The following is a 70396-nucleotide window of genomic DNA, read 5'->3' as shown; positions in this document are numbered from 1 at the left end:
ATGCAGGATATCTGATACACAACCCCTGTGAAAGAGTCATCTCAGCCTGCAGGTTGGGCATCACTGGTCTATGGGAATGTGAAATATTCCATTCTGCAGGGGGGATATTATTAAGCCCATGAAATAAACTACTCAATAGCTTCAGGAAGTCACTGGAACTGATCAGATTCACAAGGCCCCATCCTCTCCAAGCATATATGATCAATAAAGACTGCCAAGAGACACAGTCTCAGAGAAGCCAGAGTTCCCGGGAGAAGCACAGACCAGCCTCGTTGCCAGGAAGAGACTCAGACTAGCTGAGCTAACTGCAGAGACAAACTCCAGACTATTGGGATTGCCTGCAGGCTGTGTGGCGGGCTCCAGGTTCCCAGCTTTCACGAACTCTCGTCATCCATGCTGTGGTAGACTTTAGTAATGAAACTGCCTTTGAGTCATTTCTGCTCCTGAAAGTAAACCCTTACCCATACTCCTGTAAATAAAGCCAATGAAACAAACTGGTTCACCAAGATGGACTTTGGTGGTATTCTTCCTTTGATCTGTAGATGGTTCCCTAACTGGGGTGAGCCGATGTTTGTTCACATCCCCCCAAGAATAGAGACACGCAACAGAGAGCCTGACGAACCCTTTCTCTCTTAAAGTTGCTTCTGTCAGGATATTTTCTCACAGCACCAGAAATGAAACTAGGACAGCATCTTTGAGCGAATATGAACTCACACCTTTATGATGTCCCAAGGGTTTAGAGTGCCTTTCTATGCCACGCTAGGTGTGAGGATAGTTGTGAAGGCTTGCAGATTATTCAATGAGTTTTACAAGGCAAGGTGATTTGACATTGAGAGTGACCCCGGGGCTTGGTAGTCAAGTCTTCTGTCCCCACACCTGTTCCTTGGATTCTTGCTGGCTGTTATACAGCTGCCTATGGAAGGCCTTGTTGGGGTTGATGGCTTCTGAAATGTTCAACTCTCACGTGTCTGCCAGGGAGGGTAACTTACTGAGGCCGAGCCACTCCATGGCTTTCAGCTTTTGCTTTCCTTGTCTCCTCCCATTGCACCAAGAGAGACTGGGACAGCCCACTGTGTTCTATGTGGCAGAAGTAGGGGTCTCCGTCCTGCCGGGGGACTTCTACCTCCACCCAGGATAGGTAAGTGCCATTTCCACTGGGGAAAACACCTCTTTCTGACTCTGATGCCAGCATCTTGCTGGCCCGGTTCCAGTACAGACTAATTCTTGGTGGGTAGAAGTCATAGGCCAGGCATCTGAATATCCTGTTTCCTCCTGGGGCCACACGGCTGGTGAGTGTCACAGTGGGAGGAGCTGTGGAGGGATAAAGTGTGGACATTGAGAGCTTAAGTTGGGCTTTTTCCTGTCATGCCTTTTTTTTGTCCCTAACTCCTTGGATGACCATCGGTCTGAATCTGCCAAGAGACCTTTGTGAAGTCCAGGAAGGGCTGAGGCTTCTCTTAAGCCTTCCCTGCTGGGTTATATGGTATGCCCACAGCTACTTTCTTACTCCCTGCCTCACCTTATGGTGTATTGACATCTGATGGCAACTGATTGAAACCAGGGTTGGGGAGCTCGCTAGTGGGTAAAGGGCTTGCTGCATGGACATCGTGATCTGAGTGTGGCTCCCCAGAACACATGTAAACATTGGGTGCAGTCATGCACGTCTCTAGTCCCAGAGCTCATGGGTAACAGAGACAGAGAGATTCCTGGAAGTTGGTGGGCAGGCTAGCCTTGTGTCTCAAACAAAGTGGAAGGTCAACAGCCGAGGTTGCCTTCCAATCTTCACACATGCACAAATCATACAAGTATACCCCCACATACACACACACACACATACATACATACACACACACACACACACACACACACACACACACACACACACACAGATAACAAAACATAGAGACAGGACACACACACACACACACAGCTAAAATATAGAGACTATATATAGCCTCGGCTGGCCTTGTGATGTCCTCCCTGAGTGCTGGGATTACTGGCATGTCCCACCATGCCCAAATTTTGAGTGTCTTGCGTGTGCTTTCATAGCCCAACCCCGGTCACCAGAATCTCAGCCCAGTTTCTTAGTTCTATCCGCATCTCTGTCCATCAAGTTTTTTCCTATTCTAAATAGTCTTTCTCGCTGTTCTCCAGTGGAGGTCTCAGTGTCGGGCGCTCTGCTCTGCTCCTGCTTGTTCATCCTCCCTAGCCAGATGGTTTATACACTCAATCTCTCTCTCTGAACAAGACACGAGGCATCACTGTATGGAGGAACCACTCTGGAGTTTGGAATCTGAAACATGGAATTTGAGTGTCTGCTGAAGCCAAGTACCAGTTCTTTCTCTCTTTCTTTGTCCCTCCCACCCATTTTTTTTTTTGAGGCAGGGTCTAGCTGGACTGGTATTTGTCATGTAGGCTGGCCTTGTACTCAGGATAATCCTCTAGCCTAAGCCTCCTGAGGGCTGGGATTATAGCATGTGCTGCAAAGTGAGGGTTGTTTATGGAACCTTGCAACCGAGCCAGTTTTGTTCCTGACTTTTTCTTTTACTGCTAAGGATTGAATCCAGACTCCTGTACATCCTAGACAATGCTCTACCACTGAGCCACACCTCATCCCCTCACTGGGGGATTCTAGGCAGGTGCTCTACCAATGAGCCACACCCCAGCCCCTCACTGGGGGATTCTAGGCAGGTGCTCTACCACTGAGCCACACCCCAGCCCCTCACTGGGGCATTCTAGGCAGGTGCTCTACCACTGAGCCACACCCCAGCCCCTCACTGGGGGATTCTAGGCAGGTGCTCTACCACTGAGCCACACCCCAACCCCTCACTGGGGGATTCTAGGCAGGTGCTCTACCACTGAGCCACACCCCAGCCCCTCACTGGGGGATTCTAGGCAGGTGCTCTACCACTGAGCCACACCCCAGCCTCTCACTGGGGGATTCTAGGCAGGTGATCTCCCTTTGAACTAGACCGTCTAGCTTTTCCAATCTAAAGTTGGTTCTCACATTCTGTGTTCAGAAGGAATGGATCCTGGTATATGAACCCTGGGGAATTAATGGACTAACAGGGGTTGATAAGGCAACCTGCCATGATCCCCTACAACTGAGATTACCTTGCTTCTTTTTAGTTAGTTCGAGGAGCAGATCATAAAAACAGTGCATACCTTTTCGGTCCAGGTAAGAGCTGCTGTAGTTCAGGTATCTCCTCAGCATGGCAGGGCACTCCTCTTCCAGGTATGCCTTGGCTCGCTGTGTGTAGACCCTTTCTGCCTCCCACTTCTGCTTGGTGTTTGCAGCTGCTGGGTCTAAGGGGATCCAGGCTGGGATTTCTTTGTTGAATTCAATGAAGTCCTGTCCGTCGTAGGCGTACCTCCAGAATGCCCCACTGCTTTTGTTGTTTGAGATCTTGCAACCGAACATTCCCTGAAAGGTGTGAGACCCTGAAGCCTCCCCGATCCCACAGGGAGTCAGTCAGATGGGTGCCAACTCCAGCCGAGCGACCGTCATGCTTAGGGCATCTAAACATTCAATTATTATTTTTTTTAATATTTATTTATTTATTAGGTATACAGTGTTCTGCCTTCATGTAATGACTGGACCTCAGGAAAGAGCACCACATCTCATTATAGATGGTTGTGAGCCATCACGTGGTTGCTGGGATTTGAGCTCACGACCTTTGGAAGAGCAGGCAGTGCTCCCAAGTTCTGAGCCAACTCTCCAGGCCAAACACTCAATTCTTTAACTTGGCAAACAGGTTGCTAGCTAGGCACACAGCAGAGGAAGAAACTACATGGCTGGGTGTTTCAGACCACTCTGAGAGGAAACACATTTCCCCTCCCCCCGTTCCCATACAGGGTTTCTGGCTGTCCTGGAACACCCTTTCTAGACCAAGCTGGCCTCGAACTCACAGAGATCCACCTGACTCTACCTTCCAAGTTGCTGGGATTAAAAGCATGTGCCACTACTCCTGCTTGGAAACACATTCTTTATAGTTAGAGAATTAAAAAAAAATTATGGGCAGATTTCAAGTCTACATCCGTCTGCATCTGAAGAGCTCATGTGATAATCTCAGATAGTCTAGGTACCAAGGATGACTTTGAATTTCTGACTCTCCTGTCTTCATTTCTCTAGTGCTGGGATTAGGGGTGTGTGAGACCAGTTTTATGTGCTGCTGGGAACTGAACCCAGGACCTCTTGTGTGCTAAGCAAGCACTCAGATTTCAGAGGTTTTTTTTTTTTTTTCATCATCTCATATAGTGAACCTATAGATGTTTTAGTGGATGGTGAATTCTTCGGAATTAAACACAATAACGCTGGACTCCATTTCCAAATTAAACCGGAATCATTCATGGTTTCTTCTAGATTATAGAAGTTTCCACTTACCGCTTCTATATTGCATTCAAATCATTACTCTCTACGTGTTTGGATCGTTTCCTACCTTTCCGGGGTTAGCATCTTGTTCATTTGTTTGTTTGTTTTTTTCGAGACAGGGATTCTCTTCTGTGTAGCCCTGGTTGTCCCAGACTCGCTCTGTATACCAGGCTGGCCTCAAACTCACAGCGATCCTCCTGCCTCTGCCTCCCGAGTGCTGGGATTTATAGGCCTGCACCACCACTGCCCAGCTTATTTGTTTGTTTTTGAGACAGGGTCTCACTTTGTAAGAAGACGTGAGATCCCAGGTTGGCTTGAATCTCAGTGTGTGTAGCCCACATGGTGACAACCTCACAGCTTTCTCCCTGTCTCAGCTTCCTGGGTGCTGGAGTCACTGATAAGTCACCATCCCCCATGTTCACTCCAAGCCTCTCTAGGCTTTAGCCCCCTTGCCCACGAACAGCGACTCTTACAGAGAGTGTCCCACCTGCCACAGGTCAGTCCGATTACAACAGCAGATGTTTACTCAGGCCTGAGTGTTGCTCTGGTACATGCCCTAAAAGCTCTTAGGATGTCTGGATTTAAATCCCAGATCTCGCCCTGGCCCACCCGCCTGCCTTGTTGCATGAACTATGAAATACAGTTAAGTTTAAGTGAAATACCTAAAAAAAGAAAATCCCTGAAATGACAAGAGAGATACTTAATTTCTTTTTTTTTTTTTAATTAATTAAGCAATTGTGGTGCGAGTGTGTGTGTGTGTGTGTGTGTGTGTGTGTGTGTGTGTGTATGTGTGTGTGGTATAAGTGCATGAGTGTGCATGCAGATTTGTGTACCCATGCATGCACACTCGGACCCCAGAGGATGATTCTGGGAGTTCTCCTCGATTGCTTTTGTCCTGCACAGTGTTGCCTCTGATACCTTCTCAAGTGGGTGGGGCACGAAGATGAAGCCTCAGTGGTGCCTGGGTAAGAAGCCACTCGGGTACCACTTCCTGGCAGTGGCTCTTACCCTTCCTTATGCTGTGTCCCTTTAGTACAGCTCCTCCTGTTGCGGTGACTCCCCCGCCCCAACCATAAACTCATTTTCGTTCCTACTTCATAACTGTAATTTTGCTACTGTTGTTAATCATAAGGTAAATATCTGGTATGAGACCCCCGCCACCTTCCCAACCCCCCCCCCCAAGCGGGCCACAACGAGGAGGTCCAGAACAGCTGCCTTAGGAGTTGAGGTCTGGAGCGAGGATGGAGCAAGTCATGGGGAAGGAGGAGGCAGATAGATGCCAGTGGCAGCTTGTAGATGAACCTTTCCACTTCTACCTGTGCTTCCCACCCCTTCTGTGTCTGTGCAAGAGGGCGCGTGTGTGTGTGCGCGCGTGAGTGTGCGTGTGCATGCATACGTGTGTGCGTGTGTGCGTGCGTGTGTGTGCATATGTGTGTGTGCATACGTGTGTGCGTGCGTGTGCGTGCGTGTGCATGTGTGTGTGTGTGTGTGTGTGTCTGTCTGTCTAGTTCCATCCTTTCCACTCAGGCTCACCCGGCTGCCCCAGGTAAGACAGTCCAACTCATGTGTCTGTAACAGCTCACTGACCTTCAGTGTCGTTGTAATAGTCCATGATGTCTCTCAGCGTCACGAGGAAGATTTCCTCCCTGGCCCTCTGAAGCTGGCTCTCCTTCTCCCACTCCTCCATCCCTTCCACCTGACGCCATGGCCCCACAGGCTCCGCGGGCTCCGCCTTCCCGCTGTTGCTGTTGTAGTGGAAGAAGGCGTGGTCGTTGAGAAATGCGGTGGCCTGAAACCTGGGCGTGCCTTTGCTCGGCCTGGACAACCCGGTGTAGAGGAAGACCAGAGAGTAATCTCCTGCAGAAGAGGAGGAGATTTTGAGGAGTGGGGTTTCTGCATACGAGGCCCACTGTGGAGCTGCAGAGGCCCTGGAGGGAGGGCCTGGGCCGGGAGCCCCTTCCTCCCCTGCTCTTGCCTGCATCCCCACACCGTGGGAGGTTCACTTACGTGAGAGGGCCCTGCTTTTACTCAGGATGGCGTGCCAGAGATTGTTTTGTGTTATCTCTACACTGTAGCCCTCTAATTCGCATTTAGAATTAATTGTGTGTGTGTGTTGTGTGTGTGTGTGTGTGTGTGTGTTGTATGTATGTGAGTGTGAGCATATGTGCACGGTGGAGAGATCAGATGTCAAATTGGGATGTCTTCCTTCATCACGCTCCATCTTTTTTTTTTAAAGATTTATTTATTATGTATACAACAGTTTGCCTGCATATGTGCCTGACTGCCAGCAGAGGGCGCCAGATCTCATTACAGATGGTCGTTTGCCACCGTGTGGTTGCTGGGAATTGAACTCAGGACCTCTGGAAGAGCAGATAGTGCTATTAACCTCTGAGCCATCTCTCCAGCCCCCTCACCTTTTTTTTTTTTTTTTTTAAAGAAATTATATTTATTATTATTATTAATTATTTTTATTTTTGTTGCATATCTGTTCTTGTGGGTGTGAGCCCATGTACCTGATGTAGAGGCCAGGGATGAAATTGGGATGTCTTTCTTCATCAATCTTTTATTTTTTTGGATTATACTCATTAGTGTATGCGTGTGTGTGTGTGTGTGTGCGCGCGCGCGCGTGTGTGACTTGTGCTTGCACATGCATGCATATGCTACTGTGTGTGTAGCAGGTAAAGACAACTTGTAGGATCTGGATCTCTCCTCCACGTGGGTCTCAGGGCTCAAACTTAGTTATCAGGCTTGGTGGTAAGTTCTGTTACTGCTGAGCTATCCCTATGGTCTGCCACTTTAGTTTTTCAAAAATATATAGGGTCTCTCACTGGACTTGGAGTTCATCAGTCCATCCAGGCTGGGCCATAAATGAGCTCTAGGGATCTGCCTCTGTCTGTCTGTCTGTCTGTCTGTCTGTATCTATCTATCTATCTATTTATCTATCTATCTATCTATCTATCCATCCATCTATCAATCACACACATATACACATATATATGTACATATCTATATCTGTACTGCCTGGTTCTGTGTGTCAACTTGACACAAGCTAGAGTCATCAGAGAGGAAGGAGCCTCAGTTGAGGAAGTGATTCCATGAGATCCAGCTGTAAGGCATTATCTCAATGAGTAACCAATGGGGGAGGGCCCAGCCCATTGTGGGTGGTGCCATTCCTGGGCTGGTGGACCTGGGTTCTATAAGAAAGCAGGCTGGAGCCGGGCGTGGTGGCGCACGCCTTTAATCCCAGCACTTGGGAGGCAGAGGCAGGCGGATCGCTGTGAGTTCGAGGCCAGCCTGGTCTACAAAGCGAGTCTAGGACAGCCAAGGCTACACAGAGAAACCCTGTCTCGTAAAAAAAAAAAAAAAAAAAAAAAAAAAAAAAAGAAAGCAGGCTGAGCAAGCCATGTGGAGCAAGCCATGTGGAGCAAGCCAGTGAGCAGCACCCCTCTATGGCCTCTGCATCAGCTCCTGCCTCCAGGGTCCTGTTAACTGAGTTCCTGTCCTGATTCCCTCCAGCAATGGACTATGCTCTGGAAGCATAAGCCAAATAAACCCTTTCCTTCCAACTTGCTTTTCGATTAAGGTGTTTTTATTCCAGCAATAGAAACCCTAACTAAGGCCCTATTGCTCTTTCTACCCAGCATATATCCATCCACCTATCTACCCATTACCTGTCTTTATCCATCCATCCATATATTTATCTCGCTAGTTCTGTTTCTCTAGAGGCTCATTACCAATGCAGGTTTTTGGCATAGAATATACTTAACACTTAAAAAAAATATTTATTTTAAAAATCGTGTGTGTGTATGTGTGTGTGTGTGTGTGTGTGTGTGTGTGTGTGTGTGTGTGTGTTTTGCATGCATGCATGTGTCTATGAAGTGCCCAAAGAGTCCAGAAGAGGGCATCAGATTCCTTGGCACTAGGTTTAACAAGCACTTATGAGCTGCCACATGGTTTCTGGGATTCAAACACAGGTCCTCTTCAAGAGCAACAAATGTTCTTAACCACTGAGCCGTCTCTCCAGTCCCTTTAGAATATACTTAACTTTCTAAATACAATGCTTTGTTATAAAGCAGACATAAATGACTATGTAACATTCTGTGAGCGTACCAATCAATGTCTTTAAACTGGCACAGCAGCTTAGAAATCGTCACCCATTCCCTGGAATTGACTGTGCCTCTATCTGGGATCCCTGCGCTCTTCCCTCTTAGGGACTCTTGCCTTATCTCACTGCAGAGGAAGGTCCTGGTTTCCTTATGGAGCCTTCCAACCTGCCTCTGTGTTTTCCCCTGGGATCCCTTTTGTTGTCCTCCATGGTCAGACAAATGGGTCCAGCCCATGGAAGAAGGGGAGAAGAGAGAGCAGAGAGTAGAGTGGTCCTTATTCAATTCCCCCATCTGTAAGAATAACACACCTTCCAGGCATCTACCGCCTACTTACTGTACAGCCTTCCACCCCACTGATGGGTGGGTGTAGTTCAGTTGACAGGGGGCTTGCTGCACAGGCATGAGGCCTACAATAAAGCCAGGTATAAAACACCCCAGCATGTAGCATATGCTTGCCTTGAACTTTTAAACCTCCTCCCTCCAGCTTCCTTGAGCTGGGATTACAGGCGTGAGATACTTGGTTTATGTAGTGCCGAGGGATTGAACCTGAGGCTTCACGCATACGTGGCAAGTACCTTATCAACTGAGCCACATCACTAGTTCTCTTCACATTCATGTTTTTTTTTAGGGTCTTACTTAACACAAGTCCAGTGACTCCCCGAATAATCCTAGAAGGGTGAGCTAAATTAACTGGCAACTTTGCAAAACCCATTACTACTGGACTTATGAAAATCCCAGGTCCATGAGGGGTTTTTCCCGTGGTCTAGCATTCTGTTGGCTGCTTTCCCTTTGTTTCTCTCCCAACCTTCCTTTGTTCTGACCACTCACCAGTCTCCTGAAGAACTGCAGGGCCCAGAAGGAGAGGCAGGGACAACAGTACAGGTATCATCGCTGTGATAGTGTCCGGGTGGACAGTCTATACTTGGAAACTCGGCTCTTTCCCTGAGGCCTGGCATCCTGCCCAGGGGAGGTGATTCCACAGCCAATGAGAGAGCTTATAAGGAAATTCCTCCCCAGACAGTGACTGGAAACAGACGTACAAACTGGCCGGGCAGAGGTGTGGTCACAGGTTTGACACACAAGGAGCTGCTAACTGACACCGGAGAAAGCCAGTGTAGGATTAAGACCCAGTGTGTCCCTCTGAGAGGACATCAGTGGGCGGAGGTCTGTATAGTAAGTGGTAGATGCCTGGGAGGGTGTGGTACTCTTACAGTGTACTGTGACATCCCCACCCTGGTGTCAGCAGGGGGACTTGGGTGTAATAAGACCGCATTGTAGGAATGAGTTCTTTCTCCTAGGTTAAGTTCTGAACACGCCCAAAGCGTGGGCCTGCTAGGCTACATCTTGTGAAATCAAGGGGAAACCTAAACCCACCCTTCAGCTTCCCTTGCTTTTAGCAGACTTCACTGATAGACCAGTTGAGACAGGATCCCACAGATTCCAGGCTGGCCTTCAACTTCACGTGTAGCCGGTTAATGATGCTAACCTCGTCTCCTTCCCAGAGGCCCGGGATTGCAGGCATGCGCCACCACACTTGGTTTATGTGGTCCTGGGGATAGAACCCGGAGCTTCAGGCATGCTAGGTGAGCACTCTGCCTACTCACCATCCACCCCAGCCTCTTAGCTGACTTTAAAGGTCACCAATTTCAGAAGTCACGTGGTCGAGCAGTGTAGTCGCCAATTAGTTTTGCTATGAATGCTAGAAAGCCATTGAAGGTGGAGGCTACGGCTGGCAAAAACCACCCCAATTAAGAGCTGCAGGGAAGACAGCAGGAAGCTAATTTACTCCAGATGACTGTGGGACACAGAGAAAAGCGAGTTCCCCCTAGAACATTCTCTGCTGGCTACAGCTCAAAGAGCAGGAAACCAATAGTGTATTTCCACTGTGTGAGCTGTCAAACCAGGGAGTTTATTCAGGGTTTTTCTTGGGAGCAGGTTTATTGCATCCAGCTCCAGGTATTTGTTGGATTCTTAGGATGATGTCATGGTTAATATGATTGTCACTTTGGCAGGTATCATGGAGACAGGCCTGTGACATCTCTGGAAAGGGTTTTCTAGACTGGGTTAATTGAGACGCGGAGCCCAGCCCTCGATATGAATGGTACCAATCCTATGGGCTGGGGTCTCCAACTCAGTGGAAAAGGAGAGAGTGAGCTGAACACCAGCCAGTGTGTCTTTCTCTGTCCTCTGACCGTGGATGCAATGTGGTTAGCTGCTTCGTGCTCCTGCCACCGTGCCTTCGTCACCAGGAGGGTGTGTGTCCTTGAACTGTGAGCCAAAACAACCCCTTCCTTCCTTAGGCTGCATTTGTCAAGTAGTTTGTCACAGCAATAAGAAAAGTAACTAATATCACATCTAATTTACCTACCTATCTATCTATCTATCTATCTATCTATCTGTCTATCTTCTATCTCCACCACCGCCATCTCTCCCTCTCTCTCTTTGTGTGTGTGTGTGTGTGTGTGTGTGTGTGTGCATGTGTGTACATCCCACTGTGTCAGAAGAGAACTTGCAGGCGTCAGTTCTCTCCTCCCCCCACGTGTGTCCTTGAATATCAAACTCAGGTCTTCAGGCTTGTAGCTGGGCCATCTGGCTGGCCTGATTTGTTTTTTTTTTCAACTTTTAGAGACATGGTCTCATTATGTAGCCCTGGTCTCACTGGCACTCTCCGTGTAGGCCAAACTGTCCTTAGATTCTCAGAGGTACGCCTGCTTCTGCCTCCACAAGTGCGGAGATTAAAGGCATACACCACCATACCCAGCTGAAATGCATTTTTTAAGACAATGAATTTTATTACGTTTGTTTGTATGGTGTACTTCTTCATGTGTGTCCATGTATGCATGCCACAGCACACATGTGAAGTCAGAGAACAACTTTATTATTTAAAAAAACCCAAACAAACCAAAAGCACTTATTTATGGATTTAAAATAATTTATTTAATTTTATTTTGTGTGCATTGGTGTGGGGGTAAGGGTGTCAGAAGCCTTGAAACTGGAATTACAGACAGTTGTGAGCTGCCATGTGGGGGCTGGGAACCGAACCCGGGTCCTTTGGAAGAGGAAACAGTGCTCTTAACCACTGAGCCATCTCTCCAGCCCCAGAGAACAACTTTCAAGACTCAGTTCTCCCCTACCATGTGGTTCTCAGGGATGAAACTTGGGTTACCAAGTTTGGCGGCAGGCCCCTTTACTCCCTAATGCATTTTCCCCCCAGGATCTCAAATATGCTTTATTTAAAGAATTAATGTAGATGTTTCTCAGTTTAAGTTGGTTTGACTTTCAGAGACTGGAATGGCTTGCGCTTTCTGTTCAGAGCTTTAGTGAACTAAATACATCTCTGTGTTTACACAATGTTGAGAGGACGAGGATCTCAGAGTTATTAACCAGGATGGCAGTCACTGGCTCACGACCACAGCCCCACACTGTATATTCTTGTGAGATTTTTGCCCATCCTCTCCGGAGTCTGGATCGTAGTAAATGTATTTTATCTTGCATGACAGTGAAGACAAATGTCCTTTTAATAATATGTTTCACCAGGGCTGGTTTTTTTTGTGTGCCTGTGTGCATGTGTGTGTGCACATGTATGTGTGTGTGTGCACATGCATGTGTGTGCGCGCGTGTGTGCATGTGTGTGTGTGCATGTGTCATGTAGAAGATGACTTGCAGGAGCTGCTCCTCCCTGTCTACCATGTGGGTCCTTAGGTGTGGCATCACAGGTGCCTTTTCCCACCGAACTATCTCCCCGATTCTTCCCAGGTTAATTTTAGCAGGCAAGTAAACAAAAGCAGAGCACACCCCCAGAGTGAAGGGGCCTCAGCCAAGCCGCAATAGCTATGGCTGCCCTCAGTGTCTGGAATTAAGAGTCTCAGTTCGCTGTTCCCTCTTTACCTGCTCAACCTTGAGATGGTCTCCTCTTGGAAAAGGTGGAGGACTCACTGTACTTCTCTCTCTCTCTCTCTCTCTCTCTCTCTCTCTCTCTGTCTCGTGCTGCAGCATACACATGGAGGTCAGAGGACACCTTGTGGGCGTCAGTTCTCTCCTGTCACTGTTTGGGAGGACTGAATTCCGGTCATCAGGCCTGGCAACCCTTCCAGCTGGACCCTCTCACCGGCCCATAGTTGGAGGATCTCTTAGAGGTTGTCCTTACCTACAATCCAGCCTATTACAATGAGGTACAGTAGACACAAGGTATGTATGAGAGCCTGGCAGAGGCAGGTGAATCTCTGAGTTCGAGGCCAGCCTGGTCTACAAAGTGAGTCCCAGGACAGCCAAGGCTACACAGAGAAACCCTGTCTCGAAAAACCAAAACGAAAAACCAACCAGACAAAAGAATATGTATGAGGCATGTCTACACACAACACAAAATCCGCTTTACTAGGGGAGAGGGCAAGCATTTTTTGGGAAGCCTGCCGAAATGGGCTTTGATTTTTTTTTTTTTTTTGGTAGAGTCCCATCTTTCCCCTCATTTAGCTAGTGTGGCTACCCCGTACTCAGCCTTAAGCCCTCTTATGTGTCTCAGTGTTCGCAAGCTTGTTCTTTTAATCCAAGCATTTAAGATCTTCCCCGCCTCGCCCCTTCTCTGTGTGTGAGTGGGTGGTGTGCACGTGCTCCCATGTGTGTCACCACTTACATGTAGCTATCGGAGCACAGCCTTGAGTGCTGGTTTTGGCTTCTATCTTGTTTGAGGTAGCGTCTTTCTCATTTGCCAGTATATCCTCTAGGCTAGCTGGCCTCCGTGGGAGCTTTTGGGGGTGTCTCCATTCTGACCCCCCATCTCTCCGGAACTAGAAGCACTGAGAGTATGGGTGTGCACGACTGCATCTGGCTTTCTGTGGTGTCTGGAGATCTGAACTCAGGACCTTGCAGTTGTGCAGGGAGCACCTAACCCATCTCCCCAGCCCCCAGCAGTTATTTCAGGGGTAACGCTCTCCACTTCCTTAGAGAAAAGGGAGAAAGAAGGGCTGTCTAAGTATGGAACCAAAGCTGTTTCCTTCAAATCATTTTCTTTTTCACTTACGGATAAGGCATGGACCCCTATCACCGATAAAGCAGACTTTGATGTTGTTGGCCTTAGTTAACCTTTAGGCAGGAGTCAGGATTTCTTCTGGAATCCAGGCCTGGAGCTGAAGACAAGTGGATGCTACTGTTTCCTCCCCTCTCCAGCAGCAGATACCACAAGTGCCATGAAACCTGCTCCCCTCCCCCCATTGACCTTTATGGATGTGGCAATCGTTGTTCCTTTAATGTTTGTTTTCACTAGTTCATCTGCACGACTGGTTAGTTCAGGAGGGTGTCTGGGTTACCATGTCAGCTGCCGGGGACTGCCAGTTCTCGTTCTCTCTCTCTCTCTCTCTCTCTCTCTCTCTCTCTCTCTCTCTCTCTCTCTCTCTCTCTCTCTCTCTCTCTCTCTCTCTCTCTCTCTCTTGTGCATGTGTGCATACATGCTTGTGGAGGCCAGAGGTTGAGGTTGATGTCTTGTGCCTGTCTCAAGTGCTCCCCACTTTATGTTGAGACAAGACCTCTCACTGAATCTGAAGTTCACAGGTTTGTCTCGACTGGTTGGCCAGCGAGCCCCAGGCATCTCCCTGTCTCCACCTGCCCAGCCCGGAGATTACAGATATGTACTGTCTTGCTTGGCTTTTAAAAATTGTTTTTACTTTTAACATTAAAAAAAAAAAAAAAAAATCAGACTTGGGCCCTAACGTGTGCACAGCAAGCACGACGTTACTGACTGCGCTGCCTCCCCAGATGACAGTTTATACTTTTAAGCATCTTTTGTGCCCCCCTACCCACCCACTCTGCAGCTCGCCTGGGAGAATTCATCCTTCCTACCTCCCAGCCACGACCAAGGTGCTTCAGAGACAGAACAAGCCCCACTGGCCAGACTCTGACTCCAGCACCCGATGGGCCACCCACAGCTTCCCAGGGTCAACAGGGATAGCACACTTCATCCTGCCCCTTAGAGGTCACACAGAGGTCATTATCTGTACATCTCACCTCAGGAGCCTTCTGCCGCGTCCGGCACACAGCCCAGAGTTGGAGGTTGGTGTTGGCGAGCCTGCCCTTTCCGGAACTTAGCTGTGGACCATAGGAAGGACACATCAAAGATCAGTGACATTCTGATGCAACCCTGCTTTAGTCGATGGGGACAATTGATTTGCCACCCCCTCCTCCACTCGCTTAGACAACAGATCCACCCAGCACAAAAGTGGAGGTGGGGGGGGGTGAGGCAATTTGCCTTGGGTCTTAGGCTCCCCTGCACGTTCTTGCTGGGTGTCTCAAGAATGCAGGATCCGGGGCTGGAGAGATGGCCCGGTGGGTAAAGTTCGGATTCCCAGCACTTATATAAAAGTTTACAGGTGGCTGTGTACACCTGTAATCCAGCGCTAGATGGGGCTGAGTCAGGACCACCACGGGAACGGAGACAGGGCACTAGGGCCTGTTGGAGGCTTTCTAGGTAGCCACATTAGCTGGTCAGCTCCAGGTTCAGTGACAAAACCTGGCTTAAAAACCAAGCAAGGAAGCTGGGCTTGATGGCACACACCTGTAATCCCAGCATTCAGGGAGGCAGAGGCAGAGGTAGAGGCAGGCAGATCTCTCTGAATTTGAAGCCAGCCTGGTCTATAAAGTGAGTCCAGGATAGCTAAGGCTATACCAAGTAACCTTGTCTCAAAACAAAATAAAACATCAAGCAAGGAGCCAGGTGCACACCTTTAATCCTGGCCCAGGGAGGTGGAGGCAGGCAGATCTCTGTGAGTTTGAGGTCAGCCTACTCTATATAGCAAGTGACAGTCCAGCCAGGGCTACACAGTGAGACCCTGTTGCCCAAACCAAAACAACCAATAAGGCGGAGAAGTGCTTGAGGAAGACCTTCTGACCTCTGACTTCCACAAATGCCTGCATGGGTGAGTACAACCCACGCACACACACGGGAAAGCAAGACCCTCTCTGTCCGTCATCCAGGTCATTTCTCAGAGAAAACTTTGCAGTGGAATGTTTCCAAATGCAAACAAAATGCTGACTCCCGTTGCAAAAAGAACAGGTGTGTTTACCGTTGTCTTCAAGCACGCGATTTAACCAAGTATCAGGATTTCAGAAGCCCAAGGGAGCTCTGGCCAAGAGTGACACACATGCTGCAGCTGATGCCTCAGTCCACAGGTCTTCATTTCTCAGCCATTCTTCTCTCGTCTTGGGCTGTTGTCTTGCGAACACCAGCAGATTTAACTTATTGGTTTGTAATTTCAGACCTCAGGGAGGACCTACACAGCGATCAATCCTATGTCCCCTCTTGCTTACCTGCAGGCTTTGGGGTTCCTGCTGGTGGAAGGCGCTTTGACTTGAATCAACCAGCTCCCTGTGATGGAGCGCTAAGGGTTAACAAGGCGACAGTCCCTCCCCCTGCATATAAGTGAGGGTGAAATTTCAGGAGTAGTCAAAGGCAATCTAGCCTTGGCCTGGCCTGGGCTTGGTGTAACTGCTAGGGAAACTGCGCAAAATTCCTGTGTAATTCTCTATAAGGTCACTAGGTGGCGCCAGATCGGGGATGGGACCCGGTCAACCTCAAGGCCTGAGCAGAGAGCACTGTGGTGCAGTTTACCTAAACTGATGCTCTTAAGGCGCACCTGGGTTATCTCCGATAAAGGCCTCGTGGGGAAGTGGGGGTGGTGCAATGACTTGATTTTGCCTGGATTTATGCTTCCTGACTTCACCGTAGATGAGTGCAGAATCTTTCCAAGTCCAGCTATTCGGATGGAACCTAGGGCTTCATACAAGTGAGGGGAGCACCCTCTAACGCTAAGTTACATCACTAACCTTTCTTGTTTTTCTCCTCCTCCTCTTCCTCTTCTTTTTCCTCTTTTCTCTCTTCCTCCTCCTCTTCCTCTTCTTCTTTTCCCTCTTCTTCCTCCTCTTCCTTTTCCTCTCCTCTCCCTCCAACTCTTCCTTCTCCCTCCTCCTGCTCCCCTCCCCTCCCTCTCCTCCTTTTTTGTCTCCCCTACACCTTCCTCCTGCTCTTTCCCCCCCTCCCTCTTCCTCCTCTGTGTCTTTCTTTTGTTTTGAGCCTTAGGTAGCTCAGGCTGGTCTCCAGCTTGCACTGACCCCCTGCCTCAGCTTCCTGAGCAGCTGGGTTACAGGCCTGCACCACCAGGCTCTGCTGGATCCCCCTAGTCAGCCTGTCTTCCAAAACACATGCTGTGTCGTAGAGAGTTTTGGTCCTGGGGTCCCAATGCTTCTGTGCTGGGCTCTGCTCAGTGTGGGAGGAGGAGAGTCGAGACCCTGGATTCCTCTTGGATCTCTGAGGTGGCTTTCCTAGAGGAACCGTCCTTTCATGTCCCCGTGGAATCCACCCTCAAGTCCACTCTTTGCCCTCGGTTGGAACTGAGGTGGGGAAGAATACTCCTGACATCCCGTCACTGGTTTCTAGCAGAACTGTCCCGAGCTCTAGTTACTGCAGTCCAGATGGGAGGCAGGCTTAAAAAAATACAGCTCTTCCCCTAAACATTTATAAAATTGTTGGAGCTGGGGCTGGAGCTCAGTTGGTAGAGTAGGTGGCCCTGGGTGCCAACTTCCCCCACACCTGCTCTGTATAAAATAAAAATGCTCTGTTGTGCATGCAGGGGAAGTAGGGGCAGGAGTGAGTGTGTGTGTGTGTCTCTGTGTGTATGTGTTTATGTGAAGGCCAGAGGTTGGCATCTCTCCCTTTCCATCTTAATTTTTGAGACAGGTCTCATGCCAGTGCCCCACCCCCAGGCTAGTCTGACTGATGAGTGAGCCCCCAGGAATCCTATAGTTTCCTCCTCAGTGCTGGGATTATAGGCTTGCTCTGCTATGCTTAGCTTTTTAAGTAAGTGTCGGGAATTGAACTCAGGTCCTCACGCTTGCAATGGGAGGTACTTTACCAGCTAAGGCACTTCCCTAGCTCCTTAACTTTTTTTTGAAATAAGCCTATAAATCAATGTGGTTTATTATGACATTTTTCACATGAGTTGCTTCTGTTGCTCCCCTTCCCCCTCCACTCTTTCTCTCCCTTCCTTGACCTCTCGCATGCCCAGTGATTCTCTTTGCACTTGTGTGTCACACACACGTTCTTTCACCTCCCTCTTCTCTTCTCAAAACCTTTTCTAGGTTCATGACCTATACCAACATTTATACCCACATAAGTACACACGCACGCATGCGCGCGCGCGTGCGCGCGCGCGCACACACACACACACACACACACACACACACACACACACACACAAGCTAACAGCTGTGATCGCATATAAGAGAAAGCACACTGTGTTTGTCTTTATGAGTTTGGGCTATTTTGCTTGATCTAATAATTTCCAGATTTCCGTGTGACGATAGGACCCGGGCTCACTGGAACCTTTTTCTAGGGCTAGGTCCTGGCACAGTTGTTATCCACTTATGTTTATAGATATTTCTGTTTGTTCTGCTACTTTCCTTTTACTGACTGACCCTCTACACTTTTCCCTCTGTGTGTCTGTCAATCTCCTTAAGTGCAAAATCACTCCTGGTGTGAAAACAAACAGAAACAGAGAAGATCCCTCGGTCCATTTTTTTTTGTTGTTGTTTTTTTGTTTTTTGTTTTTTTGTTTTTCGAGACAGGGTTTCTCTGTGTAGCCTTGGCTGTCCTGGACTCCCTTTGTAGACCAGGCTGGCCTCGAACTCACATCGATCCACCTGCCTCTGCCTCCCGAGTGCTGGGATTAAAGGCGTGCGCCACCACGCCTGGCTTTTTTGTTGTTGTTGTTGTTGAGATGTGTGTGTGTGTAGATTCTAGGGCAGTGCTTCTTAAACTTCCTAATGCCATGACCCATTAATACAGCTCTTCATGTTGTGGTGAGCACCACCCCCAAATGATTTTTGTTGTTACTTCATAGTTGTATTTTTGCTACCGTTACGAATTGTAATGTAAACATCTGTGTTTTCCGAAGGTCTATGGTGGACCCTGTGAAAAGGTCACTCAAATCCCAAGGGGTCGTGACCCACAGGTTGAGAACCTGTGTTCTCTGCTGTCGCTCTCCCTACCCTTGGGTGATACTGTTCCCTTGAGTACCCAGTTACCCCAGGCCCTGGCACACATCACTACCATCTGGCTGTGGGAGGAGGCTGGTCTCATCTGGTGGGAAGAGGAGGGACAGTGAGGACATTATTGGTGGCATAAAGCCGTGCATTGAGAACTTCCTGGCACCCAGCCTAAGAAAGTGACCATGAAAGAGAAGTTTGTCTTGGTGTTTTAACATCTCGACAGCAGCTTAGAAATAAATAGGCAGGACGTCCCTCCCTCCAGCTTGCAGTGCCAACTGTGGCCTCCTCGTCTGATACCCACACTGACCTGGGCTGTGGATTTATAAATAGAGCTATTGAGGAATCAGGAAAAATTCATGCATTATTTAAAAACATTCTTACTGCCTGGGCCATGGGCATCTCCCTACTTTCCACCCCCAGTGCAGACATTTAAGCTCTCTGCCTGGGCCATCCGTGTCACCCCGAATGGTAGGGTCACAGCTCTGGGTTTCCACGTGCTTGCTTACCACGAGCAGAGCTGCGGATGTGCTTAGGACCCTTCCTAAGAGGCGGCGTAGCAAGCGGGGCGGGGCGGGGGGTGGAAATAGGATTCTTGAACTCTTCTTTGTCTACATTTTGCCTCTTCCATTCACTGTTTTAGTGACTTCTTCAGGTAATTTTTAACCTCCTCTATATTAGTTTTTGATAGCCTGAGGGTGGTGCATTAAGGTCCGCTTTCTGGACTTGGAAAGAGGGTAAAATGAGGTAATATTTGTGGCTGCTTAGGAAGGTGTCTGGTAAGTTCCTCTTATGTAGCCCACTCCTCTGACTCCTTCTCTTCCTTGCGATATCTTCTCCCTCCCCTCCCCTCCCCTCCCGTCCCCTCCCCTCTCCTGCTCTCTCCTCCTTCCTTCTCCTTTTCCTCCTTCTGTTTTTGACTTTTCCCTGTCTCTGCTTTCCAAATTCTGGGATTATGCTCAAGAACACACTTGATTTAAGTTTTCTTCTTTTCATCCATCCATCCATCCGTGTGTGTGTGTGTGTGTGTGTGTGTGTGCGCGCGCGCGCGTGTGCAGGCGTGACTGTACTTGTGCCTTGACATGAGTGTGGAGGTCAGAGAACAACTTTTGGCAGTCAGTTCTCTCCTTCCTCCATGTTGTGCAATTTACAATCATCAAGATTTATTTACACCAAATTCACTAACATTATTTATTATAGAAAAAAAAACCCTACAGGAGATGAAAAAAATAAATAGACATACAGTCACAAAATCAGACTCCAATGTACTCAGTCTGTGGACATTCAGAGAAAAGAGTGAGCGATAGAAGCTATAAATGACATGAAATATCAGCGCTAGCTCACACACCTGGGACTCATTCACACGTGTGCACATGTATGCACGCACCCTTGAGAAAGTGTAGTGTGATCACACTATTTCTCAGGGCATCTTTCTTTTGATGGCTGGATCAGAAAGATGAGCATAATTAAATTTTATGATCGATATTTCTCAAGTGCTCATCAAAGGAGCTGACTGATTTGCATTAAAATTGACTATGTGTTTATTTACTTTGCTTGTATGCTATCACATAGTCTCACTAGACTTAGGAAAGTATTTGTGATTCAAAAATTCCTTGTGAGCCAGGCATGATGACACGTGCCGGTATACCCACTATTTGGGAGGTGGAGGCAGGAAAGTCAGTTCTGTGAGTGTGAAGCCAGCCTGAACTACACGAGGACAAACAAAACAAAACAAACAAACCAAACCAAAACCCCAAACTGGGCATGGCTCCTGCACAAGTGCAAACCAGATGTGTTTCTAGCCCCAAGATGGAGATGTGAACATGGGCACCCTAACCAAGAATTTATCTTCAATTGGTACTCACTGGCAAAGGAAAAGTTACTTTTCTTCAATCAAGTATATTAACTGTACTTTAGAGTAGGCCCCATACTTGGAAATAATTGGCCAACTTAAAATGAACTCAATGGTATCTGTGTGTGTGTGTGTGTGTGTGTGTGTGTGTGTGTGTGTATGTGTGTGTGTATTTTGGTTTCTGTGTTTTGTGTTTGTTTTCGTGTATTTCTTATTTTTGTTTTGTTTTGTTTTAAAAAAGACAGAAAGGGTATGGAGTTGGGTGACTGGGGAGGTGGAGAGGATCTGGGAGGAGTTGGGAGAAGGAAAGTGTGTGTTTAGGATATATTGTATGAATTTTTCAATTTAAAATAAAATAAGTAAATCATTTTCTTTAAAAGATAAGGTTTCTCTGTGTAACAGCCCTGGCTTTGTAGACCAGGCTGGCCTCAGACTTACAGAGATCCACTTGCCTCTTCCTCCCAAAGTGCTGGATTTAAGGGTGCACCACCACCCAACTCAAATAAATACATCTTTAAAGTTAAATTTTATTTTTATTTTTTTGGTTTTTTTTGGAGGAAGGATTTCTCTGTGTAGCCCTGGCTGTTCTTGAACTAGCTCCACAGACCAGGCTGGCCAGAGCTCAACCTGCATCATTTTCAGAGTACTGGGATTAAACACATGTACCACCATACCTGGCTAAAATACATAAATGTTAAAAAAAAAAAACCTGGTCACACTGGGATGTGTTTGTAGTTCCAATATTGGGGAGACAGAGATGGGCTATTGGCCAGCCAGGCTAGCTTACTTGGTGAGTTACAGGCTAGCCGGAGACCCTGCCTCAAAAAACCAAGGTGGATAACTCCTGAGGAATGACAGACACCTGAGGTTGACCTCTGACCTCCACACCCAGACACATGCACCTATGCACACCTGAACATGCACATGCCAATATTTGTAGTTTATATCGTTTCTTGGCTAAGAATTGCCTTAGACTACAATAACCATCCAGATATACCAGTGGCATAAAGCCAGATATGGTTATTCTCTTCCCTACAAAAGAAGTCAAGGTATAAGCCCCCCGCATGCTCAGCTTTGCCCTTCCACTTGCTTAGCTGTATCTCTGGAGTGGGTGCCTCAGCCCTCACTGGGGCGGGTGGAGAGGGGTTCGGCTTTCTGAGTTGCGGAGGGGGCAAGGAGTAGGTTCCCACGTTGCTTTAAGAGCGATTATTTCTCCCAGCCATGAAGGACAATATGGAGTCACCGTGAATTCTGGGGTGGGGGACACTGTTAACTGTTAAACAGATCTTCACATTTATTTATTTTATTTTATGTATGTGAATGTTTTCCTGCAGGTACGTATGTGTGCCACAAGCATGTCTAGTGTCCGAGGAGGTCGGAAGAGGGCATTGGATCTCTTGGAACTGGAGTTATACAGATGGCCAGGAGCTGACTGATGAGCCTTCTCCCCAGCCTCCCTTCTTAGGTTTTTTTTTTTTTTTTTTGAGACAGGGTCTCTCTGTGTAGCCTTGGCTGTCCTGGACTCACTTTGTAGACCAGGCTGGCCTTGAACTCACAGGGATCCTCCTGCCTCTGCCTCCCAAGTGCTGGGAGTGTCTCATACTTGCACACATTGAGTTGTGATTGTATTTGCTGTGCGTTGTCTGTTCTTTTCTCTCCCTGACTCCTCTTCTCTCCCTTCTTCCTGATTTGTCCCTTTGGTACTTCTCTCTCCGTCTCTCTGTCTGTCTCTGTGTCTGTGTCTCTGTCTGTGTCTGTCTTTCTCTGTCTGTCCCTGTCTCTCTGTCTGCCTCTCTCTGTCTCTGTCTCTCTGTCTGTCTCTGTCTCTGTCCCTATCTGTCTCTGTCTGTCTGTCTGTCTCTGTGTCTCTGTCTGTCCCTCTGTCTCTCTGCCTCTCTCTGTCTGTCTGTCCCTCTGTCTCTCTGTCTGTCTCTGTCTCTGTCTCTGTCCCTGTCTGTCTCTGCAAGTCTTGCACAGCTAACCCTGAGTTGATGGTTGCCATGTCATGTCCACAAGACAGCATTTCATAGTGTTCCTCTCCATCCCCCGACTCGTACAATCTTTCTTCTCCACTTCTGAGAAGTGCCCCAGGCTTTGGAGGAGCTGATAAAGATGTCCTGCTCAGGGCTGAGCCCCCAGCGCTTACTTCAATAGTCATGAGTATCCGTGTAACCGTTTCTCACAGCAAGAGGAAAGTTCTCTGATCTAGGCTAGGGTGACACGAGTCTGTGGGTGTAAACACGAACAACTATTTTTTTTTTTTTTTAGCTTTTTCCTTTTATTAAAAATGGATTATTTTCCTCATAAGCAGACTGACAGCATGGCTAGCTGGTAAAACATCAGTAGTAGGTTTCAAACTACTAGGACCTATGACCTCCCCAACATAGACTTTGGACTAGGCTCAAGGTACTAAGCATGTTATTTTCTGTCCACACACTCAGGAGTCCCATAAAAGTGCTAAGCTGAAATCTACAATATATGTGCAGAAGACCTGGTGCAGACCCATGTAGTAAACATAAACAACCATTAAGCAGCTGATCCTACAATGTATCCTGATTACGGTTTCCCCTTTCTCCACTGGCCAGTTCTCCTCACCTCACCTCACCTCCCAATCCACTCCTTTTCTGTCTTTTTTTTTTTTTTTTTTTTTTTTTGTAGAGGTGAAAAAACGCCATAAGAAGACCAACAGAGCCAACTAACCAGAGCTCAGAGGGGCCTGTGGAGTCTGAAGCACCAACCAAAGACCACGGATGGACTGGACCTAGGTTCCCTACACAGATGTCGCCGATGGGCAGCTCAGGCTCCGTGAGGGAATACTAGTAAAGGGTGCAGTGGCCGCCTCTGACATGGACTCTGTTGTCCATGTCCCCGTGATGGGACTGCTCTACCAGGCCACAGGGGAAAGAGGATGGACTCAGTCCTGATGTGACTTGGTGAACTGGGTGGGTGGGGGCTCCTTTCTGGGATACAGGGGAGAGGGGAAGGGGGGAGGGAGGGGGCTATGACTGGGATGCAAAGTGAATAGATAAATTAATTAATACGAAAGAAAAGAACAGGCTTCTAAGAGATAACATTCAAACACGACAAAATAAAATATAAGATAAAACAACAACAACAACAACAAAACCCTCCACGACCTCGAGGCTGGACAGGGTAACCCAACAGAAGGAGAAGAGCCCCAAAGGCAAGAGCAAGGACCAGAGACCCACTTGTTCCCGCCTTCAGGAGCATGCCTTCTACCACACAGACACACTCTTACGGTGAGCAAACTCATTCCTGGGCTACTTTGGACCTACTTTCAGTTTTGAATGAGTGAGTTTAGTAGGCACATAGCGAGTCAAAATAGATGAGTACATAGAAAGCAGTAGTTTTTTTTTTATTAATTTATTCATATTACATCTCGATTGTTAGCCCTTCCCCTGTTTCCTCCCATTCTTCCCTCCCTCCCACTTCCCCCCTTCTCCCCTCCCCTATGTCTGTGACTGAAGGAGACCTCCTCCCCCTATATATGCTCTTAGAATATCGAGTTTCTTCTTGGTAACTTGAAAGCAGTAGTTTGATGGAGATGACCGTCATCATCGTGGGGCTTACAAACATCTAGCAGGAAGTGACTAGGGAGAGACAGTCAGCTGGGGTTTCCCACAGAGACATTCCTGGGCAGAGCAGGGTGTCCCTCCTGCTGAAGTTTTTATGTAAAAGAACAGGCGTGCAGAAAGAAATACAGGCCACTGGGTGAAGGTGGGAGGGGGAGAGGTGGTCCTTCCCAGGGAAGAGTGCTCCAACAGGCTGTTCAGTGCCAAATGGTCATCCATAAAAACATACATACTATGGGCTCCATAGGTTATATTTAAGAAGATACATGTATACACAAACGTGCATAACAGTTGATTAAAAAAGAAAAAGGCCGTGAATTTGATGGAGATCGGGGAGAGACGTATGGGAGAGTTTGACGGGAGAAAGAGAAAGGGAGAAATCTAGTTAAAATGGAATCTCCAAAGAAACACTAAAAGAGGAAAGAGAGGGAACAAATAGCAGATAGAGGTGGCCTCATCAAATGGGGTGGTCACAAGATCCACCAGACACTGACTGGGGAAGTCGAGGCCGGAATTGTCCATTGAGCTTTCTCTCCCTGGCCGAGTTCCCTGCCTGAGCTTCCAGCTCTTCTCTCACTCTGGGTGGTTTTGTATTGTGGGACACACAGTTGTAACTGCTGTTGTTATCTCCCCACAGTTTGTTTTCCTTCTAGCTCTTTTGAAGGAATCAATGTTTTTTATTCTTTGTTCCGTTTGCTATTGTTCCCTTCCCTCCCGGTCACAAGTCTGGGAAGGCAGCTCATCCCCAGACAAGGGGCCTCCGAGGACACTGAGGCAAACACTCTTGGGTCTGAAATGGGAGAGAATAGCTGTGCTTCCACAGCCAGCTCCTCAGTGAGCTCAAGCGTCCCAAGACAATTACTCAATAGAACGCACATAATAAACCTTCACTTCCTTTCAGATGATCTCAAAAGCCCCCATTCACTTAGCAAATACATCCCGTGCCCTTAACACCCGAGTCATTCCGGAGCTCGTGCCTTGAGGGCAGGGTCGCCTGGTCCCTTCAGTTGGAATTCTTTTCTGCTGCTGTGAGCCTGCCAGAAATGAAAAGGAGAAGGCGAAAGGGTGGGCGGCTTCAGGAGGCAGGGCCATAGCGAGATCCTGGGCTCTGAAGGCTCCGGGGGGAGAATTTCTTCTGGCCTCTTTTTTTTAGTCTGTGGTTGATGCTTCTACTTGGAGCCGCCAGGCAAGTACAGGTAAGTTCTTTGGCAGAGTGTATGGGCTCTGGTCGAGATTATCCTGGCCTCTGAAGAGGTCCCTTGGGTGGACACGTTCGTGATTGCTCAGGGATAGCTTTGAAATTCACGTAAGATCTAGACGTCAGGGATATGGCCCACGATTCTGTGGCTCTCCTGATGCTGGGTTTGCACCTTTATGCTCAGGCTTTGAAGAGAAGCATCTCGGATGCTTTCTAGGCAGAGTAAGTAGGGTGCAGTGAGTTCAGGATCGCGCTGGCAGGCTCCCCCCCCCCACCGCCGCCCCCCCGCATGGGTCCTTTTCTCTGCTGCTTCTTAACTTTCTGGGATGGATTCAGCCACTGGGGAAATTCTTGACCTCCCCCGCCCCAAGTGTATGTGAGATGCTTTAAAAAATTCTCATTATAATCGTGATGGGATTTCAAATTTAGGTACTTGATAATCTGTTCAAATTCCAGGATTTTCTTTCCTTTTCTAATTCTGTGTGTGCTTGTTACTTCACTGCTTACCTATCATCCCTCTGTGTGTGTGTGTCTATCATCTGTCCATGTATCTATGTAACTACCTATTTTTCTATGTATGTATGTATGTATGTATGTATCTGTCAATCAATAACTATCTATTATTATCTATCTATCTATCTATCTATCTATCTATCTATCTATCTATCTATCTATTGTGTAGCCCAGACAAGCCCTAAACTCGCTGTCTAACCAAGAATGACCTTGTACTCCGCATCCCCCCGCCTCTACTTCCCCAGTGTTAGAATCACAGGTGTGTAGCACCACACCTGGTTTATGCAGTGCTGTGGATAAAACCCAGGGGCTTGTGCATATGAGGCAGGCGCCCTTACCCACCGAGCTACATCCTCAGTCCTATCTGTGTTCTGATAATTAGCATACAAAGTGATGTGTTTTATCACGGCACCTCGCACATGCTTGGATTTGCTGAGATTTCTCCCCTCGCTCCCCTCTCATGCCCTTTCTGCTTGGTTAGTCCCTTTCTCCCCTCATCAGCTCACATTTGTTCTGCTTCTGTGTCACACCTACTCTGTTCCCCTTCCCTTCCTCGCTCTCTTAAGACCTCTTTCCCTTCGAGTTTGATGTTTCTGGTTTCTAGGGATAGTCCCATTTCTAGTTTCATGACCTATATCCACACATATGTATACATCTGCAAATGTTAAAACCCGGGACCTGCCTGTGAGAGAAAACATGCATTAACATGTCTTCTTGGGCTTTGGTTACTTTGTTTAGTATGATATATATATACTTTTTTTTTTTGGTTTTTCTTTTTTTTTTTTGATTTTTTTTCATTATTGTTTATTTGTTTTTTTTAATTAATTTATTCTTGTTACATCTCAATGTTTATCCCATCCCTTGTATCCTCCCATTCTTCCCCCCCCCCATTTTCCCATTATTCCCCTCCCCTATGACTGTTCCTGGGGGGGATTACCTCCCCCTGTATATTCTCATAGGGTATCAAGTCTCTTCTTGGCTACCTGCTGTCCTTCCTCTGAGTGCCACCAGGTCTCCCCCTCCGGGGGACATGGTCAAATGTGAGGCACCAGAGTACGTGAGAAAGTCATATCACACTCTCCACTAGTTTTGGTTTTTCGAGACAGGGTTTCTCTGTGTAGCCTTGGCCATCCTGGACTCCCTTTGTAGACCAGGCTGGCCTCGAACTCACAGCGATCTGCCTGCCTCTGCCTCCCGAGTGCTGGGATTAAAGGTGTGCGCCACCACGCCCAGCTTAGTATGATAATTTCTTGTTCCATCCATTTTCCTGTTGTTCAGTGAACTGGTGGTTGACTGCAGTCTCTCACAGCGAATCAGGAGAGAGTTCCCCGCTTGTGCTTCTGTGTTAGTGTTCAAAAAGTTTCAGACTCTGGGGCTGGAAAGAAGACATGGGGAGTTAAGTGTTTGCTGTGAATGCATGAGGACCTGAGTTTAAATGCCCCAACCTCATGGGGCTGGAGGGATGGCTCAGAGGTTAAGAGCATTGGTTGCTCTTCTGAAGGTCCTGATTTCAATTCCCAGCAACCACATGGTGGCTCACAACCATCTACAAAATGATCTGGTGCCCTCTTCTGGCATGCAAGTGTACATGTAGGCAAAACACTGTATATGTACATAAATAAATTAAAAAAAAAAAAGCTGGGGCATGGTAGGGCATACCTGTAATCCTGTGCTGAGAGGGTGGGCAGAGACTAGAGAATCCTTGGGCACTCATAGGCTAGCTAGCCTGGCGTTCACAGTGGCAAACATAAATTCTGCCTTAAGCAAGGTGGAAGATGGAGGTTGACACAAAGGGTTTTCTATCTCTACATTCATACTATGGCAGGCAAATGCACCCTCCACATATCACACACACACACACACACACACACACACACACACACACACACACACGAGACAGTTGCAGTTAGTGATGGCACTGGTTTAGGGAAGTGGCAACAGCTGTCTCTCCTCACTCGCACTTACCCTGCTACCCACAACTAAGTGTAGCTCTCACCCTTTGTCAAAGGAGCTTCTTATGTGCAGCAAGAGGCATCATAGAAAGCTACGACTAGTCAAAATGTAGAGAAACGCTGACTGTCGGGTGCTCAGCCTGAGTTAATATATCTACAATACAACTCGAACACGTAAGGCTGAGGGAACACCTCACTTCGTAGCATATGATCATTTGGGACTGAGAAAGGGAAGATGTGCACATCTTTCAGACAAACATCAGTGGTTCGAAGCAACTGCTCAGCACCAAGAAGGCTCCTAACAGGGCAGAGAGAATGATAGCAAACTTGGTATTATGGCCAGAGAGCTAGGACATTTCTAAAATTTGTGCTCTGTAATGGTTAGCCCTCATCATGAGGGAGATAAATATTCAAAGAACAGAGGTGAGCAATGTGAATTTCTACCCTTATCTTGGGTTTGTCCCCCCCACCCCAAGCTCTATGGCATTTAATTATAGCAAATTCTTGTTCCCAAGGTGGTAAGTCATGAGGAACATCAGACCAGAGTGAGTGCTGACCTCCGCTCTGTTTATCTCATCCCATTACTTTCTAGATCCCCAATCTACACACGCCGTGACAGCTTTAATTTTTTTTAAAAAAGAATTTGTTTTATTTTATGTGTGTGAGTGTAAATTTGCATGCATGTATATATGTGCACCACATGCATGCCCCCACAGAGGCCAGAAGAGGGCGCTGGATCAGCTGGAACTGTAGTTACAGATGGTTGACACCCGCCATTGCGGACGCTGGGTCCTCTGAAAGAGCAAGAAGTGCTCTTAACCATTGAGTTATCTTTCCAGCCCCCTGTGGTGATAATTGTAATCGTCAACTTGACACAGACTAGAATCAGCTGGGGAGTGTTGAGGCCATGTCTAGGTCAGGTGGGCCAGGGAGCATGTCTGTGTGTGTTGGGGAGGCAGTTTGTCTTGATTTCTTTCAATGACTTGGGAAGGCCCAGCCTGGAAGGGGGTGGCACCATTCCCTGGGTTTGGGTCCTGGGCTAAGAAGTGTAGAGAAGTGCCGGGCGGTGGTGGCGCACGCCTTTAATCCCAGCACTCGGGAGGCAGAGGCAGGCAGATCACTGTGAGTTCGAGGCCAGCCTGGTCTACAAAGTGAGTCCAGGACAGACAAGGCTACACAGAGAAACCTTGTCTCAGAAAAAAAAAAAAAATGTGTAGAGAAGACATGCACGTCTTCATTTCTCTCTGCTCTCGAGTGTGGGTGTGATGTGACCGGCTATTCTAAGTGCTGGCTACCTATACCTCCCTGCTATGATGGACTGTGTCCTGGAATTGTAAGCCAGAAGACATCCCTTCTTCCTTAAGCTTTTCTTTTTTTCCTTTCTGCACCTGAAATTAAATTGCGACACTGACATAAATTCATATTATTCTCTTACAGTTCCTTAGCTGGCCAATAGGGGGCTCCAGAGACTCGGTACTGAGTATGGTTTGTGTGGGTGTCCTCACAGAAGTCCGTACATAAAGACTTGACCTTTAGGGTGATCATACTAGAAGGCGCTGGAGACCTTAAAGAGCTGTTATCTCGGGCTAGACAGATGGTGTTGTGGTTTAGTGCTTGCTGCTTCTAGCGGACCTGGGTTTGGTACCCCAGTGTCCATGTCTGGTGACTCACAATCACCTGTAACTTCAGCTCAAAAGGATATGATGCCCCCTTTTGGTCTCTATGGTTACGTATGCACACACTCATGGCATACACACAGAGAGACACACCCACGTACGCATAAAAATAAATATAAGAGGTGCAGTCTAGTGGGAGGCCTTTAGTTCACTGGAGACCTGTTCCGTGTGTGTGTGTGTGTGTGTGTGTGTGTGTCTGTCTGTCTGTTTGTCTGTCTGTCTCAGTCTCTCTCTCTCACTATGTAATGTAGACCAGAGCTCAATGCCATGTGTCATTCTTGGGAGCCAGTCACCTTGTTTTTGAGAGAGGATCTCTTGTTGGTGGAGGCTCTCCAATTGACAAGAATCCTCCTGTCTCTGGCTCCCCAGCAGTGGAGTTTCAAGCGTAGACCACCACACTCAGCATTTTTTTTTTCATGAGCTCTGAGGATTAAGCTTGGGTTTTCACGCTTGTGTGGCCCTATAACGACCGAGCCAACCCACCGTCCATGAAAGTGTGCTCTTATAGGGACCATGGGATTCTGTCCATCCTCCCTTCTCCTTGGTTTAAAGATTTATTTGCTCCAACATGCCCTCCTCCTCACTGCCATCCAAGACATAACATGTTCAGTCAATGAATGGTCAATGAATTCACCAAAGTCTGTGCTTATTTCACTTGGAGTTCTAACCTCCACAACTGTGAGCTAACTAAACCCGTTAGGTCTTTAAAGGCAGTTCACTCAGGCATTGCACTGTAGGCATGCAAAACTGGCTAGATGGTGTCTGATTAACTTTAGAGAGGAGCGAAAAGGCTTGCTTTGCAGATCCTAGGATTGCAAGTGAACCAGACAGGCTGAAGCCTCCTTTAAAGGACAGTGAGACTAACTGTACTAACTGTTCTCTGCTCAGCTCTAGGATGTGTGGCAGGTCCCTGAGGCAGCTTTTGGCTAAGGAGAGCCAGCATTCCACCCCCGTGGGGCGCTTCCTGCTTCCGGTGCTCGTGGGGTTCCGCATCCTGATTCTGGTTTCCAGTGGACCCGGGGTCTTTGGTGACGATGAGAATGAATTCATGTGCCACTTAGGGCAGCCGGACTGCAAGACTGTTTGCTATGATATTTTCCGTCCTCTTTCCCCGTTGCGCTTCTGGGCCTTCCAAGTCATCCTGCTGGCTGTACCCAGTGCGCTTTATGTGGGTTTCACTGTGTATCATGTGACTGGACACTGGGAGGAAGCAGGAAAGCAGAGCAAGGAGCAAGAGGCGCGCCTTTGCAAGGACCGTCGTGGCAAGGATGTCTCAGGGGATGGAAGCCTCAAGCTTCTCTGGGCCTATGTGGCACAGCTTGGGGTGCGGCTGGTCCTTGAGGGAGGAGCCCTGGGAGTTCAGTACCATCTGTATGGCTTCAAGATGCCCAGCACTTTTACATGTCGTGAAGATCCTTGCATTGGCAGCACAACCTGTTTCCAGTCGCACCCGTCTGAGAAGACCATCCTTCTCAACGCCATGTTTGGGATCAGCGGTGCCTGCCTCTTATTTACTTTTCTGGAGCTTTTCCTTTTGGGTTTAGGGAGGGTTTGGAGGATGTACAAGCACAAACTTCCCTTCTCAAAGAACTTGCCAACCTCAAAGAGCTCCATAAGATGCAAGGACATGGCTGATGACTTGACAGTGGTGGAGACAAAAGAGCCATTTTGAGAAACAGGTGAGGACCTACTGACAGTCATCTGTCCCTGTCTCTTATGTGTTTGTGTTGACAACCCTTATCCAGGTTAAGCGTGCATCCCCTGGGGCATACAGCTCCCCGTGTTACAAAGTGTAGATAACTCGTTTCCACAAAATACATCCTAAAGATAATTACTCCTTACTTTAAATTTTATGTATGCATGTGCATCATTGTGGGCTTGTGCATCTGAGTGCAGGTGCCTATGGAGACCGGAAGAGGGTGGTGGATCTCTTGGAGCTGGAGTCAGTTGTGAGAGGCCCAATGTGGTTGCTGGGAAGCAAACTTGGATTCTTTGCAAGAGCATATTATGCACTTTTAACCACTGGGCCATCCCTCCTGCCCCAAGATGTATTTCTTTTAAAGGGAAGAAGTGTTTACTTTGATTCACCAGTTTGAGTACAGTCTCTGATGGGGGAGAAGGCATTCAAATATGTATATGAGACAGGTAGCTCTGGCTGTCCTGGAACTTGCTATGTAGTTCAGGCTGGCTTTGAACTCACAGAGTTCAAAGTCTGCCTCTAACTCCCAAACACTAAGGCTAAAAGCATGAGCCACCACACCTGGCTGAGGCAGATGTATTTTGATCACTATCCACAAACCACCTCCTGATACCTCTCCCTGTCAGTTGCATGGCTGCTTGCAGTAGACCGTGATGAGTAAGCCAGTTCATGTGCTGCCTGCCTTTTCATTTGACCAAGTCCTCAGGTTCTGCTTGATTTCTGCTTTGCAGAGCTATAAAGCCACCTGGCCCATCTTCAGAAAAGGCCGCGACTGGGTCTTCTTCAGTACATCCAGTAAGGAGGCCACTGAGATGGTATAGTGAGACCGATTTCCAGAACCCACAAAGAGGAGGAAGAAAAACCAACCGCACAAGTTGTCCTCTGATCTCCACATACATGCTGTGGCATGCGCGGACACACACACACACACACACACACACACACACACACGATCATGATAAATAAAATAATAAAAATCTCAGAAAAGAACAAAAAATTCCTGCATCAGTTAAGTATCACATCTAATTTCTTATCTCTCCTGTTTCTCTGCTAAACATAAGCAAACACCAAACAATTTTCTGTTCTAATGGATTATCCTACTCTGGGGTTTTTATAGAGATGGAATCATACAACGTGCTTATTGGTCACTTACTGTATATTTTGTAGAAAAGACCAAGTCCTTTGCCAAATAAAATCAGGGTTGTTTATATTTTTGGCATTGTAAGAAGTCTATATATTATGATTGTTAGATGCTTATCAAATGAATAATTTCATAATATTCTCTTCTATTCCGTAGGTTGTCATTCATTTTTTTTCTGAGTTGTATTCCTTTATCATTATAAGTTCTTTGTTAATTCCATACATGTATACGGTGTAATTTGGTCAAGTCCACCCCTGTACCACTGTCTAACTCCTCTTGTGTCTCCTGTCATGTCCCTATCCTGATTTCCTGTCCTTTTACTTTCTCTGTAACCCACTGAGTAAAAAATCAGAGCTACTCAAACGTGCAAGGGCGCGAAGCTGTCTACTGGAACACGGTCTACCTACCCAATGCCACGCCTCTGAAGAATGTGGACTCTTCCTCCCGCAGCATCTGTCCACCACTAACCTTTCCTCAGCTGTGGGTAGTTCCTCGCTCATCCATGCTGGAATGCTGAGTGTCTTGAAGTTGTGCAGGCGACCACCGCTTCTATGAGTTCATGAGTGTCACACATCCCTGTTGTCTCCACGAGACATTGTTTCAGAGCAGATCTCCCAGAGCGCTGGCTCTTTAAATTTTACTATCCCATTTCCCCATGTTCTCTAATGTTGCCTTGAGCTTTGGGGACAAGGGTGTGATACAGATGGGTCTCATTTGGGGCTGAGTGCTCCACAGACACATGGTTGGTGCATTTGGACAAATTGTGAGTCTGTACATTGGCCGCTGTCCACTGTAAAAATGAATTTCTGTGGTGGGGACTGAGAACTGAGTTAATCTACTAGTATAAAGAATCATTTGGAAGACAATTTGATACTATGTCAGTTTAGCAATCTAGTAGTAATAGACTTTTCTTCAGAGCTGTTGAGCTCCCCAAGATGGCTTCTTGGCTAGTTACAGTACCAGGCGTGAATTTTCCTGTAGAATGGATCCCCAATCTAATAAAAAAGCAGTTGGTTACTTCTGTAACTCTATACCACTGTTGCACCCATGGGTATGTCTTGTGAGGCTGACTGTTGTAACTCATAGGATTGACACATGAGTAAAAGTTTTGATGACTGGAAAGGCTAGCCAGCAGGGAGATGGCAGCGTTCTTTGATATACAGAAGTTTTTCATTTTGGTGACGTCTGCTTACTCATTTTTCTTTTGGTGTTTGTGATTTTGGTGCTACAGTTAAAAGTCCATTGTTTCACACAAAACACAAAACTTTATACCTGTGTTTCCATCTAAGCTTTTTATACATTATTTTTGAGACAGGTTTTCTCTATGTATCCTTGGCTGTCTTGGACTGGCTTTGTAGACCAGGACGGCCTCGAACTCATAGAGATCCCCCAACATCTGCATCCCTGAGTGCTGGGATTAAAGGCGTGTGCCACCATGCCCAGCTAGAATTTTATACTTTTAATGTTTACATTTTTGTCTCTGATCTCTTACTGAGTGGGAAAAAAGGCAAAGATGACATTACCATTCTTATTGGAAACAATGTAAATGAGCAAAATATTTGAAGCGTAAAAAGAGAAAAAAATCCCGTTAATCTATAGTATTACAATGGACAGGAATAGCGCTCAAATATAAAGGCAAAAGAAAGGCCGATGTCTTGATGTGATGGTATGTATGTACCGGGCGTCATATTTATGTTTTGTATGCAGTATTTGGTTGATGTCCCTTGGAGGCCTGCTCTTTTCTGAGGAGAGGTGGAGGGGTGGATTTGGGGAAGAAAGGAGGCATGGAGAAGATACTGGGGGGAAGGAGGGGAGGGAAGAGAAACTTCCGTCAGGATGTAATATATGGAAGAAGAATACAAAATCATTTAAAATGAAAAAAAAAAAAAACCAAAAAACAAAAAACAAAACAAAACAAAACAAAACAACCCTCAATGTAAATAAACAGCATCCGTTACATGGTTACCCTAATTTTTTTTAAGGGATGGAAATGTCCACCAAATAGAAGGGGAAGTGTGTATGCATTCACTGTGGAATACTGTTCACGCTCAAAAAAAAAAAAAAAAAAAAAAAAGGATATTCTGTGACATCATAGATGACCCTGGAAGGCATATGCTATATGAAATAATCCAGGTTCAAGGGAAGACATGAGGGCAAACACTTGACAAGTGGAACACTGAAAATTCAAACTCATAAACAGAGAGACTAGAGTGTTTATTTCCTGAGGCTGGGGCATAGAAGGGCTGGGGAGATGTTAGTCAAAGAACACACATTTCAGTGAAACAAGGAGAAAAAGTTCAAGGGCTCTATAGTAGATAACAGAGATTAAAGTCACAGTGTTGAGTGTTGCTGGGGGTTCTGGTCACAAAAAGAAGTGTAAGTATATTGGGTAACGCACTAAGTAGGTTTGTTTTTTTTACAATCCTGCATGTGTGCACACATCAAAACATCATGTTGTACGTACTAAATACCCATCAGTTAATGTGTTTCAATTAGGATAATTTTTTTTGTTATTTTTTTTTTACCACAATCAAATAGATACATTAAAAAAGAAAGGCATTTGTAAGTAAAATATAAGGTAAATGTTTATAGGTGACCACGACTTCAGTAAGTGTTGGTGATCTTCTGTTTTAGTTACTCTTTTCTTGCTGTGATAAAACACCATGATCAGGGCTGGAGAGATGGCTCAGAGGTTAAGAGCACTGGCTGCTCTTCTGAAGGTCCCAAGTTCAATTCCCAGCACCCACATGGTGGCTTACAACCACCTGTAATGAGATCTGGTGCTTTCTTGTGGTGGGCAGGCACACATGTGGGCAGAATACTGTATAAATAATAAACAAATCTTAAAAAAAAAAACCCACCACGATCAAAGCAATTTGTAGAACTTTGAACTGCTTTATCTAGGGCTCACAAATCTAGAGGGTTAGCATCCCATAGCTATCACCCAGATGTCATGGGCTTACGCGGGCCTGAAATAAACCACTGAGGATCAGATTCTCCAAGTTTGAACCAGCACTGGTTACTGAGCCATGCTGAACTTCTTGCTTCTTGCAGATCACCCCTCTGCAGGCCCATGAAGGTGTCAGTTCGGTCAAGAAATTTCCTGGTGATAATTAACTCAGTCCTCTGTGCACAATAAAGCACAAAATAATCTAGATAAAGAGCAAATGTGACTATATCAAAACTCTTTGTGAAGTGTATGTGATGCTTTCCACAAAGGTAAGTTCTATAGCTTGACTACATGTAACACTATCCACACAGATAGTTTCTATAGAATGACCGAGAAAAACAAACTTTCGGCAAGGTTCTGGGGGGGAGGGCTCAGTATCATCTTTGGCTATGTCGATCACTAAAGCTATCCCAAGGCCACCAAGTTAGAAAACATGACTGATCCCAGCCTTCGGGGAGCACAACAGGTATTGCATCCCTTTTCTTGAAAGAACAACCCTGTGTTCTTAACATTCCGGCTCTCCACACCTTGTGGTTTCCGGGAGAACGCAAAGACCTTGGTGCCTCCTGCGTCCTACACATTCTATTTGAGGTACTTCCTTATGACAAATCTCACACAAGTGTAAGCACAGAAGTACATACAGAGACATTTTAATGGTTCTGTTTCATTGGGGAACTATAGACTAATAATTTCATCAACTACATAAATAACCAGAGACAAAGCATGTTGAGTTTGTAATGTATTTACAAGTAAAATTCTTGGCAACAGCAGCTTTCTTTATCATTTGGAAATGACTTTATTCCTTGCTTTTAAAACCAGGTGAGGCTTCTGAGTAAGATGGCAGAGTTGAAGGTAGCTCCAGGGGACTTAGTAAAAGAAAAGAGTCAGAATAAGAAAGAAAGAAAAAAAAAACTTTAATCCAGAAAGAAAGAGAGAAAGAGCTTCAGAAATTCACAACGGCAGAATTAGGTTATGTGAAAACTATATTGGGGGTGATGCGTTAATGAGAAGTGATCCAAGAGCTGAAGGGTCTAGTGTTTGATGGCTTCAAGGTACGAGCATTCGTTGTTCTTGCAAAGACCCAGAGTTAGAAGGCTCACAGCTGCCTGTTACTCCAGTTCTAGGGGATCTGACACTCTCTGTGGTCACTGGGCTTACGTGCACAACATACCCATCCACAGGCACCTTCCTCTCTCAGGATGATTAACATGCAGATCCTCTGCTGTACAGTTTGCAGTGTAATGGTTACATCTCACAGTTACAACACACGGGGAAGGCAACTCCCACTACGAAGCGTCAGCTAGAACACCAGTTAACCCGGTGAGTGGGGTGTGATAGGTCAGAGGACAAGCTTTCATCCTCTCACTGGAACATCTCTGCTTACTAGAAGATGATCCCTCTCTAAAGTTATAGGGAGTAGGTCCCAGGGATCAGGCCCTTGAAGGGCATATTTTATTTCCTAACTTCTTGTGTCTCTTCCTAACAGCCATGAGGTGAGCAGCTGTGCTCCACCACATATTCCAGACTCACTATATTCCTAAAAAACTACAGATTCTAAATGACTGTGGGCCAAAATATTTCTTCGTGTAAACATATTTTTTTCCCCCACAGGCCTCTAAGTAAAAGAAAACTGTCTAATACAAACAGCTGAGAAATAAGGTCGCTGCTGTCTCTATATCTAATGCTGTGAAAAAAAAATCTCATGGAACCTTGGTTCTTCAAGAACTTTGTGGTAGGTACCCAAGGTGTTTGTGTTAGAAAATAGAAGACAAAACCAAAGAATCTGAAGTCAGAAAGATTTCAATGGAAGTTAGGAACTTATTTAGGAAAACCCAAGGGCTCACGCCACTTGAGTAGTGAGAGAACTTGTATTACAGGTTAGGGGAGTGTATTGGGTTAAGAGGTAGAAAGGGGACGGTATGTGTGGACAGATGGCCGAATCTCCTCTTCATGGGAAGAGACTGGTTCTTGCGGTTTGGTCAGTTATAAAGATCTTGGGATGTTCTGTAGAATACTCTGTACCAATCAAAGAAGCAGAAGTTCAGGTTAAGCGTCTAAGATGGTGGCAGTTGTTCTATCAGTTTGGATAATGGAATTCCTATTAGAATAGTAGAATTACACATTACCCGTGTTATTGGTGCACTAATCAAAAAGCATCAGGATTTTACTCAAATCAGATTAAGGCAGATCCTACTCAAATACACATTCCGGAAAAATACAATGCAGCCACTAGGTGAGAAGGTCTCTCCTCAATGCTTTCTTCAGAGCCTTAGCAACATCCTTATTGCGGAGAGTATAAATCAAGGGATTCAGAGTGGGAGTAATAATGCTGTAGAAAACAGAACCAACTTTGTCTTGCAATGGGGTGCGCTGGGACCTAGGTCTCATATAGGAGAAGATGCATGCACCAAACCAAAGGGAAACCACCATGAGGTGAGAGCTGCATGTGGCAAAAGCATTCTTCTTACTCCCAACTGAACGCATCTGAATGATGCTGTGGAGAATGAATCCATAGGATGTAGAGACAAGAATGATGGGGAGGAGCAGAAGTATCACGCTGCTGATGTACACTGTGTTCTCATACACAGTGATGTCCCCACACACCAGCTTCACAACAGCTGGAAATTCACAGTAGAAGTGGTGGATGACCCTTGACCCACAGAAACGGAAGCTCATCAAGATGGCGGTGTGGATTAGGGAATTTACAGATGCACCCAACCATGACATGACAGCCATCATCACTCCTACTCTTCTGCTCATGAGCACATTGTAGTGTAAGGGGTGGCAGATGGCAACATAGCGGTCATAGGACATGAGAGCCAGGAGGACACACTCTGCGCCACCCAGAGACAGATACAGGAAGTGCTGGGTGGCACAGCCCACAAGGGAGATGGACTTCTTGCCAGACAGGTAGTTAGCAGCCATCTTGGGTATAGTTGTGAGGACATGCATCAGATCCATGAGGGACAGCTGACTGAGCAGGAAGTACATTGGTGTGTGCAGACGGGAGTCATAGCAGATGAGGAGGATGGTGAGGCTGTTGCCGCTCACTGCGGTAAGGAAGACCAACATGGTGAAGAGGAAAAGACAATGGTGGTTGAAGGAGTCATCGAAGAGCCCTTGAAGGATGAAGTCTCCCAGAGAGGTCTGATTCCACCTCCACATGTTCCCTTCCTCATTTCCTGAGGGAACAGAGATAAGACAGAAGTGCGATGCAAGAAACACAACTCCACAATAGAAACGTCCTTTCTCAGGAAAAATGTGAAGATTTTGTTCTTTATTTTGCATATTGTTAAAAATTTTGTATAAATTCATTTGACATATACTGTGTCAGATGTGGACATTTTTGTACAAGTATATGTTTATTTCTAATTTTCCAACAGCTCTAATTATCCAAATGATATTTAAAAAAAGAGAAACCTTTAAATAAATATCTCCCTTCAAAATCGTCATCACTGTGAAGTTCCAGAATACCTACATTTTGTTGAAAGCCCAGCATGGGGGCTGAGGCAATATCTCCACACATGTGATGCAAGGTGCCATGCAAGCCTCACCACCCAAAGTTGATCCCAAAGACCCATGTGAAGCTTTTCACATGTGGATGGGAAGGAGTGCTGTGAAATGCTGACTTCTGGGCATGGTAAGGATGCTGCAGTCATGGACCCCCTGCAATTGTGATTAGCTTCACACGGTCAAGCCAACCAATTCAACCAGCTTTCCATCAAGGAGTGTAAACCAGAATGAGCTACAAACAGAAGAGAGGAAGTGGGCGTGAAGGTGGGAGAAGAATGTGTTCAGGGACAGGAAGGAAGGAGTCAAGGTAGGTAGGGTCAACACACATTGTCCACATGTACGGGATTGTGGGGGAGGGAATGGTGCTATTTCTGCACCCTTCTTTTCTTAAAAGATTAGCCAGTTTTGGTCCTACATGGGACAGTCATATAAGTCACTGAATTTCATACTGATCAAGTACAGTTTGAAGCAATGGTTCGCAATCTTCCTATTAGTGAGACCCTTTAATATAGTTCCTCATGTCGTGGCACGCCCAACCCATAAAACTTTCTGTTGCTACTTCATAACTGTAATTTAGCTACTGCTGTAAATCGTAATGTAAATATTTTTGGTCATAATCTACAGGTTGAGAGATGATGGTTTAAAGACACATGACTAGTAAGATTAAACATAACAGAGCATCTATGTCTGTGCTCCAGAAAATGAGCCGGAGATATATCCTGCATATGTTTGTGCCCATAAAATTGTGAATCATGACCAAGAGAAACTAGGATTGTAGCCTTTCTTCAGCCAAGCTTCCCTATCTATGCTTTATCCAGTCCTCACCTGAATACTAATAAGATTGGCCGCTAGATTTCCATGGTGAAGTATGACTCAAAAAAAGAGAAAAAAATCCCCTAAATTGATATTACAAGTCTCTCTCTCTTCTCTCTTCCTCTCTATGCCTCATAGCAATTTCCTCCTAAGTGAAACACTCCCTCCATGAAGGAGAGAAGAGCCTCCTGAAACTTAGGAACTAAACAAATTTCACATATCTAGAAAAGCTGAAACTTCCAAGAGTCTTAAGAGTCTCTTCTATATCCAAGGGTGTGTAAACAGTAAACATCTGCTGGGGCAGAAGACTCTGACCAGCCAAGTTGCTAAGAAGAGACTCTCCTACCCCTGGGGCAGCCTGCAGGTCATGTAGAGAGCTTCAGAGCACTGTAGATCTCATGAATCTTCACCGGTGTTGGGATAAGCTTTTCTGATGTGCTGCTACTTCTCAGTTCATCCTGCTCCTGCAAGTAGCCACTCTCCCAGACTCCAATAAACTCATTGTCTCACCAAATTGAACTTTGGCATATTCATTTCTTTGGTCTGTCATGGATTGTAGGGAGAGTAGATGCTGTGTGTGTGTGTGTGTGTGTGTGTGTGTGTGTGTCATGTGTTCCTGGGGAGAATTTTCACTGACACTTAATAACAATCTCCTAAGATCATCATACATTCCAGACGGTTTATGTTTTCAAGCAAAAAACCCAGAACTAAACGCATTTTTCAAAGTGTGTTCTAACCAACAAATTGTGGTACACTGCTGAAGGCAGCGGAACATTGCAATTTTACAGTTGTTATCTCAGTCTCACCCTATGAAGATTAACATAAGAACCTTAAGTACAGAAGATGGTTCACTGGTGGAGGAACCTTCCCCAAGCTTGACAATATGAATTTAATACTCAGAGGGCAAGTGATGGAAGGAAAAAACCAAACTCCTACAAATTGTCCTCTGACCTACATATACATAACATGACAGGCCATGCACACACATAATTAAATCAATACCTACATACATACATACATACATACATACATACATACTTACAACAATTTTTAGAGACGTGGACTAAGTTCTCCTATGCTACCTCTAATTCCGTGAGCAGCTGAGCTACCTACACACACACATACTTATCCATACACTTCTCACTCTCATTTCTCATTCATGTCCATCCCGTGGTCTCAGTGGACACCCACACCAGAACACATCATTTTCTGCTTCCTTTGTGTATTTCTCCCCTAGGAATTTCCTAGTCTTCTTCTTCTGGCCCTTCAAAGACATTTTTCTCTGCCTTCTCAGGAAGCTGTCCACCCGTGTTGCCTCAATAACACCCCGCGACACATGAGAAAGCTGACAGGGGCCTAATCACTTATAAGGGTTTCTAGGACACCACAAGCCCAATATGATCATATCTGGAATTTCCTCAGCAGAGGCCTGGGCTCAGAACAAACATATGTGTGCAATGGAGCTGGCAGGAGAGTCCACCATGACACACACACACACACACACACACACACACACACACACACACACACACACACACACTGGCTACTCTTCCCTCCAAACAAGCTTTTCCTGAGGTTCACATTACCCTTCCATCTCCAACCCTGGAGACAGTCACTAACAAGTGGAGTTTCAATAATTACCCCAATAGCAGCATCACAGGAAAAGCAGAACATATGGCTCTGCATCACTTCCCACAGCCAGCTTTCACACTCGGAACGCTTCCAGCGAACAGCAGGACAATCTCACTCAGTTCTATACTCTTGTCAGCGTATTGGCAGGGTGGACTGAGCAACACGGTTTCTTCCACCCATGGGAGTTGGGCAGTGCAGTCATGCAGAATGTTTCCTCTGACTCTAAGCCTCTATTGCAGACCTTTCTAACCCAGCTCAAGAGTTGGACCTAGGAATTTTCAGGGTTGTGACACTGTTTCAATCATCACATTACCAGGAAAAAAAAATAGGATTTGGATTTCCTTGATGTTTTAGATATCTAAAAGTCTCTTCTTAGAGCTATCCTTGCATCCTTCTATTATGAAGGTTTAATTCAGTATATCCAGTCAGGAAGCCCATTTCTAACTGTACAAGTGTCTCCTAACTATAGCTAAAGATACTAGATTGGACATGGCCTGACGTGAGCCAGCCATGAGGGAAGAAGAGCATCACCTATTAGAAATGAAACCACTGCATGCCCAGAGGGCCTACAATGACAGCTAAGCCAATATGATAAAGCTGAATTGACAACATGGGGACATTCCCACAAAGGACACAACATTCTGGATCTCTTCTGGGAACACTTACCAGAGACACTAACTATTATTTGCTCTTCACTGTGAGAGATGAATTCCCTAAGACTTGATTTACTTGGAGATCGTTTGTGGGGTCACAGGAATAAGGTATCTGGAAATAGTTTGCCCTGGGGACAATGTAGGACGATTCTCACTAGGGATCAATTAACCGTAATGAACAGTTGCTGGAGTTATGTGTTCTGTTTTGGACAAAGCCTGAGCAAACATCTAATGAAGAGGGGTTCCCTAGAGTGCAAAGAAGCAAACAGCGCATTGATGTCTGTATTGCAAGACTCAAGAGAATCAATCAGTCATGGTGCCTGCAAGTCTCAGCACTGTCAGATACTGCTCGAGTGTAAGCCATCATCCTGTGGGAGGAAAGAAGCTTTGGCTGTAACTTAGTCCACCAGATAGGTTCAAGTCTCTCCATCCTGAGAGGCTATAAACTCCATAGATAGGGTAGATTGGAAATCAGCCTACCGCAGGCTTTTAACACTAACTCTCCATGGAGTTCACCAGTGATGCAACTCCACACTCCCCATAGATGACAGGACCCTGACCACTGCACCCCTCACAACCATTTATTATAGCTACTTAAACTTCTTTGCAGCACATTTTCTGATCAAGAGAAAGCAAGTGGGCCTAATGGAAGAGGAAGTATGTCCTAAGTCCAAGTACAGGGGAGGAATGAAGGCAGGAAGACATCTTCAAATTGCCAGCAAGCCAGTCCATGTCAATTAGTGGGCTTTAGGTTCCAAGAAATAATATTAAGCGTCCACTAAGAATGTAACACTTATATAATTCCTGATTGTGTCATGGCTCTTTTTGCTATAGGTAGTCTATGGTATATATGTGTAATAAGCTAAACGAATATGTAAAAATTTTAAAAGTTTATTTAATAAAAAAATATTAAGTGTTAAGGGACTAATGACATCTTATGTAAACCTATAATCTCCACATGTACTGTCAGACACTCATGTACACAAAGGTAAACATGTATACACAAATAAAGGCTGATCCTGGTGGCTGTCTGCCAACTGCCACACTGTGACTAGGTGTCCATGTGTCCGTGGCTTATGTTTTACTTGTTTTCAGGATTCAAAAATAGCTCAGTCTCAAAAATAGGCCACTTCTCATGATGGAAGCTGGCTATAACACTCTGAAATTTGGGGCACAGTGAATTTGATTTCTACTGCAGTGCTAGCCTGTCACACAGGAAAAGTGACTCACTCACCAATCTCCACATGCGATTTAAGGCTTTTAAATACCATAGTTTGCTCTTGTGTGTAAACCTGCCTGGCTCACCTGTTGTGTGTAGCTCTGTGTGTGTGTGTGTGAATGTGCACATATACATGTGTTACCCATGTATGTCTACAGATGTGGAGTCCAGAGGTGCTTGCCAGCTTCTTCCCTAGTGGAACTCCATCTTGTTTTGTGTAGACAGTTTCTCAATGAATCTAGAACTTACTGATATGAGTAGACTGGCTGTCCAGGAAGCTTCCAGGATCATTCTGTCTCCCCATTCCCTACCTGTGGTTGGGGCTATAATATCCACGACTATGCCCAACTTTTGATGTAGGTACTGTAACTTAGTCTGTAGAGTGCTTGCCTAGCATACATGGAGCCCCAAGGTCAAAGCACATCACCCATACCAAGTGGGATGCCACATACTTATAATCCCAAGTGGAGAAAGATGCTGAACTCCCAGAATGCATTAGAAGACGCTGTGGAGAATGAATCCATAAGCTCCAGAGATGAGAATGATGGGGAGGAAAAGACGTGCAACACTGCTGATGTACACTGTGTTCTCATACACAGTGATGTCCCCACACACCAGCTTCACACCAGCTGGAAGTTCACAGTAGAAGTGGTGGTTTATTCCTGATCCACAGAAGGGGAAGCTCATCAAGATGGCCATGTGGATTAGGGAGTTCTCAGATCCACCCAACCATGACATGACAGCCATCATCACTCCCACTCTTGTGCTCATGAGCACAGTGTAGTGTATGGGGCGGCAGATGGCAACATAGTGGTCATAGGACATGAGGGCCAGGAGGACACACTCTGCACCACTCAGAGGCAGATACAGGAAGTGCTGTGTGGCACAGCCTACAAAGGAGATGGAATTCTTGCCAGACAAGTAGCTGCAAGCCATCTTGAGCATGGTTGTGAGGATGTGCATCAGATCCATGAGGGACAGCTGACTGAGCAGGAAGTACATTGGTGTGTGCAGACAGGAGTCATAGCAGATGAGGAGGATGGTGAGGCTGTTGCCACTCACTGCGGTAAGGAAGACCAGCATGGTGAAGAGGAAAAGACAATGGTGGTTGAAGGAGTCGTCAAAGAGCCCTTGAAGGATGAAGTCTCCCAGAGAGGTCTGGTTCCACCTCCTGTGTTTACTTGTGGGTTACAAATAGGGATAAAAATTTATTCAGAAAAGTTCCTCAGGTAGGAAGAGAGAAAAGAGTCAGATGAAAAAAAACCTCTGCAGTAGAGATTTATAGAGTGGACATGGGCGAAAGAAGAGGTGAAAGTCTGTGTGTATGAACTGATTCAAAAGATTATGTGTAGATATCTTGAGTGCTTTGGACCAATCAGAATAAATCTGAGGAAAGTGGATTTCATTTTTTCTTTGCTTTATTTATTCTGTGTGTGTGGTGTGTGTGTGTGTGTGTGTGTGTGTGTGTGTGTGTGAGAGAGAGAGAGAGAGAGAGCGAGAGACAGAGAGAGAGACACAGAGAGAGACACTCAAAGAGAGAGACAGAGACAGAGACAGAGACAGAGAGACAGACTCACTAGTTATGAACCTTCTGGAACTCATCGTGTAGACCAGGCTGGTCTGGAATTCATAGAAATCTGCCTGACTTTGCGTCAGAAGTGAGGGATTAATGGCCTGGGACACCACACCTACCTGCTGCACGATCTTGATCGCAAAGGCTGTGCCATGCCCACAAGACAACATTTGCAGCACTTTCCTTTATCTTCTGGCTCTTACACACAACACCTGTCCTTTCTTACATGATAATGCCAGAAGCACAGGAGTGCTATGAATGTTCTTTTTAGCAGTGAACACTGATCTATCACTCACTCTTGGCCCCCTTAACCACTGAGCCACCTCCCCAGCCTCATCTTAGGTATTTTAGAAACTATGTAGAGTTGGGATATTTTTCAAGGTTTTCTTCTTCGGAAGTTCATTACTGGCACATAGAAAAGCTACTAATTCATTGTTGGTAGATGGTTCAGTCAGTAAAGTGTTTGTCACACTAGTATAAGGACCTGAGTTCAATCTCAAGCACTCACCAAGGGGTCAGAGTGGCAGCATGTGCTTGTCATTCCAGCCAGGAGGAGGTGGAAAAAGGTGAGTCATGGGGCTCACTGGCCAATCAGTGAGCTGCAAGCTCGATATGAGATTCTGTCTCAAAAATAAGTTAGAAGGGCTGGAGAGATGGCTGAGTGGTTAAGAGCATTGTCTGCTCTTCCAGGGGTCCTGAGTTCAATTCCCAGAAACCACATGGTGGCTCCTGACAACCTAAAATGGGATCTGGTGCCCTCTTCTGGTGTGCAGGCATGCATGCAGGCAGAACACTGGAGATGGAGTAAATAAACAAATCATAAAAAAAAAGTTGGAAAATGAATAAGGAGAACAGTTGACATTCACATTTGGCCTCATTAAGTACATTTGCTCACACACACACACACACAAATAAAATAAATTCAACTTTTTGAAAAGGATGAAACGTGGAGCAGCTTCTTCCTAGATATCAAGAATCTTCAGCTGTGGGGATGACTCAGTGTATTAGAACACTAGCTGACCTTTTAAAAAAGCCAGGTTCAGTTCCCTGTTGCCCACATGGTGGCTCACAACTATCTGTAACTCCAGTTTGAGGGGATCTGATGCCTTCTTCCAGGAACTCCAGGTATTCCTGTGGTGCACAAAGCAAACTTGCAAACCAACACTCCATCATAAAAGTATATACATAAATAAAATAAAATTGTAGACTGCCACTTAGATGCATGGGGTGAAAGAAAGGGACTAGCGAAGTGTGGGGTCTTGTCTCCCCTCTGGTTTATGATGCTACTGAGTCCGCGTTAGACTAGTGCTGCCTTCCACAGAATGCTGTGTCCCAGGAGAGCTGTGTTCACTTTAGTAGCTTTTCTTCTTTGCACGTCAGTGACATCTCCTAGCCACACTTGGCCTTCCACAGTCTAGGCAGGCTTTGTGACCAATCAGATACCACTCACTGGATAACTGGAATTCTAGCTGAGGCTTGGACATGGGAGTGCCTCCCTCATGTGTTGGAACTGTGAGATGTAACCACTGCACTGAAAACTGTACAAAGAGGAGATCTGAGTATGTCTTTTTTTTTTTTTTTTTGATACAGGGTTTTTTTCTGTGTGTATTTCTGGGTGTCCTGGACTCACTCTGTAGACCAGGCTTGCCTGGAACTCACAGGGATCCACCTGCCTCTGCCTCCTGTGTGTTGGGATTAAAGGTGTACATGCCCAGTGAAGGTCTGCATATTAATCACCTGTGGGAAGGAGGCACCTGTGTATAGGTGAGTTATGCACAGAAGCCAGTCACCACAGAGGCCAGAAGAGGTGTCAGATCCTCTAGAAGAGGAGCTACAGGAGTGGTGAGCCTCCCAACACTGGTGTGTTGAAAGAACAGCAATGGATCTACCCTCATGCCTGGTCTCAAACTGTACCACAGAGCAGCAGTAACAAAAGCTGCATGCTACTGTATAGAAACAGGAGGATAGACTGACGGAATCAAATTGAAGACCCATAAATAAACCCACACATCATTGGCCACTTGATCCAAAACCAGACAAATGGAAAAAAGATGTCACCTTCCACCAACGATGCTGGTCTTACTCGATGTCTCCATGTAGAAAAATGAAAACAGATCCATATTTATTACCCTGCACAAAGTAAAGTTCAAGTAGATCAAGGAGCCCAACATAAAACAACAAAACTATTTGAGGAGAAAGTGGGAAAGAGCCTTCAACTCACTGGCAAAGGAGACAACGTCCTTAACAGAACACAAACAGCTCAGGCTTTATGATTAACAGTGAATAAATGGGGCCCCATGAACCTGAAAAGCTTCTGTAAAGTAAAGAACACTATCAATAAAACAAAATGACAGCCTACAGAGTGGGAAGAGAATTCACCAACCCTACATCTGACAGAGTGTTCACTTTAGTAGCTTTTCTTCTTTGCACTCCAGGGACATCTCCTAGCCACACTTGGCCTTCCACAGTCTAGGCAGGCTCTCTGACCAATCAGATACCTCCCACTGGATTAACTGGAATTCTGGACTGAGTGGTAATATCCAAATTACATAAAGCAGTCAAAACAGTAAACACCATCAAACAAAATAATCCAAATAAAAAAGAGGGTACAGAGCTGAACCGAATTCTCATCAGAGGAATCTCAATGGCTGAGCAACACTTAAAGAGATGTTCAGTATTTTAGTTATCAGGGAAATGTATATCAAAATGACTCTGAGTTTCCAGCTTATACCCATCAGAATGGCTAAGATAAAAGACTCAAGTTAAAGCACATGCTGGTGAGGATGTGGAGAAGGGAACACCCTTACACTGCTGGTGCAAGTGTAAACTTGTACAACCACTTGCAAATAAATCTGGTGCTTTTTCAGCAAATTGGGAATAGCTCTACCTCAAGACCCAGATATACCACTCCTGGGTATATACCCAAAAGATGCTCCATCATACAACTTGCTCAACTATGTTCATAGCTGTTTTATTCATAATAATCAGAATCTGGAAACAACCCAGATATCCCTCAATCCAAGAATAAGAAAACTGAGAAACTGTGGTACATTTTCAGAAAGGAATACTATTCAGCTATTAAAAAGAAACCATAAAATTTGCAGGCAAATGGATGGATCATCCTGGGTAAGGTAACACAGACTCAGAAAGGCACACATGGTATGTTCTCACTTGTAAGTGGATTTTAGCCATAAAGTACAGGATAGCCATACTAGAATGTACAAGCAAAGAGGATAAGTAACAAGAGGGATCCAAGGGAGGATGTTTAAACATTACTCAGAAAGAAGAAATAGAATAGACAGAGGTAGTGGTTGAAGAGAGAGAACAAAGTAGGAGAGGAAACACTGAGAGATATGAGCGAGGAGAGCAGACCTGGGGAGAGCAGGGACAGGAGAAAAGAGAAACGTTTGGCAGGGGCATCTCCATGACAACCTGGAGACCTAAGTCATGGCAGGCACCCAGGGGGATGTGAGAGAGACTCTAGATGAGAGTCCGAGTACCAGGGGTATTGACTCAGTTTTCTTAAACAATATATTTTATTACAAACTTATTAAGCAAGCATACATCCCTTATACCCCGACTAACTGAAAAAAATAGGAGAAGAGGATTAAAGAATACCAAAACGATAAGGATATCAGTTCCAAGGATCGATTCTCCTGGTGTGGTCAGCAGGGTTTCTTCTGCTGGAACCTGGAGTAACCAGAACCTGGAACCTCAGCAGGAGCTGGAGCCCCAAAGCCTTCCCTTTAGCTGTTCTCTCTAGGAGCATCTCAAAGGGCAGCAGTGAATGGCCAGCCAAAACTTTCCCAAGTCTCCAAAGGCCCTGCCTCCAGGGTTAGGCTCATTTATATATCTCCTCCCAGAGTTTGTTCAAGGGATCTTATCAGCTGGAAACAATTAAACTAGTGAATGAGGTGGTTTGTCTTCTAGTGGATTAACTTCACCTGTTTTCACAAGAGATTTCTGAGCCCACCCTTGGGATCATAACAAAACCAGGTTTATCTCTCCTTCACAGCGGCCATAGAGACTGAAGATGACAACTTCTAACTAGACAAATCTCCTAGTAGAGGGAGGGAAACACCAACCCACTCACAAAAACCTTGACCCAAAATTCACCCTGCCTAAAAGATGTGCAGGGATAAATACAGAACAGGTATAGAAGAGATTCAGGGAAGGTTAAACCAATGCCTGGTTCAACCCAACATCCACCCCATGGGAGAGAAACAACCCCTGACATTATTAATGATACCTTGCTATGCTTGCAGACAGGAGACAATCAGAGCTGTTTTCTGAGAGGCTCTACCCAGCTGTGTCTCCAAGCAGGTGTTGAGACTCACAGCCAAAGCTTGGGCAAAGTGTAGGGAACCTTGTGGAAAAGTGGGGGCGGAAAGAGAGAAAAGGCCCTGGAGGTGACAGGAGCCTCACAGGAAGACCAACTGAGCCAGTGAAGCAGGGCCCAGAGGGACCTGCTGACACTGAAACACAAGGCAGGACCTAGCATGGACTGGATGTAGGCCCCCTACAAAGATGCAGTCGAAGGCCAGCTCAGGCTTCATGTGGCTCCCCTAGTAAGGAAAGTGGGGGCTCTCTCTGACATGGACTCTCTTGACAGCTTTTCAATCACTCCTGCCTAGCAGGACTTCCCTGCCAGGACAGGGGAGAAGAGGGCATGCTCAGACCTGATATGACTTGATGAGCCAGGGAGGACTGGAAGGGGGGCTCCCCTTTTCCGAGGACTAGGGGAGAGAGAAGTGGGAGGGGGAGGAATGGTGGCACTGAGAGGTGAGGAGGGATGGAACTAAGACCAGGATATAAAGTGAATAAATAAATAAATAAGTAAACAAACAAACAAATAAATAAATATACCTTTATAAAAGGGGAAAACCCTCAAGTACCAGCACAACCTGCTGAGAATATGGAGAAGGAGAACACTCTTCCATTGCTGGTGGGAGCATAAATTTGTATAACCACTTTAGAAAGTGACCTGGTGCCTTCTCAGAAAATTAGGAACAGCTCTACCTCAAGACACAGCAACACCACTCTTGGATATATATCCAAAAGACACTCTACCATACAACAAGGACATTTGCTCAACTATGGTCATAGAAGCATTATTTGTAGTAGCCAGAATCTGGAAACAACCTAGACGTCCCTCAACCAAAAAATGGATAAAGAAACTGTGGTACATCTATACAATGGAATACTATTCAGCTATAAAAACCAAGGACAAAAAAATTAGAAATGGAAAAATAAAAACCAAGGACATCCTGAAATAGATGGAGCTGGAAAAGGTCATCCTGAGTGAGTTAACCCAGACCAGTAGGACACACATGGTATAGACTCACTTAGAAGTGCATGTTAGGCACACAGTAGAGGATAACCACACTACAATCCACAGACCTAAGGAAGCTAAGTATCAAGGAGGACCTTAGGGAGGATGCTTACTTCTCATTCAGAAGCACAAATAGAATAAACACTGGGATCCATTGGAGAAAGGAAACAGGACTGGAGCCTACCATAGAAGTCTTCTGAAAGACTCCACCCAGGAAGGGATAGAATCAGAAGCCCAGTCTCACAAGCAGACTTTGTGCAGAGCACAGGGAGTCATATGGAAGAGTTGGGGGCATGCAGAGAGAAGGAGCCAGAGATGTTAGGAGCTCCACAGAAGACCAACAGTCTCAACAAGTCTAGGCCTGGGGAGTGGGGTGTGGAAACTGATGCACCAAACCAGGACGATGCAAGGGGAGCACCTAGGACCCCAACTCAGATGTAGCTGATAGACAACTCAGTGTTCATATCGGCTCTAAGGAAGCAGGGCATGCCTCTGCCATGGACACTGTCACCTACACTTTGATCACTTCCCCATGGTGAGGTGCCTAATATGCCACAGAGGAAGAGGATGCAGGCAGTCCTGATGAGACATGATAGGCTGGGGTCAGTTGGTAGGGTTGAGAAGGGCTCCTCTACTCTCAGGACCAGAGTAGAGGATCTGGGGGAGGATGGAAGAGGGAAGAGGGAAGAGGGAGGGAGGGTGGTACCAGGAGCAGATGAGGGAGGGGGCTTCAACTGGAATGCAAAGCGAATAAAATTTTTTAAATAAAAAAGAAAGCAATTTAAAACTTTCAAAAATTGAATGAAAGTGAAAATACAGCCAGGCATAGTGGTGCACACCTTCAATCCCAGTATTAAAAGGCAGAGGCTGGCAGATCTCTGTGAGTTCAAGGCCGTCATGGTCTATGAAGCAAGTCAAGGACAGACAGGGCTTGTTACACAGAGAAACCCTGCCTTGAAAAAACCCAAAGAAAAGGAGAGAGAGAGAGAGAGAGAGAGAGAGAGAGAGAGAGAGAGAGAGAGAGAGAGAGAGAGAGAGAAACATAATGTACCCAAACTTGTGGAGGAAATTCTAAGAGGCAACAAGTTCATCTCACTAAGTACCTACATGAAAACAATAGAGAGTTCTAGAATCAATAACTCAATGACACACTTTGAAGCTCTAGAGAAACAATAAAAATTCATACCAAAAATTTATGGATCAGAAGCAATAAACTCAGGCCAGAAATTAGTAAAATAAAAAAAGCAGTACAGCAAAAACTAAAAATATATACCACCAGACTGTAAAACCCAAAAGAAAGAAATGAAAATTTCTAGTTTAGGTAGAATTATGTCACTCCACCCACCTTTTTCTCTCCCCAATTCCCCCAGTCACCTCCCTTGAAATTCCCTGCTATGACCCCACTCTCAAGTTGATAGTATTTTTTTTTAAAACACTTAGTTACTTATATTAAACTTGGTATGAACAATATTTAATACTCTACACAAATGATAATGAGGGTTGAAAATGAGCAGATTCTTGACATTTATATAACCTTTTTACTTGGATTTTTCAAATTAATCTCTTTAATTTTTAAAAATTTAGTTAATTGATTCAGATTACCTCTCAATTATTATCCCATCCTTTGTAGTCTCCCATTCCTCCCTCCCTCCCACTTTCACCCTATTCCCCTCCCCAATATCTGTGACTGAGGACGAACTCCTCCCCCTCTATATGCTCATAGGCTATCAAGTCTCATCTTGGTAGCCTGCTATTCTTCCTCTGAGTGCTACCGGGTCTCCCCATCAAAGGGACATGGTCAAATATGGGGCACCAGAGTTCATGTGAGAATCAATCCCCGCTCTACACTCAACTGTGGAGAATGTCCTGTCTATTGCTTAGATCTGAGTAGGGCTTAGATGCTTACTGCATGTATTGTCCTTGGTTGGTGCAGTAGTTTGAGCAGAACCCCTGGGCCCAGATCTGCATGTCATAATGTTTTGCTTGTCGGTTTCTAGGACCCTCTGGTCCTTCTATTTCCCCATTCTCCTATACTTCTCTCACCTAGAGTCCCATTAGGATGTCCTGTCATTGATCCCAATTTCCTGGTAAGTGAGGTCTCTCATGGGTCCTGCCACTTGGGCTAGTGTCTAGATATAAGTGAGTATATACCATTTGAGTCTGCTTCTGGGTTAACTCATTCATTATAATCATTTCTACTTCCATCCATTTGTCCACAAATTTTGGGATTTCTTCTTTTTAATAGCTGAGTAGCATTCCATAGTGTAAATGTACCACAGTTTCTTTATCCATTCTTCTACTGAGGGACACTTAGGCTGTTTCCATGTTCTGGCTATCATGAATAAGGCTGCTATAAACATGGTTGAGCATATGTCCTTGTTGTGTGCTGGAGCATCTTCTGGGTATATACCAAGGAGTGTAATATTATATTTTTAACATACAGAAATCAATAAATACAACCTACTGAGTCCATTATTGCTGTTTGTTCATATATAGTTTCAAGGCAGAACACCCTGATGTGAAAAACTAATAATGGGGTTCATTATCTACCCACTATTGTTGTCATCATCCCAGAGATTCAGAGATAGTCCAACATACAAAAACATAATCCATCACATAAATATCCTAAGATAGAAAAAAGCTGCATGATCATCTTAATAGATGGAGAAAAGTCCAACATACGTTAATAAAATAAAACCCACGAAAGACTAGTGATACAAGGAATATACGTCAACATATGAAAGACCATTTAGGAGCTGGAGAGATGGCTTAGTGTTTGAGAGCGCTGGCTGCTTTTCCAAGGACCTGTATTCAAATTCCAGCACCCACATGGTAGCTCACTACTGTTTTGTAATTGTAGCTCCAGGGACTTGACACCCTCCCACAGACATACATGGAAGCAGAACACTAATGTCAATATAAAAAGAAAGACCATTTATAGCAAGCCAATAGCCAACATTATGCTAAACAGAAAGAAACTCGATTCATTTCCATTAAAATCAGGAGAAGGCAGGGCTGCAGTGATGAGTCAGCAGTTAAGAGCACTGGCTGTTCTTCCAAAAGACCCAGGTTCAATTCCCAGCACTTACATGAGAGCTCAAAGTGTCTGTAACTCCAGTTCCAGAGGATGCAGCAACCTCACACAAACATACATGCAGGCAAAACATCAGTGCCAAAAAAATTTCCAGGAACAGGGCACGGATGTCCACTCTTGCCATGCTTCTTCCAGACAGTGCTTGAAGCCTTCTCTAGAGCCCATCATGGTGTATCCTAATACTTTAGGAATCCCATTAGCCTTTACATGTCTTCTTGGCAGTTGACTCGTTGGTTGGTTTTGTTTGGGTTGGTTAATTTTGAGACTGGAACTCACTCTGTACATGATGAGGAATATAGACTTCTGATCTCCATGAGTTCTGAGATCTACCACCAGGCCCAATTCCACTCACTCCTGGAGAGGTAAGCCAGGATTTCATGAATGTTCGGCAAAAACTCTACCAACTGAGCTGCATTCCCTATCCCTTCTTTCAAAAGTTTGTTATTTTATTTTTTTGGATTGGGTTTGGGTTTTGATCTGACTTTATCCTTACTTCTTCAAGAGCTTTGTGATATGTACCCAAGGTGTTTGTGTTAGAAAAGTGAAGGCAAAAGCAAAGAATTTGAAGTCAGAATCCAATCAATGAAAGTTAAAAATTTATTTTGGAAATCCTGAGGGCTCACACCACCTGAATAGTGATAGAATTTCTCTAACAGGATATGAAATTTACTGAGTTATGAGGGGGAAACGGGGACTGTGTGTGTGGACAGATGGTTGAATTTCCTCTTCCAGAGAAGAGAATGGTTCTTGTGTTTTGGTCAATATTCAAAGACTTGGAGTGTTTTGTAGAATCCTCTGTGCCAATCTTAGAACCAGAAGTTCAGGTTAAGCTTCTAAGATAGTGGCAGTTGTTCTATCAGTTTGGATAATGGAAATCCTATGAGAATAGTAGAATTACACATTACCCGTGTTATTGGTGCACTAATCAAAAAGCATCAGCAGTTTACTCAAATCAGATTAAGGCAGATCCTACTCAAATAAACATTCTGGAAAACTACAATGCAGCCACTAGGTGAGAAGGTCTCTCCTCAACAGTTTCTTCAGAGCCTTGGCAACATCCTTATTGCGGAGAGTGTAAATCAAGGGATTCAGAGTGGGAGTAACAAGGCTGTAGAAAACAGAGCCAACTTTGTCCTGCAATGGTGTGCGCTGGGACCTAGGTCTCATATAGGAGAAGATGCACCCACCAAACCAAAGGAAAACCACCATGAGGTGAGAGCTGCATGTGGCAAAGGCATTCTTCTTACTTCCAACTGAACGCATCTGAATGACGCTGTGGAGAATGAATCCATAGGATGTAGAGACAAGAATGATGGGGAGAAGGAGAAGTATCACGCTGCTGATGTACACTGTGTTCTCATACGCAGTGATGTCCCCACACACCAGCTTCACAACAGCTGGAAATTCACAGTAGAAGTGGTGGATGACCCTTGACCCACAGAAACGGTAGCTCATCAAGATGGCCGTGTGGATTATGGAGTTTACAGATCCACTCAACCATGACATGACAGCCATCATCACTCCCACTCTTGTGCTCATGAGCACCGTGTAGTGTAAGGGGTGGCAGATGGCAACATAGCGGTCATAGGACATGAGGGCAAGGAGAACACATTCTGCACTGCCCACAAACAGATAGAGGAAGTGCTGGACCCCACAGCCCACAAAGGAGATGGACTTCTTGCCAGACAGGTAGTTAGCAGCCATCTTGGGGATGGTTGTGAGGACGTGCATCAGATCCATGAGGGACAGCTGACTGAGCAGGAAGTACATTGGTGTGTGCAGACGGGAATCAGAGCAGATGAGGAGGATGGTGAGGCTGTTGCCACTCACTGCGGTAAGGAAGACCATCATGGTGAAGAGGAAAAGACAATGGTGGTTGAAGGAGTCATCAAAGAGCCCTTGAAGGATGAAGTCTTCCAGAGAGGTCTGGTTCCACCTCCACATGCTCTCTTCCTCACCTCCTGTGGGAACAGAGATAAGACAGAAGGGTGATGCAAGAAACACAACTTCACGATAAGAACTTCCTTTTGCAGGAAAAAATGTGAAGTTTATTTTTCTTTCCTTTGCACATTTTTTTAAATTTTGTATAAATTCATTTGACATATATTGGATCAGATGTAGACATTTTTGTACAAGTATTTATCTATTTATAATTTCTCAAGATATATTGTCCACACATAAGAAATTGTTGGGAGAGAAAGTTTGTATTTCTGCAACCTTCTTTTCTTAAAAGATTAGCAAGTTTTGGTCCTACATGGGACCGTCCTATAAGTCACTGAATTTCTTATTGATCGAGTACCGTTTGAAGCAATGGTTCTCAATGTTCCTATTAGTGAGACCCTTTAATATAGTTCCTCATGTCGTGGCACGCCCAACCCATAAAACTTTTTGTTGCTACTTCATAACTGTAGTTTCGCTACTGATGTGAGTCGCCATGTAAATATTTTTGGTCGTAACCCATAGGTTGAGAGCTGATGGTTTAAAGACACATGACTAGTAAGATGAAACATAACAGAGCATCTATGTCTGTGCTCCAGAAAATGAGCCGGAGATATATCCTACATATGTTTGTACCCATAAAATTGTGAATCATGACCAAGAGAAACTAGGACTGTAGCTTTTCTTCAGCCAAGGTTCTCTATCTTTGGTTTATCCAGTCCTCACCTGAATACTAGTAATAATGGCTTTTTGATTTCCATGGTGAAGTATGACTCAAAAAAAAAAAAAAAAAAAAAAAAAAAAAAAAGAAAAAGAAAAAGAAAAAAGAAAAATCTAAATTGATATTACAAGTCTCTCTCTCTCTCTCTGTCTCTCTGTCTCTCTCTCTTTCTCTCTCTCTCGCTCTGTCTCCCTCTCCCTCCCTCTCTCTTTCTGTCTCTCATAGCAATTTCCTCCTAAGTGAAACATTCCCTCCATGAAGGAGAGAAGAGGTTCCTGAAACTTAGGAACTAATCAAATTTCACACATCTAGAAAAGGTGAAACTTCCAAGAATCTTAAAGGTCCCTCCCGAGGGTGTGTAAACAGTAAACATCTGCTGGGGCAGAAGACTCTGACCATCCAGGTTGCTAAGAAGAGACTCTCCTACCGCTGGGGCAGCCTGCAGGTCATGCAGAGAGCTTCAGAGCACTGTAGATCTCATGAATCTTCACCGGTGTTGGGATAAGCTTTTCTGATGTGCTGCTATTCTTCTGTTCATCCTGCTCCTGCAAGTAGCCACTCTCCCAGACTCCAATAAACTCATTGTCTCACCAAATTGAACTTTGGTATAATCTTTTCTTTGGTCTGTCATGGATTGTAGGGAGAGTAGATGCTCTGTGTGTGTGTGTGTGTGTGTGTGTGTGTGTGTGTGTGTGTGATGTGTTCCTGGGGATCATTGTCACTGACACATAATAACAATCTCCTAAGATCATCATACATTCCAGACGGTTTATGTTTTCAAGCAAAGAACCCAGAACTAAACGCATTTTTCAAAGTGTGTTTTAACCAACAAATTGTGGTACACTGCTGAAGGCAGCGGAACATTGCAACTTTACAGTTGTTATCTCAGTCTCACCCTATGAAGATTAACATAAGAACCTTAAGTACAGAAGGTGGTTCACTGGTGAAGGAACCTTCTTCCAACATTGAAAATCTGAATTTAATACTCAGAGTGCAAGTGATGGAAGGAAAAATGAACGAACTCCTACAAGTTGTCCTCTGACCTACATACACATAACATGACAGGCCATGCACACACATAATTAAATCAATACCTACATACATACATACATACATACATACAACAATTTTTAGAGACACTAAGTTCTCCTATGCTACCTCTAATTCCGTGAGCAGCTGAGCTACCTACACACACACATACTTATCCATACACTTCTCACTCTCATTTCTCATTCATGTCCATCCCGTGGTCTCAGTGGACACTCACACCAGAACACATCATTTTCTGCTTCCTTGCTGTATTTCTCCCCTAGGAATTTCCTAGTCTTCTTCTTCTGGCCCTTCAAAGACATTTTTCTCTGCCTTCTCAGGAAGCTGTCCACCCATGTTGCCTCAATAACACCCCAGGACACATGAGAAAGCTGACAGGGGCCTAATCACTTATAAGGGGTTCCAGGACACCACAAGCCCAATATGATCATCATACCTGGAAATTCCTCAGCAGAGACCTGGGCTCAGAACAAACATATGTGTTCAATGGAGCTGGCAGGAGAGTCCACCCTGAAACACACACACACACACACACACACACACACACACACACACACACACACAGACACACACACATAGACACACACATACACACACACACACACACGCTGCTCTTCCCTCCAAACAAACTTTTCCTTAGGCTCATATCACACTTCCATCTCCAACCCTGGAGACAGTCACCAACGAGTGGAGTTTCAATAATTACCCCAATAGCAGCATCACAGGAAAAGCAGAACATATGGCTCTGTATCACTTCCCACAGCCAGCGTTTACCTTCTGAACCCTTCCAGCAAACAGCAGGACAATCTCACTCAGATCTATATTCTTGTCAGCATATTGGCAGGGTGGACTGAGCAACACGGTTTCTTCCACTCGTGGGACTTGGGCAGTGCAGTCATGAACCTCTATTGCAGACCTTTGTAACCCAGCTCAAGAGTTGGGCCTAGGAATTTTCAGGGATGTGACACAGTTTCAATCATCACATTACCAGGAAAAAATAGGATTTGGATTTCCCTGATGTTTTAAATATCTAAGTCTCTTCTTAGAGCTATCCTCACATCCTTCTATTATGAAGGTTTAATTCAGTATATCCAGTCAGGAAGCCCCTTTCTGACTGTACAAGTGTCTCCTAACTATAGCTAAAGACACTAGAATGGACATGGCCTGGCATGAGCCAGCCATGAGGGAAGAAGAGCATCATCTATTAGAAATGAAACCGCTGCATGCCCAGAGGGCCTACAATGACAGCTAAGCCAATTTGATAAAGCTGAATTGACAACATGGGGACTTTCCCACAAAGGGCACAACATTCTGGATCTCTTCTGGGAACACTTACCAGAGACACTAACTATTATTTGCTCTTCACTGTGAGAGATGAATTCCCTAAGACTTGATTTACTTGGAGATCGTTTGTGGGGTCACAGGAATAAGGTATCTGGAAATAGTTTGCCCTGGGGACAATGTAGGATAATTCTCACTAGGGATCAATTAACCATAATGAACAGTTGCTGGAGTTATGTGTTCTGTTTTGGAATAAAGATCTCTCTTGCCTTTTTCCATCCAACCATCCTGACAAAGCCTGAGCAAACATCTAATAAAGAGGGGTTCCCTAGAGTGCAAAGAAGCAAACAGCACATTGATGTCTGTATTTCAAGATTCAAGAGAATCAATCAGTCACGGTGCCTGCAAGTCTCAGTACTGTCAGATACCGCTCGAGTCTAAGCCATCATCCTGTGGGAGGAAAGAAGCTTTGGCTGTAACTTAGTCCACCAGATAGGTTCAAGTCTCTCCATCCTGAGAGGCTATAAACTCCATAGATAGGGTAGATTGGAAATCAGCCTACCACAGGCTTTTAACACTAACTCTCCATAGAGTTCACCAGTGATGCAACTCCACACTCCCCATAGATGACAGGACCCTGACCACTGCACCCCTCACAACCATTTATTATAGCTACTTAAACTTCTTTGTAGGACATTTTCTGATCAAGAGAAAGCAAGTGGGCCTAATGGAAGAGGAAGTATGTCCTAAGTCCAAGTACAGGGGAGGAATGAAGGCAAGAAGACATCTGCAAATTGCTAGCAAGCCAGTCCATGTCAATTAGTGAGCTGCAGGTTCCATGAAATGTACTGTCTCAATAATATTAAGTGTCCACTAAGAATGTAACATTTATGTAATTCCTGATTGTGTCATGGCTCTTTTTGCTATAGGTAGTCTATGGTATATATGTGTAATAAGCTAAATGAATATGTAAAAATTTTAAAAGTTTATAAGTGTCAAGGGACTAATGACATCTTATACAAACCTATTATCTCCACATGTACTGTCAGACACTCATGTACACAAAGGTAAACACGTATACACAAATAAAGACTGATCCTGGTGGCTGTCTGCCAACTGCCACACTGTGGCTAGGTGTCCATGTGCTCCATGGCTTATGTTTTACTTGTTTTCAGGATTCAAAAATAGCTCAGTCTCAAAAATAGGCCACTTCTCATGATGGAAACTGGCTATAACACTCTGAAATTTGGGGCACAGTGAATTTAATTTCTGCTGCAGTGCTAGCCTGTCACACAGGAAAAGTGACTCACACACCAATCTCCACATGCGATTTAAGGCTTTTAAATACCATAGTTTGCTCCTGTGTGTAAACCTGCCTGGCTCACCTGTTGTGTGTAGCTCTGTGTGTGTGTGCATGTGTGTGTGTGTGTGTGTGTGTGTGTGTGTGAATGTGCACATATACATGTGTTACCCATGTATGTCTACAGATGTGGAGTCCAGAGGTGGTTGCCAGCTTCTTCCCCAGTGGAACTCCATCTTGTTTTGTGTAGACAGTTTCTCAATGAACCTGGAGCTTACTGACATGAGTAGACTGGTTGTCCAGGAAGCTTCCAGGATCATTCTGTCTCCCCATTCCCTACCTGTGGTTGGGGCTATAATATCCATGACTATGCCCAACTTTTGATGTAGGTACTGTAACTTAGTTTGTAGAGTGCTTACCTAGCATACATGGAGCCCCAAGGTCAAAGCACATCACCCATACCAAGTGGGATGCCACATACTTATAATCCCAAGTGGAGAAAGATGCTGAACTCCCAGAATGCATTAGAAGACACTGTGGAGAATGAATCCATAAGCTCCAGAGATGAAAATGATGGGGAGGAGAAGACATGCAACACTGCTGATGTACACTGTGTTCTCATACACAGTAATGTCCCCACACCCCAGCTTCCCAACAGCTGGAAGTTCACAGTAGAAGTGGTGGTTGATTCCTGATCCACAGAAGGGGAAGCTCATCAAGATGGCCATGTGGATTAGGAAGTTCTCAGATCCACCCAACCATGACATGACAGCCATCATCACTCCCACTCTTCTGCTCATGAGCACAGTGTAGTGTAAGGGGCGGCAGATGGCAACATAGTGGTCATAGGACATGAGGGCCAGGAGGACACACTCTGCACCACTCAGAGGCAGATACAGGAAGTGCTGTGTGGCACAGCCTACAAAGGAGATGGAATTCTTGCCAGACAAGTAGCTGCAAGCCATCTTGAGCATGGTTGTGAGGATGTTCATCAGATCCATGAGGGACAGCTGACTGAGCAGGAAGTACATTGGGGTGTGCAGACGGGAGTCATAGCAGATGAGGAGGATGGTGAGGCTGTTGCCACTCACTGCGGTAAGGAAGACCAGCATGGTGAAGAGGAAAAGACAATGGTGGTTGAAGGAGTCGTCAAAGAGCCCTTGAAGGATGAAGTCTCCCAGAGAGGTCTGGTTCCACCTCCTGTGTTTACTTGTGGGTTACAAATAGGGATAAAAATTTATTCAGAAAAGTTCCTCAGGTAGGAAGAGAGAAAAGAGTCAGATGAAAAAAAACCTCTGCAGTAGAGATTTATAGAGTGGACATGGGCGAAAGAAGAGGTGGAAATCTGTGTGTATGAACCGATTCAAAAGATTATGTGCAGATAAGTTGAGTGCTTTGGACCAATCAGAATAAATCTGAGGAAAGTGGATTTCATTTTTTCTTTGCTTTATTTATTCTGTGTGTTGTGTGTGTGTGTGTGTGTGTGTGTGTGTGTGTGTGTGTGTGTGTGTGAGAGAGAGAGAGAGAGAGAGAGAGAGACAGAGAGAGAGCGAGAGACAGAGAGAGAGACACAGAGAGAGACACACAAAGAGAGAGACAGAGACAGAGACATAGACAGAGAGACAGACTCACTAGTTATGAACCTTCTGGAACTCATCGTGTAGACCAGGCTGGTCTGGAATGCATAGAAATCTGCCTGACTTTGCCTCAGAAGTGAGGGATTAATGGCCTGGGACACCACACCTACCTGCTGCACGATCTTGATCGCAAAGGCTGTGCCATGCCCACAAGACAACATTTGCAGCACTTTCCTTTATCTTCTGGCTCCTACACACAACACCTGTCCTTTCTTACATGATAATGCCAGAAGCACAGGAGTGTTATGAATGTTCTTTTTAGCAGTGAACACTGATCTATCCCTCACTCTTGGCCCCCTTAACCACTGAGCCACCTCCCCAGCCTCATCTTAGGTATTTTAGAAACTATGTAGAATTGGGATATTTTTCAAGGTTTTCTTCTTCGGAAGTTCATTACTGGCACATAGAAAAGCTACTAATTCATTGTTGGTAGATGGTTCAGTCAGTAAAGTGTTTGTCACACTAGTATAAGGACCTGAGTTCAATCTCAAGCACTCACCAAGGGGTCAGAGTGGCAGCATGTGCTTGTCATTCCAGCCAGGAGGAGGTGGAAAAAGGCGAGTCATGGGGCTCACTGGCCAATCAGTGAGCTGCAAGCTCAATATGAGATTCTGTCTCAAAAATAAGTTAGAAGGGCTGGAGAGATGGCTGAGTGGTTAAGAGCATTGTCTGCTCTTCCAGGGGTCCTGAGTTCAATTCCCAGAAACCACATGGTGGCTCCTGACAACCTAAAATGGGATCTGGTGCCCTCTTCTGGTGTGCAGGCATGCATGCAGGCAGAACACTGGAGATGGAGTAAATAAACAAATCATAAAAAAAAAGTTGGAAAATGAATAAGGAGAACAGCTGACATTCACATTTGGCCTCATTAAGTACATTTGCTCACACACACACACACACACACAAATAAAATAAATTCAACTTTTTGAAAAGGATGAAACGTGGAGCAGCTTCTTCCTAGATATCAAGACTCTTCAGCTGTGGGGATGACTCAGTGTATTAGAACACTAGCTGACCTTTTAAAAAAGCCAGGTTCAGTTCGCAGTGCCCACATGGTGGCTCACAACTATCTGTAACTCCAGTTTGAGGGGATCTGATGCCTTCTTCCAGGAACTCCAGGTATTCCTGTGGTGCACAAAGCAAACTTGCAAACCAACACTCCATCATAAAAGTATATACATAAATAAAATAAAATTGTAGACTGCCACTTAGATGCATGGGGTGAAAGAAAGGGACTAGCGAAGTGTGGAGTCTTGTCTCCCCTCTAGTTTATGATGCTACTGAGTCCGCGTTAGACTAGTGCTGCCTTCCACAGAATGCTGTGTCCCAGGAGAGCTGTGTTCACTTTAGTAGCTTTTCTTCTTTGCACGTCAGTGACATCTCCTAGCCACACTTGGCCTTCCACAGTCTAGGCAGGCCTTGTGACCAATCAGATACCACTCACTGGATAACTGGAATTCTAGCTGAGGCTTGGACATGGGAGTGCCTCCCCCATGTGTTGGAACTGTGAGATGTAACCACTGCACTGAAAACTGTACAAAGAGGAGATCTGAGTATGTCTTTTTTTTTTTTTTGATACAGGGTTTTTCTGTGTGTATTTCTGGGTGTCCTGGACTCACTCTGTAGACCAGGCTTGCCTGGAACTCACAGGGATCCACCTGCCTCTGCCTCCTGTGTGTTGGGATTAAAGGTGTACATGCCCAGTGAAGGTCTGCATATTAATCACCTGTGGGAAGGAGGCACCTGTGTATAGGTGAGTTATGCACAGAAGCCAGTCACCACAGAGGCCAGAAGAGGTGTCAGATCCTCTAGAAGAGGAGCTACAGGAGTGGTGAGCCTCCCAACACTGGTGTGTTGAAAGAACAGCAATGGATCTACCCTCATGCCTGGTCTCAAACTGTACCGCAGAGCAGCAGTAACAAAAGCTGCATGCTACTGTATAGAAACAGGAGGATAGACTGACGGAATCAAATTGAAGACCCATAAATAAACCCACACATCATTGGCCACTTGATCCAAAACCAGACAAATGGAAAAAAGATGTCACCTTCCACCAACGATGCTGGTCTTACTCGATGTCTCCATGTAGAAAAATGAAAACAGATCCATATTTATTACCCTGCACAAAGTAAAGTTCAAGTAGATCAAGGAGCCCAACATAAAACAACAAAACTATTTGAGGAGAAAGTGGGAAAGAGCCTTCAACTCACTGGCAAAGGAGACAACGTCCTTAACAGAACACAAACAGCTCAGGCTTTATGATTAACAGTGAATAAATGGGGCCCCATGAACCTGAAAAGCTTCTGTAAAGTAAAGAACACTATCAATAAAACAAAATGACAGCCTACAGAGTGGGAAGAGAATTCACCAACCCTACATCTGACAGAGTGTTCACTTTAGTAGCTTTTCTTCTTTGCACTCCAGGGACATCTCCTAGCCACACTTGGCCTTCCACAGTCTAGGCAGGCTCTCTGACCAATCAGATACCTCCCACTGGATTAACTGGAATTCTGGACTGAGTGGTAATATCCAAATTACATAAAGCAGTCAAAACAGTAAACACCATCAAACAAAATAATCCAAATAAAAAAGAGGGTACAGAGCTGAACCGAATTCTCATCAGAGGAATCTCAATGGCTGAGCAACACTTAAAGAGATGTTCAGTATTTTAGTTATCAGGGAAATGTATATCAAAATGACTCTGAGTTTCCAGCTTATACCCATCAGAATGGCTAAGATAAAAGACTCAAGTTAAAGCACATGCTGGTGAGGATGTGGAGAAGGGAACACTCTTACACTGCTGGTGCAAGTGTAAACTTGTACAACCGCTTGCAAATAAATCTGGTGCTTTTTCAGCAAATTGGGAATAGCTCTACCTCAAGACCCAGATATACCACTCCTGGGTATATACCCAAAAGATGCTCCATCATACAACTTGCTCAACTATGTTCATAGCTGTTTTATTCATAATAATCAGAATCTGGAAACAACCCAGATATCCCTCAATCCAAGAATAAGAAAACTGAGAAACTGTGGTACATTTTCAGAAAGGAATACTATTCAGCTATTAAAAAGAAACCATAAAATTTGCAGGCAAATGGATGGATCATCCTGGGTAAGGTAACACAGACTCAGAAAGACACACATGGTATGTTCTCACTTGTAAGTGGATTTTAGCCATAAAGTACAGGATAGCCATACTAGAATGCACAAGCAAAGAGGATAAGTAACATGAGGGATCCAAGGGAGGATGTTTAAACCTCACTCAGAAGGGGAAATAGAATAGACAGAGGTAGTGGTTGAAGAGAGAGAACATAGTAGAGAGGAAACACTGAGAGATATGAGCGAGGAGAGCAGACCTGGGGAGAGCAGGGACCGGAGGACAAAAGGCCTGTTGAGAAAAGAGAAACGTTTGGCAGGGGCATCTCCATGACAACCTGGAGACCTAAGTCATGGCAGGCACCCAGGGGGATGTGAGAGAGACTCTAGATGAGAGTCCGAGTACCAGGGGTATGGACTCAGTTTTCTTAAACAATATATTTTATTACAAACTTATTAAGCGAGCATACATCCCTTATACCCCGACTAACTGAAAAAAATAGGAGAAGAGGATTAAAGAATACCAAAACGATAAGGATATCAGTTCCAAGGATCGATTCTCCTGGTGTGGTCAGCAGGGTTTCTTCTGCTGGAACCTGGAGTAACCAGAACCTGGAACCTCAGCAGGAGCTGGAGCCCCAAAGCCTTCCCTTTAGCTGTTCTCTCTAGGAGCATCTCAAAGTGCAGCAGTGAATGGCCAGCCAAAACTTTCCCAAGTCTCCAAAGGCCCTGCCTCCAGGGTTAGGCTCATTTATAGATCTCCTCCCAGAGTTTGTTCAAGGGATCTTATCAGCTGGAAACAATTAAACTAGTGAATGAGGTGGTTTGTCTTCTAGTGGATTAACTTCACCTGTTTTCACAAGAGATTTCTGAGCCCACCCTTGGGATCATAACAAAACCAGGTTTATCTCTCCTTCACAGCGGCCATAGAGACTGAAGATGACAACCTCTAACTAGACAAATCTCCTAGTAAAGGGAAGGAAACACCAACCCACTCACAAAAACCTTGACCCAAAATTCACCCTGCCTAAAAGATGTGCAGATATAAATACAGAACAGGTATAGAAGAGATTCAGGGAAGGTTAAACCAATGCCTGGTTCAACCCAACATCCACCCCATGGGAGAGAAACAACCCCTGACATTATTAATGACACCTTGCTATGCTTGCAGACAGGAGACAATCAGAGCTGTTTTCTGAGAGGCTCTACCCAGCTGTGTCTCCAAGCAGGTGTTGAGACTCACAGCCAAAGCTTGGGCAAAGTGTAGGGAACCTTGCGAAAAAGTGGGGGTGAAAAGAGAGTAAAGGCCCTGGAGGTGACAGGAGCCTCACAGGAAGACCAACTGAGCCAGTGAAGCAGGGCCCAGAGGGACCTGCTGACACTGAAACACAAGGCAGGACCTAGCATGGACTGGATGCAGGCCCTCTACAAAGATGCAGTCGAAGGCCAGCTCAGGCTTCATGTGGCTCCCCTAGTAAGGAAAGTGGGGGCTCTCTCTGACATGGACTCTCTTGACAGCTTTTCAATCACTCCTGCCTAGCAGGACTTCCCTGCCAGGACAGGGGAGAAGAGGGCATGCTCAGACCTGATATGACTTGATGAGCCAGGGAGGACTGGAAGGGGGGGCTCCCCTTTTCCGAGGAATAGGGGAGAGAGAAGTGGGAGGGGGAGGAATGGTGGCACTGAGAGGTGAGGAGGGATGGAACTAAGACCAGGATATAAAGTGAATAAATAAATAAATAAGTAAACAAACAAACAAATAAATAAATATACCTTTATAAAAGGGGAAAACCCTCAAGTACCAGCACAACCTGCTGAGAATATGGAGAAGGAGAACACTCTTCCGTTGCTGGTGGGAGTGTAAATTTGTATAACCACTTTGTAAAGTGACCTGGTGCCTTCTCAGAAAATTAGGAACAGCTCTACCTCAAGACACAGCAACACCACTCTTGGATATATATCCAAAAGACACTCTACCATACAACAAGGACATTTGCTCAACTATGGTCATAGAAGCATTATTTGTAGTAGCCAGAATCTGGAAACAACCTAGACGTCCCTCAACCAAAAAATGGATAAAGAAACTGTGGTACATCTATACAATGGAATACTATTCAGCTATAAAAACCAAGGACAAAAAAATTAGAAATGGAAAAATAAAAACCAAGGACATCCTGAAATAGATGGAGCTGGAAAAGGTCATCCTGAGTGAGTTAACCCAGACCAGTAGGACACACATGGTATAGACTCACTTAGAAGTGCATGTTAGGCACACAGTAGAGGATAACCACACTACAATCCACAGACCTAAGGAAGCTAAGTATCAAGGAGGACCTTAGGGAGGATGCTTACTTCTCATTCAGAAGCACAAATAGAATAAACACTGGGATCCATTGGAGAGAGGAAACAGGACTGGAGCCTACCATAGAAGTCTTCTGAAAGACTCCACCCAGGAAGGGATAGAATCAGAAGCCCAGTCTCACAAGCAAACTTTGTGCAGAGCACAGGGAGTCATATAGAAGAGTTGGGGGCATGCAGAGAGAAGGAGCCAGAGATGTTAGGAGCTCCACAGAAGACCAACAGTCTAAACAAATCTAGGCCTGGGGAGTGGGGTGTGGAAACTGATGCACCAAACCAGGACGATGCAAGGGGAGCACCTAGGACCCCAACTCAGATGTAGCTGATAGACAACTCAGTGTTCATATCGGCTCTAAGGAAGCAGGGCATGCCTCTGCCATGGACACTGTCACCTACACTTTGATCACTTCCCCATGGTGAGGTGCCTAATATGCCACAGAGGAAGAGGATGCAGGCAGTCCTGATGAGACATGATAGGCTGGGGTCAGTTGGTAGGGTTGAGAAGGGCTCCTCCACTCTCAGGACCAGAGTAGAGGATCTGGGGGAGGATGGAAGAGGAAAGAGGGAAGGAGGATGGTACCAGGAGCAGATGAGGGAGGGGGCTTCAACTGGAATGCAAAGCGAATAAATTTTTTTAAATAAAAAAGAAAGCAATTTAAAACTTTCAAAAATTGAATGAAAGTGAAAATACAGCCAGGCATAGTGGTGCACACCTTCAATCCCAGTATTAAAAGGCAGAAGCTGGCAGATCTCTGTGAGTTCAAGGCCGTCATGGTCTACGAAGCAAGTCAAGGACAGCCAGGGCTTGTTACACAGAGAAACCCTGCCTTGAAAAAACCCAAAGAAAAGGAGAGAGAGAGAGAGAGAGAGAGAGAGAGAGAGAGAGAGAGAGAGAGAGAGAGACAGAGAGAGAGAGACAGAGAGACAGAGAGACAGAGAGAGAGAGAGAGAGAGAGACAGAGAGAGAGAGAGAGAGAGACAGAGAGAGAGAGAGAGAGAGAGAGAGAGAGAGAGAGAGAGAGAGAGAGAGAAACATAATGTACCCAAACTTGAGGAGGAAATTCTAAGAGGCAACAAGTTCATCGCACTAAGTACCTACATGAAAACAATAGAGAGTTCTAGAATCAATAACTCAATGACACACTTTGAAGCTCTAGAGAAACAATAAAAATTCATACCAAAAATTTATGGATCAGAAGCAATAAACTCAGGCCAGAAATTAGTAAAATAAAAAAAGCAGTACAGCGAAAACTAAAAATATATACCACCAGACTGTAAAACCCAAAAGAAAGAAATGAAAATTTCTAATTTAGGTAGAATTATGTCACTCCACCCACCTTTTTCTCTCCCCAATTCCCCCAGTCACCTCCCTTGAAATTCCCTGCTATGACCCCACTCTCAAGTTGATAGTATTTTTTTTAAACACTTAGTTACTTATATTAAACTTGGTATGAACAATATTTAATACTCTACACAAATGATAATGAGGTTTGAAAATGAGCAGATTCTTGACATTTATATAACCCTTTTACTTGGATTTTTCAAATTAATCTCTTTAATTTTTAAAAATTTAGTTAATTGATTCAGATTACCTCTCAATTATTATCCCATCCTTTGTAGTCTCCCATTCCTCCCTCCCTCCCACTTTCACCCTATTCCCCTCCCCAATATCTGTGACTGAGGACGAACTCCTCCCCCTCTATATGCTCATAGGCTATCAAGTCTCATCTTGGTAGCCTGCTGTTCTTCCTCTGAGTGCTACTGGGTCTCCCCATCAAAGGGACATGGTCAAATATGGGGCACCGGAGTTCATGTGAGAATCATTCCCCGCTCTACACTCAACTGTGGAGAATGTCCTGTCTATTGCTTAGATCTGAGTAGGGCTTAGATGCTTACTGCATGTATTGTCCTTGGTTGGTGCAGTAGTTTGAGCAGAACCCCTGGGCCCAGATCTGCATGTCATAATGTTTTGCTTGTCGGTTTCTAGGACCCTCTGGTTCTTCTATTTCCCCATTCTCCTATACTTCTCTCACCTAGAGTCCCATTAGGATGTCCTGTCATTGATCCCAATTTCCTGGTAAGTGAGGTCTCTCATGGGTCCTGCCACTTGGGCTAGTGTCTAGATATAAGTGAGTATATACCATTTGAGTCTGCTTCTGGGTTAACTCATTCATTATAATCATTTCTACTTCCATTCATTTGTCCACAAATTTTGGGATTTCTTCTTTTTAATAGCTGAGTAGCATTCCATAGTGTAAATGTACCACAGTTTCTTTATCCATTCTTCTACTGAGGGACACTTAGGCTGTTTCCATGTTCTGGCTATCATGAATAAGGCTGCTATAAACATGGTTGAGCATATGTCCTTGTTGTGTGCTGGAGCATCTTCTGGGTATATACCAAGGAGTGTAATATTATATTTTTAACATACAGAAATCAATAAATACAACCTACTGAGTCCATTATTGCTGTTTGTTCATATATAGGCTCAAGGCAGAACACCCTGATGTGAAAAACTAATAATGGGGTTCATTATCTACCCACTATTGTTGTCATCATCCCAGAGATTCAGAGATAGGCCAACATACAAAAACATAATCCATCACATAAATATCCTAAGATAGAAAAAAGCTGCATGATCATCTTACTAGATGGAGAAAAGTCCAACATACGTTAATAAAATAAAACCCACGAAAGACTAGTGATACAAGGAATATACGTCAACATATGAAAGACCATTTAGGAGCTGGAGAGATGGCTTAGTGTTTGAGAGCGCTGGCTGCTTTTCCAAGGACCTGTATTCAAATCCCAGCACCCACATGGTAGCTCACTACTGTTTTGTAATTGTAGCTCCAGGGACTTGACACCCTCCCACAGACATACATGGAAGCAGAACACTAATGTCAATATAAAAAGAAAGACCATTTATAGCAAGCCAATAGCCAACATTATGCTAAACAGAAAGAAACTCGATTCATTTCCATTAAAATCAGGAGAAGGCAGGGGCTGCAGTGATGAGTCAGCAGTTAAGAGCACTGGCTGTTCTTCCAAAAGACCCAGGTTCAATTCCCAGTACTTACATGAGAGCTCAAAGTGTCTGTAACTCCAGTTCCAGAGGATGCAGCAACCTCACACAAACATACATGCAGGCAAAACATCAGTGCCAAAAAAATTTCCAGGAACAGGGCACGGATGTCCACTCCTGCCATGCTTCTTCCAGACAGTGCTTGAAGCCTTCTCTAGAGCCCATCATGGTGTATCCTAATACTTTAGGAATCCCCTTAGCCTTTACATGTCTTCTTGGCAGTTGACTCGTTGGTTGGTTTTGTTTGGGTTGGTTAATTTTGAGACTGGAACTCACTCTGTACATGATGAGGAATATAGACTTCTGATCTCCATGAGTTCTGAGATCTACCACCAGGCCCAATTCCACTCACTCCTGGAGAGGTAAGCCAGGATTTCATGAATGTTCGGCAAAAACTCTACCAACTGAGCTGCATTCCCTATCCCTTCTTTCAAAAGTTTGTTATTTAATTTTTTTGGATTGGGTTTGGGTTTTGATCTGACTTTATCCTTACTTCTTCAAGAGCTTTGTGATATGTACTCAAGGTGTTTGTGTTAGACAATTGAAGGCAAAAGCAAAGAATTTGAAGTCAGAATCCAATCAATGAAAGTTAAAAATTTATTTTGGAAATCCTGAGGGCTCACACCACCTGAATAGTGATAGAATTTCTCTAACAGGATATGAAATTTACTGAGTTATGAGGGGGAAACAGGGACTGTGTGTGTGGACAGATGGTTGAATTTCCTCTTCCAGAGAAGAGAATGGTTCTTGTGTTTTGGTCAATATTCAAAGACTTGGAGTGTTTTGTAGAATCCTCTGTGCCAATCTTAGAACCAGAAGTTCAGGTTAAGCTTCTAAGATAGTGGCAGTTGTTCTATCAGTTTGGATAATGGAAATCCTATGAGAATAGTAGAATTACACATTACCCGTGTTATTGGTGCACTAATCAAAAAGCATCAGCAGTTTACTCAAATCAGATTAAGGCAGATCCTACTCAAATAAACATTCTGGAAAACTACAATGCAGCCACTAGGTGAG

General features: G+C 45.2%; 7 protein-coding genes across 7 annotated transcripts in view; 1 reads left to right on the top strand and 6 right to left on the bottom strand.

Annotated features, from left to right (window-relative positions):
- Nucleotides 1-985: 985 nt before the first annotated feature.
- Azgp1 (alpha-2-glycoprotein 1, zinc-binding) lies at nt 986-9460 on the bottom strand. Its single transcript, XM_051161192.1, has 4 exons — nt 9307-9460; nt 5960-6229; nt 3166-3441; nt 986-1311 (listed from the first exon to the last, which is right to left on the bottom strand). Exons 1-4 carry the CDS (start codon nt 9365-9367, stop codon nt 986-988), a joined length of 933 nt encoding a protein of 310 aa, XP_051017149.1. The 5' UTR covers nt 9368-9460.
- A 15626-nt stretch (nt 9461-25086) lies between these two features.
- Gjc3 (gap junction protein gamma 3) lies at nt 25087-31000 on the top strand. Its single transcript, XM_051161193.1, has 2 exons — nt 25087-25148; nt 30180-31000. Exon 2 carries the CDS (start codon nt 30187-30189, stop codon nt 30961-30963), a length of 777 nt encoding a protein of 258 aa, XP_051017150.1. The 5' UTR covers nt 25087-25148; nt 30180-30186; the 3' UTR covers nt 30964-31000.
- A 6310-nt stretch (nt 31001-37310) lies between these two features.
- Nucleotides 37311-38246, bottom strand: LOC127202547 (olfactory receptor 2AE1-like). Its single transcript, XM_051161191.1, has one exon. It carries the CDS (start codon nt 38244-38246, stop codon nt 37311-37313), a length of 936 nt encoding a protein of 311 aa, XP_051017148.1.
- Nucleotides 38247-43406: 5160 nt separating this feature from the next.
- Nucleotides 43407-44638, bottom strand: LOC127203352 (olfactory receptor 2AE1-like). The gene is made up of 2 exons (XM_051162123.1): nt 44604-44638; nt 43407-44091 (listed from the first exon to the last, which is right to left on the bottom strand). Exons 1-2 carry the CDS (start codon nt 44636-44638, stop codon nt 43407-43409), a joined length of 720 nt encoding a protein of 239 aa, XP_051018080.1.
- Nucleotides 44639-53918: 9280 nt separating this feature from the next.
- On the bottom strand, nt 53919-54854 carry LOC127202546 (olfactory receptor 2AE1-like). Its single transcript, XM_051161190.1, has one exon. The coding sequence runs from the start codon at nt 54852-54854 to the stop codon at nt 53919-53921; it is 936 nt and encodes a 311-aa protein (XP_051017147.1).
- A 4870-nt stretch (nt 54855-59724) lies between these two features.
- On the bottom strand, nt 59725-60982 carry LOC127203351 (olfactory receptor 2AE1-like). The gene is made up of 2 exons (XM_051162122.1): nt 60948-60982; nt 59725-60409 (listed from the first exon to the last, which is right to left on the bottom strand). Exons 1-2 carry the CDS (start codon nt 60980-60982, stop codon nt 59725-59727), a joined length of 720 nt encoding a protein of 239 aa, XP_051018079.1.
- Nucleotides 60983-70387: 9405 nt separating this feature from the next.
- The window catches only part of LOC127202545 (olfactory receptor 2AE1-like), a 936-nt gene continuing 927 nt past the window's right edge, over nt 70388-70396 (bottom strand). Inside the window, exon 1 of the mRNA XM_051161189.1 lies at nt 70388-70396. This exon is cut by the window's right edge and continues 927 nt beyond it. Coding sequence (XP_051017146.1) covers nt 70388-70396 — 9 coding nt within the window.

Source organism: Acomys russatus, chromosome 19 (genome assembly GCF_903995435.1).
Source record: "Acomys russatus chromosome 19, mAcoRus1.1, whole genome shotgun sequence".
NCBI classification, from domain to species: domain Eukaryota; kingdom Metazoa; phylum Chordata; class Mammalia; order Rodentia; family Muridae; genus Acomys; species Acomys russatus.
Note: the sequence above shows the minus strand (reverse complement) of the source record. Positions and strands in the feature narration are given on the sequence as shown.

What these genes read in the sequence shown, in the direction of transcription:
- LOC127203351 (XM_051162122.1), bottom strand. Translation starts at nt 60,982, where the DNA reads ATGGCACAGCCTTTGCGATCAAGATCGTGCAGCAG. An exon ending in CGATCAAGATCGTGCAGCAG is followed by an intron (nt 60,410 to 60,947) that starts GTAGGTGTGGTG and finishes GTAACCCACAAG; the next exon opens with TAAACACAGGAGGTGGAACC.
- LOC127202546 (XM_051161190.1), bottom strand. Translation starts at nt 54,854, where the DNA reads ATGTGGAGGTGGAACCAGACCTCTCTGGAAGACTTCATCCTTCAAGGG.
- LOC127203352 (XM_051162123.1), bottom strand. Translation starts at nt 44,638, where the DNA reads ATGGCACAGCCTTTGCGATCAAGATCGTGCAGCAG. An exon ending in CGATCAAGATCGTGCAGCAG is followed by an intron (nt 44,092 to 44,603) that starts GTAGGTGTGGTG and finishes GTAACCCACAAG; the next exon opens with TAAACACAGGAGGTGGAACC.
- Gjc3 (XM_051161193.1), top strand. Translation starts at nt 30,187, where the DNA reads ATGTGTGGCAGGTCCCTGAGGCAGCTTTTGGCTAAGGAGAGCCAGCAT.
- LOC127202547 (XM_051161191.1), bottom strand. Translation starts at nt 38,246, where the DNA reads ATGTGGAGGTGGAATCAGACCTCTCTGGGAGACTTCATCCTTCAAGGG.
- Azgp1 (XM_051161192.1), bottom strand. Translation starts at nt 9,367, where the DNA reads ATGATACCTGTACTGTTGTCCCTGCCTCTCCTTCTGGGCCCTGCAGTT. An exon ending in TGCAGTTCTTCAGGAGACTG is followed by an intron (nt 6,230 to 9,306) that starts GTGAGTGGTCAG and finishes CCTCTTCTGCAG; the next exon opens with GAGATTACTCTCTGGTCTTC. An exon ending in CTATTACAACGACACTGAAG is followed by an intron (nt 3,442 to 5,959) that starts GTCAGTGAGCTG and finishes GGGAGGCTTCAG; the next exon opens with GGTCTCACACCTTTCAGGGA.